This window comes from Polistes dominula, unplaced genomic scaffold (assembly GCF_049000335.1).
Source record: "Polistes dominula isolate Pdom_NZ unplaced genomic scaffold, Pdom_raw_medaka contig_22, whole genome shotgun sequence".
NCBI classification, from domain to species: Eukaryota; Metazoa; Arthropoda; class Insecta; order Hymenoptera; family Vespidae; genus Polistes; species Polistes dominula.
In genome coordinates this window covers 5,344,068-5,416,156 of record NW_028300966.1, presented here as the reverse complement: position 1 = coordinate 5,416,156, position 72,089 = coordinate 5,344,068, and the positions used below count along the sequence as shown (strand labels likewise).

The following is a 72,089-nucleotide window of genomic DNA, read 5'->3' as shown; positions in this document are numbered from 1 at the left end:
CAATAATAACAATAATAATAACAATAAAAATAACAACAATAATAACAATAATAACAATAATGATAACAATGATAACAATAATAATAACAATAATAACAATAATAACAATAATAATTACAATAATAATAATAATAATAATAATAATAATAATAATAATAATAATAATAATAATAATAATAATAATAATAATAATAATAATAATAATAATAAAACAACAATAATAACAATAATAACAATAATAATAACAATACTACCAACAATAATAACAATAATATTAACAATAATAATAACAATAATAATAACAATAATAACAACAATATTAACAATAATAATAACAATAATAATACCAGTAATAATAACAATAATAAAAATAATAATACCAATAATAACAATAATAATAACAATAATAATAACAATAATAACAATACCAATACCAATAATAACAATAACAATAATAACGATAACAATAGTAACAATAATAAAAATAACAATAACAATAATAACAATAATAACAATAACAATTATAACAATAATAACAATAACAATAACAAAACAATATTACCACTAACAATAATAACAATAACAATAATAACAATAATAACAATGATAATAACAATAATAATAACAACAATAATAACAATAATAACAATAATAACTATAATGATAACAATGATAACAATAATAATACCAATAATAACAATAATAATAATAATAATAATAATAATAATAATAATAATAATAATAATAATAATAATAATAATAATAATAATAATAATAATAATAATAATAATAATAATAATAATAATTATAATAATTATAATAATTATAATAATAATAATAATAATAATAATAATAATAATAATAATAATAATAATAATAATAATAATAATAATAATAATAATAATAATAATAATAATAAAAACAATTAAAAATTAGATTTATTTTAACAGATTTTTATTTTCAATGTGGTACATGGTCATAGTTTTACTCGAACTGAGATTTGTTTGCTTAAAATTTTTTAAATTTATGCGATTATACTTACGCGATGGTATAAGATATTTACGGTCTTGCGTAGTTCTTGTTGAACTTTTGCAGTATTTAAGAATACACTGTCGAACCATGATTATTCATGACAAACAATAAGTCTGTAAACAAACTATAGGTTATAGGTCTGGTTTGTACATTTATACTTGTAACTAATAAATGTGTAAATTAAACTTACACTTATAGAAAACTACTAAAAAAAACAAAATAATTAAACATAAATATCACAATAAAAACTATAAGTATTCCAAACTTAAACTAACCACAGCTGTTAATACATATGTGGAAGTAGATTGATGTTCCGCCCAAAGGCCGCGCAGCGTGGCTAGTTACTGACCACTGTGATTGACCAATCACCAACGCTGGACTAAGGCCAGTGGAAACTTCCTTTTTTTCACTAGTGATCCACACAGAGAACAGAAGTGACGAATAGAGAACGAACAAGCACACGAGAGAAAAAGACACAGAAAATTCAACGGTCAAAACTAGATATTTGAGATTCACGAGCGTGAAGAAATATCGACTGAACTGAATAATATACCGCACAAGAATGACCGAAATCGATCCAGCTTCCGCTGAATCCTAGATCATCGGGGCGCGGAGGACGACGCGCCGAGATCACGCCACGTTGGTCCGCCAATCAAAACCTCCGGTCGAAGTCACGCCACAAGCTTCGGCTAATCCGGCGCTGCCACCTTCTGGACCGGCTACGTAGCCGGACAGATTTTGTCACCACCGGAAGCGCGCATTTCCGACGGTTGCTAGTGACCTTCGAAGGTTGGTGCCGGTGTACAGGAAGGTGTCAGCACCGTCCTGGTGAGAAGCGCCGCAACTTGACGAGTCGACCGAGAGGTGTAAGCACCGAGGAGGTGCGGGACGCCACAGTCACTCCCCCTCTGGACCGGACGCCGGAGGCGAACGGAAGACTAGGTTCTCCGGAGGATGTTCGGTCGATGACGTTTCCGAAGTTGTCCGTTGCTGGATGTCGCCGGAGGTGACCAAGTGGCGGCGGTTGAAGATGCTGGTGGCGAGCCGATGACAGGTCTGGAGGTCGAAGGCGAGGTCTGCACCATAGGTGGAGGTCCGGGAGCAGCCGTAGGACGAGAAGACGACGACGAAGCAGGAGCCGATGTCTGCGCTGGCGCGTCGAAGGTGTCGAGGTACGCTGGTTTTAAAGCGTCCGTTGAGACAGTCCGTTCCGAGCCGTTGACCTCGATGACGTAGACCTTGTCATCTATGCGGCGAAGGACTCGATGAGGTTCGCATTAAGGCTGTTCCAGAGGTCTTCTGACGGTGTCCACTTGTAGAAAGACGTGCGTACATTTCCGCAAGTCTTTGAAGAAGAAGGGACGACGTCGAGAGTGGTCAGAAGCCGGCGTGGCACTCAGGGCTCCCATAAGGGACCGAAGACGGCCGATGAAGGAGGTGTGGTCGACAGGCGAGCTGCACGGCGCGAAGAAAGCGCCGGGGATCCTCAGCGGCGTGCCGAAAACCATCTCCGCTGGCGAAGCCTGAAGGTCCTTTTTGTAGGCGTTCCGGAGGCCGAGAAGCACGAGTGGAAGTGCGTCAGGCCAAGGAGCCGGGGCGCACATAAGCGCCGATTTGAGCGTGCGATGAAATCTCTCGATCATGCCGTTAGCTTGCGGGTGGTGAAGCGTCGTCCTGATCCTCGTGGTTCCCGAGGCTTGAACAAGCGCAGCAAAGAGAGAAGACTCGAACTGAGTGCCCTGGTCGGATGTGATCGTGAGCGGGCATCCCTTGTCCGCGATCCATGCCGACGTGAAAGCCTTGGCGACGGTCTCTGCCCGTATGTCCTCTAGCGGAACAGCTGCTGGCCATCTGGTAAAACGGTCGATCATCGTTAAGCAGTAGCGGTAATTTTTTACCTGAGGCAGCGTGATGATGTTGACGTGAACATCCTCGAAGCGGCTCTCCGTAGCTTGGAAGCGGGAGAGCGCAGCACGATTGTGCCTGGAAACTTTCGAGCGCTGGCACGGAAGACAGGCGCGTGGACGGTGACGTCCTTACGAAGACCGGGCCAGACGAACTGTTGCGAGATGTCACGTACCGTGGCACGGACACCGGGGTGGGCGAGACCGTGTAAAGCCTCAAAGGCGGTTTGCCGAAGAGTCCGAGGCAGGTAAGGCCGAACTCGACCGCCGTGTGAATCGCAGGCCACCTTGATTCCCCCGAGGATAAGGCTTTGAATGTTGAGGGAGGTGCGTGCTGCGAGCGATGGGAGCTCGTCGTCGCGAGCTTGTGCATCCGCGATGGCCTCAAGCCTGAGCGCTGAAGGCAGGCTGACTGTGGCGCATACAGGAGCCGCCGCTGGAGGCGACGAGTTGTCCGAAGGCCGATCCGGGACGGGAGCGTCCTCCAAAGTCCGGGAGAGGGCGTCGGCAACGACGTTGTCTGGGCCGCTGATGTGCTCGAATTTGACGTCGAACTGGAGCAGGAAGTCGAGCTGCCGTTGTTGACGAGGAGAGGCCTTATCCGAGGGCTGGCGGGCTTCGTAGATGAGCGGCCGATGATCCGTCACCACTGTGAACGGACGACCCTCCAGGATTCGCCTGAAATGATGCACAGAGAGGAAGACGGCCAGGAGCTCCCGATCGTAAGTACTGTAGCGAGCCTGAGTCGAGGACAGCGTCTGGGAGAAGAAGCCGATTGGCCGCCAAACTTCGTCGACAAGCTGCAGCAACGCAGCGCCGACGGCCGAGTTGGAGGCGTCGGTGGCGAGACGAAGCGGGGCGGACGGCGAGAGGAAGGCTGTCTCCGTAGCTGTCGCGAGGCTGCGACGGGCGTCTTCGAAGGCACGGTCAGCTGCATCGTTCCAGATGAGCGGTCGACGACTGCCGATTGGAAGACCCCGGAGGAGCTTGTTGAACGGAGCCTGGGTGTGTGCGGCGTGTGGCAGACTCCGCCTGAAGAAGTTAAGCATCCCAAAAAAACGCCGCTAGCTCCTTGGCGTTGCGGGTTTTTGAAAGTTCCGTATCGCAAGGACCTTGCGCTCCGGAGGACGAATGCCACTCGAAGAGATCCGATACCCCAGAAAGACGACACTCGGAAGTCCGAGCTGCAGCTTTTCGACCTTGAAGCAAAGTCCGGCCTCCCGCAAACGAGAGAAGAGGACCCGTAGATGGTGAAGGTGCTCTTCGTGCGAGGAGGACCGGACGCAAAGGTCGTCGATATAGCAGCGGATGAAGGGGAGATCTCGAAACAGCGAGTCCATAAACCGCTGGAAAGTTTGGGAGGAGTTGCGAAGGCCGAGCGGCATTCGGAGGAACTCGAACAAGCCAAAAGGCGTAGTTACGGCCGTTTTCTCTATGACTGACTCCGCCATAGGAACTTGGAAGTAGGCCTCCCGAAGGTCGATGACCGAGAAGACCGAGCTACCGAAACTATCCTCGAGCAAGTCTTCAATGACGGGGAGAGGATAGCGGTCAGGCAGCGTGATGGCGTTCAGACGACGGTAGTCGCCTGTCGCACGGAAGCCGCCAGTGGCTTTTGCTACGAGGTGGTGGGGGCTTGCCCACGGGCTGGAAGACGGCCGAATAACTCCTTGAAGGAGCAGGCGGTCGAAGGTGGACTTAGCCTCGGACAAGCGATCGCCGGCAAGGCGACGCGGACGTTCAAAAACGGGCGGTCCAGCCATAACAATGCGGTGCACCACACTGCAGCCCTGGAGCAGCGCCCCAGATTTCGACGGCTGAGTGAGGTCGACGAACTCGGCGAGTAGCGAGTCGTAGGCGGCTCGATGGCGTAAGTCAGACGAAGCTGCGACAGAAGCAACCCCGTGGAGGGCGACCTTTCGAAGATGCAAGGCCGATTCTTTGGCCGATGAAGGGTCAACGAGGCGTTGGCGCCGAATGTTGACCAAAAGGCCGGAGTGGTTCAGAAAGTCGGCCCCGAGGATGGGCTTAGGAACGTCGGCCACCACGAACAACCACTGAAACTCTCGCGAAAGACCAAGCAAAAGCGTCAGCAGGTGGCGACCGAAGGTGCGAATCGGGGTGCCGTTGGCAGCAACAAGACGAAGTTCGTCGCAGGAGAGCGATTTCGAGACGAGGCGGCAGGGTAGGAGAGAAACTACCGAGCCGCAGTCGACCAACATGGGTAGCCGTAACGAGCTCTCGAAGATGTGAAGGCGGTAATACGAAGAATTGGATAACTGGCCACCGATTACCGCCGAGTTGTGCGGTGGCGCAATTAGTTTTTTCTATACGTGTCTTCTCGAAAACTGCATTGTGGCTTGCAGTTCGCCGCCCGTTCCCTGTATTGTTTATGATAGTGGCACCAACGGTGCGACGGAGGGAGAGCCCTTAATGTCAGAGGCGGTCTCGACGATTGTACTGGTCTGAGTGTCGACGACGACGAAAATGCCGATCCCGCCGAAGGTGGAGGAGGCGCGATCGACAGTCGTCGCGAAGGCGATGACGAGCAGGAGATCGCTACTCGGCTAAAAGCAGCCAGAATCTCCTGTTGTTGGTCAATTGACCGATTGATCGCCGTGGTTAAACCCGATAATTTTGCACACACGGCATCCAACTTTTGCTCCGCCGTGCCCGGCCGAGCACAAGAATCTCGCGAGGCAGTAGGTTTTGTGTCAGGGTTGCGTCAGGGTTGCGTCAGGGTTGCGTCAGTGTTGCATTCAAGCAGGAAATCGCGCAACTAACAGAGAAGATAGAAAAATTGATACGCGGTAGAAGAATACATCGAAGTTTTCGCGGAAGATCCCGAAGTCGACGCCGATCGTCAAGCACTCACCGAACAATGACGGCCTATATTACTACCACTGGAAATTCGCGGAACGATCGTGGAAGTACAGATCCCCGTGCAAGTGGACAGGCCCGGACAAAAGAAAGCCTTTGGAAAACTAGTGCAAGCGTCTCAAATGGAGGCATTTGACGACGCGACGAAAAACCTGCGCCTCATGGTAAATGATAGGAAAACAGGAGCATGTTTTCTAATAGACACTGGTGCAGACGTCTCGGTTATTCCACGTGCTTCGTTAAATGAAACCAAAGACAATACGTGTAAGTTATATGCGCCAAATGGTGCAGAAATAGAAACATTAGGTAAAAAAACTTTTAAACTTAGATCTTGGACTTCGTAGAGATTTTTCATGGAGATTCATTATAGCGAATGTTTCTAAGGCAATAATAGGCGCCGATTTCTTACATTTTTATAATTTACTACCAGATTTAAGAAACAAAAAATTGTTGGACGGCAATACATTGCTTTCTAGGAAAGCAGAATTAGTAAATATTGACGTTCCAACCATTTTGACCATTAATAGTAATAGTCCGTATTCAGAACTTTTTAGGGAGTACGCAGATTTAATGAAACCAACTGCAAGGAAACCCATCAGCTACACGGTGAATCATTATATAATCACAAAAGGTCCTTCGATAGGAGACAGAGCAAGAAGACTAAATCCGGAAAAACTGCGAATCGCACAAGCCGAATTTCAGCAACTAGTCAATAAAGGAATCTGTCGCCCATCCAAGAGTCAGTGGGCGAGCCCTCTGCATATGGTACCAAAGAAAAATGGCGAATGGAGGCCATGTGTAGATTATAGACGATTAAATAGCGTTACGGTACCAGACAGGTACCCCATTCCACATGTACGCGACGTCACGCAACAATTTCGTTACTGTAATATATTTTCTACAACAGATTTGTCAAGAGCATATCACCAAATTCCGTTGGTTGAGGAGGATATAGAAAAAACAGCGGTAATTACACCTTTTGGTTTATTCGAGTACACAGTGATGCCTTTCGGCTTATGTAACGCAGCGCAATCATTCCAAAGGTTTATGAATATAGTGTTAAGCAAATTAGATTTTTGAGCCTGTTATATAGATGATATAATTGTAGCGTCTAAAAGTAAGGAATCTCATGAAAAACATCTGCGTGCATTATTTGATAGACTTAGGCAATATGGACTAACAATAAATATTTCTAAGTGCAATTTCTTTCAAAATAGTGTAAACTACTTAGGTTATAAGATAGATAATAAGGGTATAGCGCCGTTGGATGAGCGAGTCCACGCTATACAAAACTATACCAAACCAAAGACTGTTTCAGATATGCGACGTTTCCTTGGGGTAGTGAATTTTTATAGGAGGTTCTTACCAAAGGCTGCAGAATGGTTCGACCCACTTAACAAATATATGATAGGTGCCAAGAAGCACGACAAAAGACTGATAGAATGGAATCAAGCATCGGAAGAAGCCTTCAAGAAAGCCAAAGAATCAATTGCCACAGTTGTGCAACGTTGTTGGCATATCCGAAAGAAAAAGCAGTATTAAAGTTAAAGACTGATGCTTCCGATAACGCAATTGGAGCAGTTTTAGAACAATTTTGCGACAAAAAATGGGAACCACTAGGATATTTCTCAAGGAAACTGGAAAAAGCGCAAATTAGATATAGTGTTTACGATAGGGAATTATTAGCTATTTATAAAAGTCTAAAGTTTTTCAGATATTTTGTCGAAGGAAGAGAATTAATAATAGAGACTGACCATAAACCATTGTTATACGCTTTTAATCAAAATACGGACAAAGCAAGCCCAAGACAAGCCAGACAATTGGATTACGTGGGACAGTTCACTTCCAAAATTGTTTACGTTGCTGGAAAAGACAATGTGGCAGCTGACGCTATGTCAAGACTGGAAACCATAGACATGCCAGTCCTAGTATCGACAGAAGAACTAATGGCAAAGCAGCAAGAGGATGACGAACTAAAGAATATTTTAGCAGAAGAAAAAATGGAACCTGCAAAAAATTTTCCTTGATAGCTCTGATAAATATATTTATGGCGACATAGTAGGAAAAAGCATAGGACCATACGTTCCGGTCTCTTTACGGAGGCAGATTTTTAAGAACGTACACAATTTTTCACATCCCAGCGGCAGAGTAACAAAACATCTAATAGGAAAAAGCTTCATGTGGCCAAAAATGAATAAAGATATTGCAGAATGGTCAAGTACATGTTTAGCATGCCAAAAGTGCAAGATAAGCCGTCATAACAAACAGGTACCTTCGAAAATAGAAGTACCACAAGGAACTTGTACGATATGTATCGAACATGTACATATAGATATAATAGGTCCATTACCAACGAATAAAAATATGAAATACTGCCTAACTATGATCGATAGGTTTACTCATTGGCCAGAAGCGATTCCAATGCCGGATACCTCAGCAGATACAGTAGCAACAACATTCTTTTCGCAGTTGATCTCAAGATTTGGTTCTCCTATTACAATTACAACTGATCAAGGAACGCAATTTGAAAGTCAACTATTTGAAGCATTAACCAAATTAGTCGGAGCGAAAAGAATTAGAACAACAGCATATCACCCTGCATCAAACAAAATGATAAAAGATGGGATAGATCACTTAAAGCAGCAATAATGTGCCATGAAGAAAAAGACTGGGTAGGAATACTACCAACAGTGCTACTTGGTCTAAGCACAAGCCTAAAGGAAGATATAAAAGCTTCAGCTGCGGAATTGGTATATGGTGAAAACATCCGACTACCAGGAGAATTTTTCCTCAGCGAAGAACTATTACAAGATCCACACATATTCTTAGAAAAACTAAGAAACATATAAGGCAAATGAGACCGATACCCACAGCGCACCATATCAAAAAGAAACATTTTATTCAGGATAGGTTGTATACATGTACGCACATATTTTTAAGGGTCGACGCTGTAAAAAAACCATTAGAAGCGCCTTACGAAGGTCCATACGAAATTTTACAAAGAATTACAGATAATATTTTTTAAATTAACTATAAAGGAAAACATGTAAATGTATCTATTGAAAGACTAAAACCAGCGTTCGTCGAAAAAGATGGCAATACCGATTCGTATGTACCAATTAATACTTATTAAGTTAGGATAGAGATAGTATAATATTTTTATATATTTTTATATATCTTTATATATTTTTATATATCTTTATATATTTTTATATTTTTATATACTTGTAAATATCTATAGTTTTAAGTTTCGCATTTTATGTAATAAGAAAAATGCTCCGAAGGGAGTAATGTAGCGGTACGACCGAAGGTCGCGCCCTCTAAGGTTACTAGAAGGCTAGGGAACCACGCTAACAAGAAGCAGTCACTAGTCTGTACGTAGCCGTTGATAGTGTACAATAAAGAAAAATTAGTCGCATCCTTTAAATAAAAGTAATTAAATTTAGTCTAATTTTACTTTTACTATAGAGTATTCTAGGGATCCTGTAGGAGGGATGCGCCATGTACATTTTTGGGGGACCGGAACTCGATTTTGCGCGCGAATCAAATACATAAAAAAATGAACTATATTTAATAATAATTAAAAATTTACATTAAAATAGAATAGGTTACACAAAAAAATTATTATAAATTCACTAAGAAAGACTTAATTAAGTTTGATTTGATAAAAGGCATTACAGTATTTTGAAATTTCAAAACAATTTGTAGGAATTTATACAATTTTGATAAATATAATTATTTACTATATATATTTTATTAATAATAATAATAATAAGACTAATATATAAAACAATTAAAAAATAGATTTATTTTAACATATTTTTATTTCTCAATGTGGTACATGGTCATAGTTTTACTCGAACTGAGATTTGTTTGCTTAAAATTTTGTAAATTTTTGCGATTATACCTACGCGATGCACTTCGCAATCTAAACAGAGAGTACCTATTAATGATCCTCTTTTTCAGATTGTGACATTTTGTAGTCGTAAAATCAAGTTTCTCGAATTCATTTATAAAGTATTTATGCACGCCTTCTTTTACATTATCACAGACATATTTGTGTTACATTCGAAAAATTCTTTCCAACTTAAAAAAAAGTTAAAACTTTTAATGTTAACAAAAAATATTCTATCTTTATCAGTTACGCGTTTCATTCTAGTAAATGTAGCATAGTAATACGTAGTCGGCTTACGCGAGCCTACACTATCATTTAATATTTATTGGTTTAGTTTAAAATCTGTTGGAATATTAGTTAAAAGATAAATTTATGCTTATTGTATCGGGTGTCTATTGCGTCTGTTGGTATTCCGGTGTGCCTTACTCGGGGGTACTGGGAATGCTGATGTAATAAGGATTACTAAGAATGATGATGGAAATGTGTCAGCGACTTTGTTGTAAGTATGAGATATATAGGCTGCAGGGTGTTGGCAGCAGTCAGTCGTCAGTCGTATGGTATAATGTAACAGAAGTAGATTGCTTGGAGTGTAACCGGCGCGAGATAAAGAATGTAACCGTAATTATGTATAACCATCATTAAATAATAAAACTCCTTTAAAACCATTTTTCCACCCTTTTTTATTAACAAAATCAATTAAAAATTAGTATAATCAGACAAAATCTTACATCACATAAAACTGAATATTTTTTTACATTTTTAGTTACAACATTACTATTTTGCAACCACAATTTTCGACGTTCTTCTTTTCTTGGAAAACGACAAAATTTACGGTCTTGCGTAGTTTTTGTTGAACTTTCGCAGTAATTAAGAATACACTGTCGAACCATGATTATTCATCACAAACAGTAAGTCTGTAAACAAACAATAAGTTATAGGTTAGATTCGTAATACATACTAAAGATAAACATGGCTGCTCGTTGGATCGGAAGCGGTCCCCCAAACTTTTCAGCCAATGGCACATGAGCTGAATACTGTTGGCGCATCCCTCCTACAGACCCCCTAGAGTATTCTATCTACTATCACCCACTGGTGGTCCCAGTGTTAACTAAGACAAACTTTTTGCACGAAAAATATACATCTGATATACTATATAATTCTATATTCTTTGACTAGAGTACATATCTGTTTACGATTTGTTGATCACGTAGAAATTTGACGGTAAATGCAATTCCTATCTTATCGATTGAGTTATAACACACAGTAATACATATTAGATTGGATAGAAAGTATCCGCGGAAATTTACTTTTATTTCAAATTTAATTTTACAAAGAATGAATAAACCGGTTTAGGTCAAATATGCGCCGTTTTGTTCGATAACTTGTTGACATTTTGAAGGTAATTTCATTATGCCTCTCTCATAGAAGTCCTCATCCCTATTGGCAAAAAAGTGAGACAACCAATTTTCACAAGCCTCTTTTGAGGGCAGCTTAGTACTGCCAAGAGCATTTTGCATGGACCGGAAAAGGTGGTAATCACTTGGTACCAGGTCCGGACTATATGGTGGGTGCGATATAACCTCGTATCCAAGCTCCCGGAGTCTCTGCCGGGTCGTCAAAGATGTGTGCGGTCTAGCGTTGTCCTGATGGAACACAACACCCTTTCTATTCACCAATTCTGGCTGTTTCTGGTCAAGCGTCTGCTTCAATCTGATCAGTTGTTGACAGTATATGTCCGAATTGAGTGTTTGGCCATAGGGCAGCAGCTCATAGTAAAAGATTCCCTTCTAATCCCACCAAACACACAGTAAAACCTTTTTGGCCGTCTATCCGGGCTTGGCCGATGTTTGGAATGATTTGCCGACCTTCGACCACGATCTTTTACGCTTTACATTGTCGTATGTGATCCACTTTTCATCAGCAATCACTATCCGTTTCAGAAATGGGTCGATTTTATTGCGATTCAGCAGTGTATCGCATGCATTGATTCGATCCAAAAGGTTTTTTTGCGTTAAGTCGTGTGGCACCCAAACATCCAGCTTTTTTTTGTATCCAGCCTTACTCAGATGGTTCAAAACAGTTTTATATAAAAAAAGAAAAAAAAATTTACCTCCCAAGATTCGAACCCTAAAAGACTCATCCACTATTGGAACGAATCGCCGAATCGTCGTCATTATACTAAACCTAGTAAATTTAAACACTAGATAACATCATAAGCATTTTTAATTGCAAATATCTCAAAAATTATTGAGTAGTAGCCCCTATAACCATATATATTCGTAAAAAGGGAAGCAAAATCTATCATCCTGCAAAATTTGAACAAAATCCGAGAGGGCAAGACCTTGCGCTGTCCTTGTCAGTGGTGAAACTTAATAAAAAATATCAGGTAAGAGAGTAATCATATTTTTTTAATATATCTCGAAAAGTAAGGGAGATAAATTATTTTAGTACTAGACCTTTTTTGTAGCAAATAAAATTGTCTACAAAACATAATAAAAAAAAAATCGCGTTATCTCGATTACTTTTTGAGATATTTTCAAAAATCTATCATGCTGTCACAGATGCGCGCGAGACTCTCGAGCTATAGAGAATATATAAGAAAAAGAGAATATATTTAAGAAAAAGTGTTTTATCGCGTTATACTGTTTTCATTGAGACGAATCCGACAATAGATTGTCTATCTCCCTTGCACGCATGTAAGCTAAGAGTTTGCGCATGCGTGCCATGGCGACCTATGTCACAATGAGTAAGAGCAAGATAGCTTCATCTTCTGTTTCTTTCTACAAAGGCGTAGGACTAAGGGACTAATTACCTGTCTTTAAATTGGGATATTTCCTACAGGTAAATATCTATAAATATAAATCCAACACCAAAATTTAAAAAATAAATTAAAAATTCATATGAAAAAGAAAAATTTTTTTAAATAACCCGTTTTAAGCGAAATATCGAGCAAAAACCGTTTTCACCCCTTGATTTTTATTAGAAGGGATGAAAAAAAAATAATTTTTTTTCCTATGATTGTTCTTTGTAGTTTTTTAAAGATAATTAAAATAAAAAATTTTAAAAGTCTAATTTTTATATTTTTTATTGAATTTTCATTTTTTTAGTACTTTGAACCGTCGTAGGGGTGAAAGGGTGCGTTTTAAGGGAAAAATGGTCTGAGAGAGATATGCCTAAAATTTTATGTTATACAACTTTTAATTAAAACTTTTTTTGATATTTTCAACATATAATCCAAAAATCGTATTTTGGGGTAGTTTTTAATTTTTTTCACCCCTTTTCCGGTGGTTGAGAACTTTTTTAAATGCCCACAGTTTTGTACGCATTTTTTTTATTATTTCTATATTTTTTCAGCCGTATAGGCCAAAAATCCGATTTTAGGGCTATTTTGACTGGACTATACCCAGTGAACACAATTACATCAAAATGACGTCAAAATGATTTTGAGCTATGTCAGGATTTACGTAAGATATAAGTCAGATATGAGTCACATGTGACTCATTATTTCACACTTATTGACGTAAGACTTTTACGTCATAAATATGACGTTAAGCTGACCTGACGAAACAAAAGAACAAAAAAGCAATAATGTCATACATATGTCTAGTTGTTGCCAAATATCTTACTAGTATATGACGTATAATTTATTTTCACCCCCGGGACTTGAACTCGGGAACATACGATTACTGGATGGACATTACTACTGGATGATGATTTGCCTCACTGAGCCATGCGAGCTTGTGCTAATTTCTATTATATTACTAATCCATATATAATTAACAATATTATTAATTATAATTAATAAATAGTATTAAATAATAAAATATAACATAAATTAATAATATAAATTATAATTAACACGTTCCGTGCCACGTGTACCACCAGTGGTACAATAACCATTAAACATAATTATTTAATGCACTGAAAATATATACTTATAAGGTGACTTACCGTCACCGTTTTTTTAAATATATATATATATTAGTGCGAGTTAAAAAAATCAATTATTTTTTTTTTTTACAAGTGCTACGGAAAAATGGGTTTGCTAGACACCTTAAAAAAATTCTCACAAAATATGAGCTCTTAATTTTAATAGGAAAATCCTCCACATCGCAGTTTTTTATTTTTTTCTCAGTACAATAGAATAAAACTCATACCTCATCATTAATTGATTGTACAGAAAAATGTTCTGAAAGAATTTTTTAGAAAATTTAATGCTCTACAAAAAAGATATCTTATATTTTTTCCGTAAACCTCACCATTTGAATGATATTGAAGATTTAAATTTGATGATTCTTAGACAAATTTCATTTTTTTTTTTATGAATTTTATAACTCGACAATAAATGACTATTATGAGAAGCGCAATACAAATTTTTGTAGGAAATTTACTGTTCTATAAAAATGGTTTCTTATGTTTTGGCGGTTAAATTAAGCGTTCAAAAGATATTCAGAGGCAAAAATCAGTACACATGAAAGTTTATGATATATATATATATATATATATATGGGGTATTCCACGTTAAATCGGTCACTTTTGACCCTGACCCCTTTCGATTTGGCTGAAAGTTTTTTATCCTGTGCTACCCTATGAAAATTAATTTTCAGAATTATTTCAAATTTTTTTACCAAACTCAAAAAAAATTTTTAATTTTTGAAAAAAATGGCTCTTTTCTTTGAAATGGCTATAACTTCTTTAAAATTCAACCTATTGTAACATTTTGTTTAAAATATTTGTCTTTAAATTTACTTTTCAGAAAAAAAATACAAAAAAATTTCAAAATTACAAAATCCATGAAATTTTCGTATTTTTTGAGAAAAACCGTTATTTTCTCGAAGTTCACCATTTTTCATTTTTTTTTATTTTCGAGAAAACAACTTTGTCTAAATCTGCGATTATCCCCGCCAGTCCCAGAGTAAGCTGAGTTAGTTTCCTATTTTTTTTATTTAATCGAAAAAAATTTTTAATTAATTTTTTTTTAAATTAAATTAATGCAATTAAACAATTTTACAATATTATATACTTAATTTATAGTCTCAAAATACGAAGTTTAAAAAAAAAAATTCAACCTTTCGTTTTTTGCTGTAAGAATATGATGAAATTATTACGTCATTTTTTTGTCAGAACATATGACTTAATATTGAGGTCATAAATAAAGTCACTTTTCACTTAAAAAATTTGAAGATGACTTTATGACATACGTATGACATCATTTTAAGGTCTTGGGTTCACTGGGTAGTATAACCCGATAAGAATCATACCAACCGAGATATCGACGCTAGCACTATCTATTGGCAAATTCCACTGATACTTTCTATCCAATCCAATGTATGTATTTAAAACTAAAGGGTTGTATGATCACAATAATTTCGTAAAATTTCTTTAACAACTTCTATCAAATACATAACAATCATGAAATCCTTAAACTAAATTTGCAAAAGAAGCAATAACGAATTTTTTAATAATTCGCTGTACAATTCCTTTGATCCGTGCGTATGAAGTAAGCTCTACTTATTTTGTTTCTGTCAAGAACTTGGTAAGCGTCCTTCATAATAGCTACAGATGGTGAGCGTTCTCGTGCCAAGATCCAAACAATTTTAGCACTGCAAAGGAACGAATTAAATTTGTTACCAATTTAACAAAAATTGATTTTCAAAAAGAACGCATTGTTTGCCGCAATATTTCTTTTTATTAAAAGAGTGCACAGAAGTAATGAAACTTACTTAAATATTCCATAATTTCTACAACTCCAAACGACAGCATAGTTTTTATAATCGGTTCCTAGAACCCAATAAGGAGCATCCCCCGCAAATGGTACAGATGGGAAAGTTACGATCAATTTTGATTCGTTCGGTAGTCCCTGAAATCTTGCGTATCCTTCGATCGACATAGCGACGCCGGTTCTAATAGGAAAATAAAAAATATTAGAACGTGTTTTATGTTCATGCGTACATTACTTGAATAATGTTACGTTCTGAAAATTGAGAACGACTTCGTACTCACATAGCAGAAATTTGTCGATTTATTACATTCACTGTGGTGTTATCTTTAGCCGTGTAATTAGCTTCCACGCACTTTCCACCAAGCTCGAACACCGTAAAATATTTTTCTATCTCGTACCACACTCCCATATACTGTTAAATCATTTTTTATAAGCATCACATAAAAAGATAGAAAATATTTGTACTATAAGAACAAAGTACAATTATCACGATTAACAACTATTTTTAATCGTCCTTAAGAGTAATAAGGAATGAAGAAAAAATATTAACTTTGATAAGAAATAATGAAACTAAGACAAATATTTATGGTTGGAATTACCGTCTAACGTGAACTCACCTTTCCTACATCAAAGTCGGTAAGAATTTGGACATCTGGACAACTGCCCAAAGCTGGTATTTGGGCCAACGCCATACCCACCAAAACAAGAATTATTGATAACGATAACATTACTGTAACGGGAAAAAAGAGAAAGAATTTCCAAATTAAATGAAATTATTGGGACGATGATCAAGTCAGCTAAAATACAAAAATTCTTTAAAAAACTTAAAACTTCTTTCCAAGTTTTCTTTTTCCTTTCAACTAAAATTTAGTTTTAGACATTTAAAAAATCTTAACTCTTTACATTGTCTGATTGAAAAAAAAAATAAGGCTCTACGATTCAATAGCATAAAAAGTCAACATTTTCTTACCGCCTAAATTGTAGCTTTGTAACAGTTGTAACGATCGGTAGAACCTTCGGTCTGTTCACGAACCAATTTGAACTGAAACTAACCATATGTTTAATAGTAACTCGCTTATTTATACGTCAGTATCATTAGCAAGAATAAGTGCGCATGATTGTATAATGATAAAAGGTGTAAAATTTTTCTATTTCGATATTGACATGTTGTTATAATAAATATCTCTGATAGAGCCTCACGTGTGAAAACTAGGCTTTGCTTCTGAATACGTTATCTATGAACTACAACGACGAAAATGATTAAAATTGATTAATCGCGAATGTCAACACATTAATAATGTATAAGTTTTGTCGTCGAAACAATAAGATAGATAGGTATATATCTACAGTCACAATCATTTGCAATATTCGAATGTAAACGAATAAATATCGAAAATTACATTCTATATTTATTTATTCGTACAAAATAACTTTAAATAATTAATGTCAAATTAACTTGAGAATAACGCATACGCGGAATTAACGATTAATTTAAATAATTCTTTATGATAAGTGTTTGTAAATATTGCTAGACCAAACGTCTGTTCGATGGAAACCTGATCCTTTTTAGATAGAATTTTTTATCCGACGAATACATATCTGTAATAATTAATAGCAATTATATCCAACCATTAAGTGAATTTATAAATGTATATTCTTCCTTGAATATTAATTATTATTGTAATACAAATTAATAGGATGTTTAGAAACGTTATTGATTATAACATAAAACGTTGAAAAGACAAGCAGTGTTATGTAAGTAAATAAATAAGTAAGTTTTCTTTACTTTCTCTACTCTATTATAATAAAAATAATAACGCGCGCGCGCGCGCGCGCGCGTGTGTGTGTGCGTGTGTGTGTGTGTGTGTGTGTGTGTGTGTGTGTGTGTGTGTGTGTGTGTGTGTGTGTGTGTGTGTGTGTGTGTGTGTGTGTGTGTGTGTGTGTGTGTGTGTGTGTGTGTGTGTGTGTGTGTGTGTGTGGACTTAAGGAAAGATAAATTGTCGCTAATCATATCATAATAATTTTATTTAAATGATGTTATAACAAAGTTAAATAATATAAAAGAAATAGTTAATTTTAAGGTATCGATGAATCTTATAGAAATGATGGAAAAAATGATTTTTCTTTTTGAAAGTGAATGGTCGTAAAATGAATTTGTGTCTAGGCAAAATGAAAAAAAAATTATAAGTGACATTCGATAAATCACTGAGAAGGCGAAAAATCGTAGCATAATTTTTCCTGAAAAGACAATTTCTTTATCATTTGTTTGTTCATTATCTTGTTCCATCAAATTACTTTTAATTAAATTTCTCTGTTCCAAAAAATCATGATTTATCAAGTACTGCAAAAAACGTTAATGATGGACAAGCAAACAATACTCGATGCAATTAATTCCATTAACAGATAATTACTATCTATGATCACGTAACAACATTGATAAACATTGTCGAGGTTATAATAACAAATCTTGCAAGAAAACCAAATAAAAAAGAATTTCATCAGCTCTGTAGGTATAAATAATAAATACATATTATGTATAAATATCTAATAAAATAAGCTATTAAACAGCACATTTGTACTAATACTCGAACATAGTGTTAAAAAAATATTATAACAACGTTGACTTTTATAAGAACAAATATGTATGCTAATTTTTCAATAATATATACATATGTTATCTTTTTAATGTCAGCTCAATACTATTCCACTCGACCAGTTGTTTAAGTAGGTATAATAATTGTTTGAAGATTGAAAAAGAAACAAGTACACGCCCGTGTACACAGTGTAAAAAAAACATGTTACTCATAGTTAAAACGTTATTTACATAATTACGTTATATCTTAAACGAAAACATCAGGCTATGAAAAGTAAAAATAAACAAAATTTGATTATTTTCTTACTATCGAAACAGATGTACAAAAATTATATTTGGTATACTATAAGTGAAAAGTGTTTCATAAGAATAACACATGTGCCAGAGAAAGACGAACAAACTCACCTAGTAACCTTGACTTTAAGAGGTATTCAAATAGAGAAAGAGACATATAGAGAGAAAGAGAGAGAGAGAGAAAGAGAGAGAGGGAGAGAAAAAGAAAGAAACAGTATAGTGGAAGGAAATAAAAGACACCGATCGAATGACAATAAGATAAGAAACGTCGTTGACCCAGGCAGGAGAATATTTCGTCGTAGGGCACAAGAATATGATACTTCCGATGCGACGAAGAGTTCCACAATAACTGGTCTTTCTACTCTTCCTCGTCGCATGACACAGCGGATGAGTTCGAAAGAGTTCTATCAGTTAGTGGGTCAATAACGGTATACATATATGTACGTCATTCCAAGTTTCAAGACCAGTATCCAAACAAATATCTCTGATTATTTACAATTAGCTTATAGAAAGAAATAGATGAAAGAAAAAGAGAAATAAGCATAAAGATTGATAACTTTTTATTGAGCCGTTGACCGAGTAATAATCTTCTCTGCTTACGCACTCTGTTTCATAATATGTTTACCTTTTTAATTTTACCTTAGATTATATTTACTTCAATGTATTTTATAATCTTTAGAAAAATGTTCCATTGCTACATAAGGTAAGAAATATTTTTCTATAATTGTTTTTATTCTAACTACCATACAAGAATTTTAAAATCAAGGTTTTCTTTTTTTCTATTCTTTAACGATAGATAATAAGAGTTATGAAGAGATAAAATGCATTACGTTGTATAATAAAATAATTCAAAAAGTGTTTCATGTTTTTTAATAGTCACCTCTTATATATATTGGATTAGCAACTAAGTAATTGTCGATTTCAGTTATAGATGTCTCTCACTCTCATTTTTATGATATCCGTAAATGTTATGATCTTCTTCTTCTTATATATGTTAGCTGTCATCCTAACCTAGCTTTACAAGTTCATTGCGTAGATATTTTCTTAAGTTTTTTTTTTTACCTCAATATTAATATGGAGTGCAAAAACGGCATTGAAAAAATCGGCAATTACTTAGTTGCCAACCCAATATATATATATTACAATACATATTACAACATATATATTAAATATATATATATATGTATATATATATATATATATATATATATATATATATATATTATTAATATCTTTAGAGATTTTATTCTTACATTAAATAGTATCGATATTACGAAGCGTGCGCGTTCTTATACGAAATCCGTTTACTTAATAATAAAAATCTATAAGCATTTGATCTTATATTTGAGTAACCTTGTATAAGTGTCAAGTCTAATCAGGTTAGAAAAAATAAAATATTCGAATGAGAATTCTAGTGCGTATAATGTATTTTGAATATTCCATAAATCATTTAAGAAATCTCTAATTTCTATAGAGGATTAGAGAAAAAATATAAAACATTTCTACGGTGGATTTTGGAGAAAACATTTTTATATAACAATTTATTTGACTTGATTTTTATTTTTTTACTTTTCTTACATTTATAAGTGTTCCTTGAATTTAACTTACCTAACTTTCAACGCTCGATTACCTATATAATAAATAACGATATTGATTAACGAGACGAAACCGACGCCATTTTGTTTCAATGTTTACAAATCAATCCCGTATCGTAAAAAATAATTCTTAATTTTGTCGTCTCTGATCTTCTCGTAAACAAGATTAATAAGATCGATGAGACTATTTACAAGCTCGTCTTTTATGATTCCTTCGGGATTTTCAGAATTTCTTGTTTCTTTTTTAATTTGTCGTCGACTTTTTAAAAATTTTATTTCTTTTCCAAATCCTCCGAATTCTTCGTCGGCTTTTCGAATAGCTTTTCGTCTTTTTTTGCTAACTCCGCGATCTTGAGAATTTTCTGCGGTACGGTTTCTACTGTTTGCAGTATTTTCTCCTCAACGATCGATTCTTCTACGTGTTGGGCTGGTTTGGTAGAAGAGTCATCGGGTAAAAGAGGTACGTTTCGCGCGTGGTCCTCAGTTGTATCGGATTCTTCCTTTTCCGCATTGGCTGAAGTGCTATCTTCAAGGGTAACCGTACTCGGTGTTAGATAAACGCAATCATCTTGATTCGTCTTTACGAAAAATGCTTTGGAAATTTTGTATTTGTCCAAAACGCCATAAGCCTAAAATAATTATATTCATTTTCTTATTCTATGAATTTCTAAAACGATCTTCATATTTTGTATTCTGATCGAACCTAATGCACATCGTAGAATAATTTTTATTAGATTTTAATTCTTAGTTATTGCAGTAAAATATTAGTTTTTAAAAAAGGGAGGAGTACCTTTTGAAGTATCGATCCAGGTGCGTTTCTCTCTCTGGTCATTACCCAAGCATTTTGGGCATTTATCGGACCGATACCAGAACAGCTCCATAACACTGCATAATTATCATAATCAGTTTCTAACACTGAATAATGCGTCTCTGGAGTTAAAGGTAAGGCCGTATATTTCACATGCAATTTCCCTTCCTCTGCCTTTGATGCTGCTTGTTTGATTTCACCTTCCAATATTCTTTTGATTCCGGTACTATATATAAGTAAATAATAATTATATTTATTCAATCTCCGAAACTCTTTTAACAAATAATACTTACATCCTGCTTGTAACTTCGTTGCTTACACGAAGTTTTCCATCAGGACCTTTTGTGTAATTTGACATGACGCAACGTGAAACCACTTCAGCTAGTTGGAAATATCTTTCCGCTTCGTACCAAGTTCCCAAAAACTATAAAAATACGATATAATCGTTAAAATCAAACAAATGCAATTTCCAATTAGAGCGCAAAATAAAGATCGTTTAACTTACCCTGTTCATATCAAAGTTCGCCATTGGGACGTACTCAGGACACCAACCTAGAGTAGGTATCTGGGCACTGATCACAGCCAGAGTCGTTGTAAGAATCAAAAGCACCTTACCGTACATGTTGCTCTTGGTATTTGCCTTGAAATCCGTACGATGCTTCTTCTTTATATACATTAAGGAAGTAGAAGGTAGAATGCAAGAGCGTTGACCGAGCGTCCATATACCCCCTCCTCTTAACGCTTACCAACGTATTGACTTTAGTTCTTACGGTACTCTTTGCGAGAAACTCTGACCAGTCAACGATAGGAGAGAACCGAAGAGACGAACGTTGGTCAATGACGCCGATGCGGACCTCTTACCAATAAATATCAGCCAGGTACCACGATGCCTACACACTCCCAACGAAAAACCCAATCTCCATTATGTAATTTCTCCGGCAACGGTACTTTTTGGTATCATGCTCCTCACCACCTTAACTCGATTTCATAAATTTCTATTTTTCAATGATTACAAGCCAATGTCCGTTCGATGGAGAGTAGAATCTCTAAGTTGTTCCATAAGTAGACTGCCCAGGCCATTGGCCGGACTTATCGATCAACAACAAGACTGCTGGCTACCAAAGACGCGTCTGACATGTTTCAAAATTAAATTACTTTACCCGATGTAACCTATTCATGAACACTAGATTTACGGGCATTGCATGTATATCTTGTTTTACTGAAATCTGTCTTTTTGACGGGTATATTACTATGCAATATTTTTTTTATATTATAAATTATTTATCAAAAAGCTATAGATTTTCATTTACTGTTGTCTTCAATACATTTTTTACATGTAAATTCTATCTTCTAATCTTTCACTTTGATCTACTTGTTTTATAAAATAATAGGAGATGTTTCACCTTCAAAAATGAGAAGGTTTGATCTAACTATAGACAACAAGTCTAAACTTGTTTGTTCATGTATTTACTGGAAAATAGCCGTCATTTGTTCAGTGTTGTTTTTTCTTATTCATTGTTATTTCATTTTTATTATTTCCAGATGTTGTATATCTATATAACATAACCCATCTAATGGACGGAATTTCGTAAAAAGAGATATACCACATCTGGCAATAATAAAATAAAGGTGTTCCAGAAAAAATGACTAGAAATATATATTCACTGCATTATATAACTAAAAACCAATATGTAATATTTAAAAAATAATATTTGCATGTTAAGAATTTTTAAATATTAAATCTAAAACCCGTCAATTTGACGAGTTCCGTAAATCTAGTGTTAAAGAAAGTTATTTATTCTAATTCCATTCGGATTAGTTCGATCTATTAATTCCTTACTACCGTCACGGTAGTAAAAGAAAGAGTTAACTATAACAGAAATATGAGTTGATTGTTAAACAAAAACGTATCCAATGTAAGAATTAGCGATGTCAACAACAAAATTAATAAATCTTGGTACACCTGTTGTTAATCTTGTTACGATTTCTTTTATTGAAGTTCATTGTTAAAAAATGATTGATAATATTTAATAATTCATCGACCTAACACCCCCTCCCCACACTTTAGTTTGATTATTTTCTTTCGATAATAAAAAAATAAGATATGAAAACGGTTTGCTCGATGATTGAAAGCAATAACAGGTTTGCGTTGACGTTGCCAAGGGTCATTTAAAGAATCGTCGAAGAGAGAAAGCGTGCCCATCGAATCGAAATCGTTTAAAACATAAGCCCGAAGGTATGACTCGACACGCGATACAGAATGCAGAATTATAGCTCGAAGTGTGCGTTCAATAAGGCCTTATTCTTCCTGCAACCATTCACGAAGCCGGTTTCAGCAACCTCGACCTTACATGATCCATGGATATTTACGTTCACGAAGAAAACTGGTAGGTGGCAGGAGTCTAACTGATCTCGGGGGAGCCTACAAAACGAGAAAACCTGCATCTTATTTATCATCCCGTAATTATGCAATCGACACAGCCACCAATGGAATGCTTTTAAATTCCTCTACGTAGGTTAGACGACTGGAACGTAGCCCAATCAATAACGGGTTTCCTTTCTTTTATTTTTTTTTTCTTCTAAAGTCCAAGACTCTTTAAACCGTTAGTTTACCATCGTTGGCTCCTTGTCTTTCCTATACTTTACTTATCTTTCATTTCGTTTAGAATTCTTATTTGGCGACTAATGTCTTCTGTTTTTGAAAAAAAAAATGATTATAATATCAGAAATATCGAGTAAAAGGATTGTCAAGAAAGTAAAAGCCCAAGAGTCCAAGAAGAAAAAAAGAAATAATGAATTTTTTTGCTCGCTTCTGTTTTATCTTTTCATTTTTACATACTTTTTTCTTTTTTGAAATTAATTTATTTCATCGTAAGACTATGAACACTAAGAAAGCACGCAGAGGACGCTCACCGCTCGGAAAATACTTAATAACTATGAAACTTCGCTCAGATTACCCGTGAGAGACATTAAAAGTACTGATCTTTTTTTCTGTTTCTTTTAGGACGGATTCGACACTATATAACAACAATAATAAAATCACGATCGTCTACAACGATTTCTTCTTGAAATTCGCAGATACAAATCTCAAGAATATTAACTTCGAGCATTTTTAGTTGAACAAAAAAATTAAATGTAATATTATCGAAGGAAAGACGCTTTGAAAGTAAATATTTCTACGCATACGTATAATGACAATACATTGTTGGCTCTTAGGGAATATCTGAGCACCCAGCTTCGTGGGTATGTGTGTATAATATACACGCATACAAAATAAGCATAATTAATTAAACGTTAAAATAATGTTGATTACGTAACCCTAGTCCGTGTACTACTCGAAAATGATGGAAAAATTGAAGGATAATCAGGCAAGGTAGGTTCGTGGATCAGAGGGTGAGGAATCAAGGTGAGGGCGAGAAAGGTTAACTGCTTATACTATTCGAGGCGACTGTTTTACTCTCTCTTTCCCTATTATACATTTTGTTCATCTGAAATAAACGTGTCCCGAGCAGTCGCATGCTACAGAATAATTATATCTTTATTTTTATTATCATTTAGTATCACATTGCGTTAATTCGCGTTTTGTGTTGACCATTCGCGTACGCTTGATGATTCAATGAGAGTCCATGCACCACCCCCTCTAACCTCTCTCTAATATTTCGTTTCTCTCTCGTCCTGTTCCATTCCTCGTTACTTCTAAGAGTCTACAAACATCTCAATACGAATTACGAGAGAGCGGCAAAAAGAAAAGGAAAAAGGCTTCATTTTCTTTCATTTCTTTCATTTTCTTTCATTTCTTTCATTTTCTTTCATTTTCTTTCATTTTCTTTCATTTTCTTTCTATTTCACCTCGAGTAATCTCGGTTAACATAACAAAGAATAACTAGGATTACGGACTAGTGTGTTCCCTAACGTCTCCTTACTTTTCTTTCGTGTGTGTCTGCCCGTGTGTCTCTGCTGGGTCTTCGTTCATTCTACTCTATTCAACATTAACCAAGAATTTTGTTATAAAGGTTTTTATACAGTAATCTAAATCTTATTCCAATTCAATTCGTTTCTGGAGATCATTTTATTGATTATTACTATTATTATTTACGCGTATATCTTTATGTTTTTGTCTTTTTTTTTATTTTTTTTTATTAGAAATTTATCAATTTTAACTTTGTTCCGTATCGTCGTTTTCGTCGTAGATATTGAAATAATTTCTTATATGATTTACAATCCTATCTTTGGCGTTGATATGTATACAAGATTATTAAAATTTTGTCTTTTCGGCGACAAAGACGATCGAGGAATTTGTTTCTACGCAGAAAAACTGATGTTATCCTTATCATTTATTTAAAAAAAGAAATTCACAGAATCTCTTTTTATAAAAATCCTTTGTTAACTCTTCGTCAGACGAGAAAGAGGAAAAGAAAGAGCAAGTAGGTACATAATTCCTTGCACAATTACCGATGATCACCGAGGTGCTTGTCGGGAAAAGCCGAAGAGAGGTCGGAGGCCTTTTCTTCAAGGCACCTTAGGTCACAGAAATAGATCTACACCAGAGGGAAAAGAAAGAATATTTTATGACGTCCTGCGCCAATGAAGAATAAAAACAAAGAAGAAGAAGAAAAACAAAAATAAAAGTGAAAGAAATCTAATAAAGATAATAAAATAAAATAAGCTATTATTTACAACGACAAAAACTATAGACATAATAACGAAAAAGTTATTGAATTAATCCGAGTGATGATTAGAATCTTCTCTACGGTTAATTAAGAATCACCATAATCATTATTATCATTATGATTATCATGATCGTAATCATAATTATTATCATTCATCGCTATTTAAAATCGTTTTCTTTGTAATATTTCATTATTTTATAAGCGAGCTCTCGTGTAATCGTCTTGATTGAATTTTAAACGCGTAACTTGTCTTAAGCCTATGAACACATGAAATCACTGCCCGATCGACCGATTTGGACCCATTTGATGCAAGGCACTCCAGGTCACTGAGATATAACGACGATCGTTACTTGAGATGACAGAGGGAAAGGGATTGGTATTTATTAGTAGGAAGAAGAGCAAGAGAAGGGTTAAAAAATATATTATAGAATAAAGCAATAAAGAAGGAAAAAAGGGAATGAAAATTGAAATAGTAGAAGAGATAACTAGAGCATATTATTTTGACTGGTAGTTTTCGTTATCCAATATATCTATTATATAACATCTATTATATGTTACGCATCCTCATTAAACGATCGTCGAAAATCTCAATATGTGACGCTCAAACGTATACCGGTTCGGTTTTCCTACGAGCTAGTTTGTTCTGAGACGATTGCCGGACAGGATATACCTAATATCTACCTAAGACAGAAATCGGTGGAAAATCGGTTGGTCCCTTTACAAAATGTAAAATAAATAATGATAGTCTGCGCTAACTTACGGCCTTTTTCCCTATTTAACATTATGTACAAAAAAAGAAAAAAAACACATGAGGGGAGATATTTTTGCGATTGTTTCGAGCGCTAAGGTAGACAAGAAATGTCTTGTCTCTCGCATTGACTGTCGCACGCTTAAACGATTTATTTATACATTATTCATTATTATTATTATTTTATTATTATTATTAACATTATTTATCCTTTTTTCTACCTTTCTTTCTTTCTTTCTTTCTTCATTTATTTATTTATTTCCTTCCTAATTAAAAATCGAAACGTAGCCTTCTCCGATTCTTTCTTCTTCTTTTCCATATTGTTTTCTTTTTTTCCCCCTCGATATTATTATACTATTCGACAACTCGAGCTTATATCAAAGCTCGATATATCTCGAAAAACAACTTGCCAATTAATCTTTATTTGTAATACGCAGTTTTTACGATTATCACTTCTTCGTTCTTGAACATTCTAAAAACGAAGAAAAAATATTCGAAAAATGAGGACCCTGTTTTCTGAATATTTTTTATTTTTATCGGAAAGGCTCTTCTATGCTTCATGCCGCGTCTTCGCGAAAATTGGCTTATAAAAGTGTCAAAAAAATATTTCATTTATTATTGCAAAGGAACGTTTAGCTCGCGAAAAGACGGCACTTGCAGACAATTGTCCGCGTTTATCAAACTTGCAGCTTGGTAGCAGAGATCACAGCTAGGTATGCTGAGAGATTGAGATTTGTAATACCGCGTTAATCGAAGATTTCAGATCACAAAAATCTCTTTCTCTAGATATCAAATAAGAACAATGGAATCGTTTAGTAAAAGATCTAATTATATATAACTTTGATATCCACGATGGTGATAAATCAAAGATGTATCCGGAGATATTTGAGAAATATCTGATCTGGACATTGAAAATGATATATCCGACTTTAAATGTAAGAAAATAGAAATGACCAAAAAAGGTCAAAGAAAGAGAGACTTAGTCCGACGAATAAATATATTCAAGAACGTTCGCAATCGTGTAGGTTTTTACTTAATAATAAATTATTATGCGGCCCTGATAGATGCCTTATGAGCTCTTGTAAATTTTCAAAGTGAAGCGAACAGAAGCAACACGTAAAGGTATTGTCTGGTGCAGCTATTACACTTCTGTGAACGGAACAGAGATGTTTAAGCAGATGAGCTTTCTGCTTGAACATGGCGACGCAGAGTCGACAAGCAAATGGTTTTTCGCCTGTATGTACTCGAAGATGAGTCTTCAAGTTCCAGGACATGCCGAACTGTTTACCGCAATAGGTACATCGATATTCTCTAACAGGGGCCGACTTTGGTGGATCCTCCGTAGCAGGTGGAGGGGGTGCTCGAGCTGGAGGTAGAGTCCAAGCAGCCCAAGGTGTTTCTACTCCAGCTGCCGAGGCTGGATCGGCACTTGGTGGCCTTTGCGATGCCCCTGGTGGCGTTATCGATCTGTCCTGCTACAAATCACCATTTTAAAATAACACTTTGTCCGTATTGCTTATGACTAAAAAATTATGATTTACTAAAGAAAAATAATATTTACCAGATACGGTGGCGCTGATAGACTCAAAGAATGCGGGGCTTGTAACCTCCTTGGTGTCTCGAAACTGGGATTAAAAGGTACGAAGGCTGGATTCTGCGCTGGCGCGTTGTGAAAGCCTGGCCTACGTTTTCGATGAGGCGTCACTACATACGCCTCAGCCGGTGTGATCGGTAATTCTTCTGGTTTTCGTTTGCCAGGATCCAAACCTAATGCCAATCTGGCCGCCATTTGCCTTGACCTTTCTTCGACTTCGTCCAAAGACTCTCGCCTTTCGAGTAATTGTTTTTCTGGTCTAAACAAAACGTAAAAAAAGTTTCCTTAATCTTCCATATAATTTAAAGTCTTAGTTAATGTAGCTCTTATAAAGAGATAAAAATATTTACCTATGTACTATGTCGTGAGAACTCTCGCTCATCGTCGACGCTCCGGAATTTAAACTGAGGTTTACGGGATCCGAACTATCCCTCCTTCTAGGTGGTTCTATGCTACCTTCTCTTGTTTCCATTAGTAAGCCCTCACCTTCGACACCTTCCACGTCTACTTCAGGTTCCTCTTCGCAGTCCTCGGTTTTAATCAGTACCGAACAACAATCAGCAGGATTACTAGTTTGTCTGAAATGTAGAAACGTTTTGATAACGTTCCGAAACAAGGACGTTCTATCACAATGATCGTCTATCTGCATCGACAAATTTAACTTGCCTACTGTCGTATTTCGATTCGTAACTAGAACTTTCTTGATCCTCAGAGGGTTGAGGGGTAGGTATCATTTCAGGATCGGAATTGCTAGAGGTCTGAGATTGGTTCGGCCCGAAGAGCTCCGACTTGATTTGAAGTAGTTCGAAGAGTTCTCTCAATGGCGTAAGCTCTGTCGACTGAAACAGGTTACGTCAATGGATTAATCAAAACTCATTTTTTCAGATATTCACATTTATTAAAGATATTGCAAGAAAATTCGGAATTTAAAAGATTTTAGGAGATTTTATTTTAACGGCTAAGTTTCGAAATTGTCAGTATTTATAAATGTTGGTATTTAGTCTATTGTTAAGGTCTATAGAAAATATATAAAGGTTATATTGTGGTACTGTGTCAGAGGGATTATAAAGGAATACTTATATTATCTTACTTTATGCAATACATAAAATTGTATATATATATTACATATATAATATTAAAATATTATTATTATATTACAATATCAGTATTATTATTAATTATCCTTACGGGTATAAGAGCCTCTCCGTTATAAAGAAATTCGACAAGATGGTTCAGCTGAGTCTTCTTGACTCCAGCAAGATGGACCACGTGGTCCAGGGCGGGATTACGTAACAGACTAGCCAAAAGCGGACTGGCTGCTGCCAAGACGACACGATGGGCCCTGACGACGGAACCATCATCGCAAGCCAGTGTCACGTCTACATGACGGTCTCCGCTGTACCAAGCCGCGACCTCTGCGGCCAAGGTTGCTGGATGCTTCCCATAATGCAGTGTTAAAAGACCATCCGTATTCATCGCCTGGAAAAAAAAGAAATCATGTCTTATATTATCGTGTCATCGCCGATTAATCGTGAATGCAAATTACCTGACAGTTTTTATTATTTGTACGATATACTGGCTCAACATTTGTTAGAGATTATGAGAAACATTACTATTAGATGAATGCTTGTTCATAGATAGATGCTCATAAAAAATATGTCTGGTATACGTGATAGCGAAATTAGCACGACACAAACGAGCCAAATGATTAATGAACTACGTGTCACGTATCGTTAGAAATCTCTCTTTCTCTCTCTCTTTCTCTCTCTCTCTTTCGTTAAATTTTCTCTTTACATCGAAATGTCTAGTGCGCTAAGTTATCGCTTCTACAATCGGTTTCTATCGGTCTAAGATAAATGCTAATTGCACGTAATTAACTATCTCTTTCAATTCCAAGCGCGTTTGATAATCGACCTGATCTTACGTATAAATACTCTACTTAAAAATCCAATCAAGGAAAGAAAGAAAAGAGATGAAAATCCTACTTGTCATTGGGATCATGTTTTGCAAAGAAAATATTAGCAATTCTGATGGATTCTGCTTGGATTCTCAAAAAAATCGAGCGTCATCCTTACGAAGAAAATTGATTTACACACAAACCATAATCTCTCTCTCTCTCTCTCTCTCTCTCTCTCTCTCTCATTGCCTTTCTTCTGGCAAATCCAAAACGGTAGATGTCTCCCGTTCAAGGATATTCGTTGCAGCAGTCTAGTCTACAATGATTCAAGATGATTAACATGAGAGGGGAAAAAAAAGAAAGAAAGGGAAAAGAAGGATAAGAGAATCGGAGATAAGAAAGAGACGGTACGACACGGTGACATTGCATAGCCATTCGCATACGTAATGTCTCGACAAGCAGTTACTAAGAAAATCGCTGAATAAGGAAATGATTGGTCGGTCGGCGCTGCTGTTTGACTCGTTGCCTGTTTGCTAGCGATGTAGGCTAGTACAGCTCGAAGTTCAGGGTCAATCGCTGCCCGACTGGCTGTATTACGAACGCTCGCACGAACGTGCGCACGCGCGTGCATTCAAAACCGTTTGCGTTCTTCTCTCTTCTTCTATTTGGGCCTTGAAGACTTACCGGGCGGGGTCTCGTGCCCGTATTGCTACTTAGTGGGGTTAGTAGCTCACCACTTTTACCGGCTTAAGGTGTTTATTTCCCTGCCGGTGCTGCTCCCAAGCGGTAGTTCGATATCGTTCGATCGATACGAGTCTTTCCTTCTATCTCGCTCCCACTTGTCCACTATATCGCGTTTTCGTGCCACATATTCTACCACTGCGTCGGTAACGATCGATTAAGTATGACTTTTACCGTCCTGGAGTCTCTACCTTGACGATCAATGGCAAATGCTTTTCTTGGTATGGTACGAAAGAAAAAGTTTTTCTAATTTTTTTTATACTTATGTAATCTCTCTCTCTTTCTCTCTCTCTCTCTCTCTCTCTCTCTCTCTCTCTCGCTCTTTCTTTCTTTTTATGTTGCTCGTGTAAATTTCTATTATCATATGTTGATTTCTTCCGACGAAAACGAAGACTTACTTTTCACATATCTAAAGATTGCAATTTATTTATTTTCTTTTAATTTAAACGATGGGAACAAATTATTTAAAAAGTTAATAAAATTTGGCAAGCATTGGCGTTGCAATAAGAAACCGAAGACTGGTTCGAAAAATAACGAAAGCGAAAACGTATGACAATGAAGAAATTCGTGAAGTCAGAAGAAAAAAATAAACAGAGAAGAGAAAGTAGTCGGTGCAAATTTGTAAATTTTCTCGTCTTCGAATTCTCTTCTTAACTACGGCTTTGAAAGTTTATCACATTCTCCTTATAAAATCGTTTAAGTTTATTTTTTTCCTTTTATTGGCATCTTAATGGCGTAATTTCATCAATGGAATTGAGAAAACAATTAACATCTTTTTTTTTGTAATTTAAGCAGTATTTTTAATTACGTTTGTGGCTTAAAAATAATTGAAATCTAAAAAGAATTAACAACCATAAAATAAAGCAACAAACAGAAAAATCTGATCACATAAGAAATAATAAAAACTACTAAATCGTCCAAAAATGTATATAATGTAAACATTACAAAATCTAATCAAATGATTGATTAGAGTCCATTATGTTGATTCTTAAAAGAGAGAAAGAGAGAGAGAGAAAAAAAGAAGAATGTACAATGTCATATGTACATTGACACGTCCGCGCACACGCATGCATGCACACAAACTTACGTGAGCAATTTTATGAGTACCGTGTATAAGCGAACATTATAATCTCCTATTCGAATGGCGGACGTTACGATCTTCCATTCAATCGAACAATAGCGAAACTGGGTTACGCAAATGTCGAGGCTAAAAATTAAAGTGCGAGGCATGCAAGGGCGGAAGGGTTGTCGAGGGAAGGAAGAGCATCCGGAGATGCACATACCACGCGTTATTATAAAATATAAAAAGAACATTTCTAAGTACTGATGTATCCTCGCTGAAAATGTAATTGTCCCCATCAATTTCTCCCCTATTTTCTCTTTCACCTTCTCTCGACGATTTCATTGAAACGTGAAAACTCATTCGATCAGCAACATTATATAATCACATTTCATTCTTAATCGCAAATCTATATATTTGAATTAATTTTCTTCAACGACAATACGATTTTAATTCATGACGGGTATGCTTCTAGCTATATTATTTCTTTTTTGATTTTTTTAAATCGTTCGCACAAATATTTGACGAATGGAGAGCTAAAGGATAGTAGATATCTTTAAACAATACATATGTAAAGATATGTATGAGATATGCAGAGATACATATGCAAAGATGTACATATAATAAATTAATTTCTCTAATTGAAAGATAAAAAGTATCAATGAAACGATCGTACAGTGAAATATTTATTACAGAGAAAAAGTAGCTTCGAAAGAAGAGATCTTCAAAAATATATTATGTCTCGATCGAATTGATTCGAACGACGAAGATTTAGTTTTGACAATGATACAAATTTTTGTTTACGATCGAGGAAAAAGACAGGAGTAGGTTGAGCGCGTTCGTCATGAAAAAGAACACAAATCGTGGCGATGCTGATAAAGGTGAGGCGATTCGAGTGCTCGCACGAGCGCGAACCAATACCACCACGGATTGAGCAACCACAGAGAGGCTGAAAGAAAGAGAGAGGTCCAGAAAAACCTAGAGAGAGAAAAAAGAGTGAGAACTCGTTACCGGGGTTGGTAATGGGGCCCGGCCATTTCCGCTCCATTTTTTGTGGGCCCAATTACGTTTCCCCAGTCCGAATAGGCGCGCGTTTCGCGGTCTCTCTTCGTCGAATGAGATCGCTCCTACTTCCTTCTCCTCTCTTCCATCGCAATCCGCTCTCTATATCTTCCACCTTCTCTTTCATCACAAAAAATGCGTCGTACGAATACGTTTCGTGATTCGATCTGTGCTTTACCGCAAGTAAAAGGGCTTCTCTGCCCCAAAAACAAAAAATGAGATGGATCCTTCGACCGCGAAAGGAAAAAAATCGGTTCGCTTCATCGACGATGAAAGCTTATCACGGCTATATTGTTTCCTAGCAATGGGATTAATTTTTGTTAAATTTCGAACGAACATAAGCGAAGGAGGTTTTTGCTCACTTTCGAGTTTCTTTTGCGGAAACGAAAAAGCAGCATACTGCTTAACCAAAGGGGCACACAGGATTGTGACACCGAGCGAAATCAGTGACTCACACCTTTCCTTGATTTCGAATCACCATTTTCCACCTGGTCTCTCACGCTCTCCCTTTCGCGACCGCTCCGTCGACTGTGACGTATGCTATCTCTCTCTCTTCTCTCTCTTTTCTCTGCCTTCTTTCTCCTACACTTTTTTTCCGTTTCAAAATTTCATTTCTCTTGTAATTCTCTTGGTAGTCGCCGAAATAAAATTAGATCCTATAGAAACAGACGGATAACAGCGAATCCGTCGAAACGAGTCTAATCGGTATAGTTATGAAAGAAATAATGCACGGTTACCGCCGTTCGTGCGCTCGCGCGCTCACGATTGTGCAAAGAGGAAGCGGAATCTATTTACGATCGGCCCACGATTTATCTTTCTTCGTTCTAGTGTCGCTTATATTTTCATGTAATCGAACTTATAATCGATATTACGTTGCTTGACTTACGTGCGAGAAACATCTCAACGCAAAGTCGACATTTCTTCTAAGAATTTCATTTACATACGTTTATTTATTTTCATTTAATTTCTTTTATTTATTTGTAACGACGATATATATATTTAACGCTTTTCGTACAAAAACTTCAGCAAATGTATACCACAGTATATTTTAATGAAGAGAATGTCAATGTTTAATGCACGATCAATACTAAATATAAGATATCGAGTGTAACAGGTGGTACTTTAAAGATAGAAGATAGACAAATTCTATGCTACTTCAAACCTTTCCATTGGTTTACGAAGAAACGAAATTTTTGGAGGAAAACGTCTTACGAGGTCATCCGAGATCATCGAACCGAGTGAAATAATTTTTTTCCGTCAATCAATTCTCAATGATTAGAGATAACACGTAAAAGGTAATGAGTTGACACATGCATTTCTCTCTCTTTCTCTTTTTCAAAATCCTGTCATTGGCGACTCTAACATTAAACCCGTGATTCAGATTAAAACCGCTCAAATAATAATATTTACCGACGCACAGAGAACTCGTTTGGACAAAACGCTAATTTACATAAGAGTGTAGTTAGATAGTGCCAAGTACATTGAAAAGATACGCGAGTTCTTTCATCGGATTGAGAATTGCTCTCTCTTCCTCTTTCTTTCTCCCTCTCTCTCTCTTTCTCTCTCTCTCTCTCTCTCTCTCTCTCTCTATGCGTATTGTATAGACAAATGTGCGTAGAGAGAGAGAGAGAGAGAGAGAGAGAGAGAGAGTAGAGAGAAAAAGAGAGATGTACATCGATAGAGACATACATGCACATTGAACGCAAACCGTATACCCATACCGTTGACGCCTTTTATCGACAGTTTTATGTAAGGCCTTCGAGAAATCGTAGCGTAAACCGGACACTTACTCCTCTCTCTCTTTCTCTGTGTGTGTGTGTGTGTGTGTGTGTGTGTGTATGTTTGTGTGCGCGCATTGTGCGCTACGAGAAACGCGACTGCTGATCCCAAGAAGAAAAAGAAAAGCAATCAAAAGAAAGGGGGAAAAAATATGGCGCAGAAGATACGTCACGACGACGACTAGAAGAGTATACGCATACACGTGTCGCGTGTATGCATACATATGTGTGTATAAACGCGTATTCTTGGTGAGCGATTAAATTCAACGACGACGTCGAGTCACCGGATACATTTCGTTCAAGGCCAAAAAGTAAAAAGCCTTTTCAGCCGTACTTACGTACACACCACCTCGAGCTAGTCTCTTTCATTCTCTTTTTCTCTCTAACTGGTACGTTAACGCACACATCCTCGCGACAGGTACGTTGGCGTAGAGTAGAAGCTCAGTTCGTGCGCGAACGAATCTACTCTTTTTCTCTCTTTCTCTCTCTCTCTCTCTTTCTCTTTCGCTCTCTCTCTCTCTCTTTCTCTTTCTCTCTCTCTCTCTCTTTCTCTCTTCAAAAAAAAATCCTCATCGTTCACTCCACAAAGCGAGTCTACGAAGCGACTAGTTACATGTGAACCATTCATTATATAAGATATAAGAACAATCGACTCTTCTAATAGACGTTCCTCTGTCATCGCGGATCCGAAGGGCATGTCGCGTATCGTGCATACGCTCTATACTCTCTCGTTTTTTTTTCAATTATTATCAAATCTCTAGCGCGCATGCGTAATCAAAAATTAACGTGCTTTCGTAGCGCGAGAGAGTGCCAATTTTGACAAGAACTTTAACATACATACTTCTTTTGAGTATTTTAAGAGAAAAAGAAATATGGGATTTTAACGAGGACAATTTTCGTCGTTGAAATTAAACGATTTGGCTATATCCGGTTTTTTCCTTCTCCTTCTCATCTTACGGACATAAACGTATATATATATATGTATAGGTATTAGCGTGCACGTTGCGTACAACGCAAATAACAATGTCACTCTCTTTCTCTCTTTCACATAGAAACAGACATTCGTTCTCTCTCTCTCTCTCTCTCTTCGTAATGGCCTTTATATGCAGGTACACGACGATTCTACTTACACTCTGTTACGCAACAAACGATCGTTTCTCTCACTCTGTCTTTCTTTTTCGAAGGAAGGATGAGACGTCTCCGCGTATTTCTTCCAAAGGGTATTCTTGTCCTCAAAAACGACGGTCTGTTGACATGATCGTTGTTAAGGCTTTTCAAGAAAGAGAAGAATCTAATCGAAACAACATAAGTATGCATTTACGTGTCTCGTTGTTACGTTCGTCGTTATTCTCTTCTTTGCTCGTTTGCCAATTAAACGATAATATTTTTTAGGAAATGAGAAAGAAAGAAAGAGAGAAACAGAAAGAGAGAGAGAGAGACTGCGTGGGTTATAATCATCGAGATACTAAAGATCCGATAGCTGCTAGGATTGTTAAAATGGATGACCTTTTACTACTTGAAGATCTACATACACTCGCGCTTTGTCCGCATGCTTACATTCTTCCAACTGCCTTCTTTCTCTATCCTTTTATCTTTCTTTTTTCTGTCATTTAGTCATCAGTTGCACTATGAGCGTTGACTTAAGTCATATACTTTCATTACATATTTTGTATCATCGACGGTACCGGTCGTATCGTATCCATCATTACTACATTCTTGGTTTTCTTTATATCAAGTTCCATTCCATATTTAATATTCATTTCCTTTTAATTTTCATTATTATTCACATATTTATTATAGATATGCGATTAACTGATGGTTATTGAAAGTAAATTAGCAATTTGTTGTAACTTCTATCATTAATTTAATAACTTTTATTTTTTTTTATTTTTCAATTTTTACTCTTGGAAAATATGTATATGACTTGTTGCAAACAATGTTTTTCCATACGGCAAAGAAAACCTATCACATGTGTTATCTGTTTAGGTGGATTCTTATGAAGCGTTAGGATAAGTTGACCTCTTTTTTTCATATTTTATGTTTATCTCTGTTGACGGCAACGATGACAGCGCGTTTTAATAAAGTCAAGACCACTACTTTTGGCTTGGCCTTGCACACGCATATAATATAAGTCAGGCGGAAACGAGGAACGTCGAGCGATGACCAACCGTTTAGCGAGAAACTTACTACCACTACTATATTCGTTTTATTATCCTTTTCTCTCTCTCCGTCCCTCTCTTTCTTTTCCTCTTTCTCTCTCTTTTTTTCGTTTCATCGTCACGCTACTCTCGCGATGAATCTTTCATCTCTCGTAATAAATTGAGTCAGAGGTGAAAACAATATTAAAGATGCGATTGATTATATACCAATCTCTTCATAAAAAAAAATCACACACATATACTGTTTTATTTTTTCCGTTTCTTTCTTTTTCTGTATTTCATGTTCGTCTCATTGAATTAATTACAAAAGTCATTATCGAGCGACTAAGACGCTACGAACGGACAACGTGGAAAGAGGATTCTAAAAATTATTATTACTGCGATAATAATTTTAGAAAGTTATAGCAAAAAAGAAGCTAATTTAAAAATAATCCAAAAAGAGAGGAATTATTGTTATAAAAATTTTAATACGTTAAAAGATACTACTACGTATACATATATATTACCTTTTTACTCCTTACTTTTGAATAAATGTGGAGCAATCAAGCAGCTACACAATAAATTCTTAGCATATTTCATATGACGTTCTAATTTCTTTATAAACGCGTTCTATAATATAAAGAATTCTTTTTGTTCGGTCTAGAAAAATGTATTCAATATGTTGAAAATATTGTGCATTTTTTTATGTTGCACATCAAAACTAGTCTCATTTCATATTTGAAATATCCTTATGAACCATCTTTGTAAAAGGATAGAGAAAAAGAAAGCAAAAGAGTTGAAGAAAAAGAAAAATAAAACTATTCTAATTATACCGTCGCATCAACGTCACCGTATCTATCGATGCCAAGCATCGATTAATTGTACAAGGCCATTATCGATTCTATTCATTCCGCACTCGTTTATCCAACTATGCTAGCTGTGCGCTAACGAGGCTATCATCAACAACATAGTGAAACAAACGATACAATTACTTGCCTCGACCTTGGATTATTCTCGCTTTCCTGTCTTAAACCTAAAACACCTGTACCATCATAGATTTTCATTTATTACGATTTATATAATCGTTAGTTATATTAGAATAGTTGTAATTGTCTACAAAAAATATTATACATTTCATGAAAATTGAACAAAGAATCTTAATATAAACCGATTGTCGTCAAACATTGAACGTAATGATCAAAAAAGGAAAAATCATAGTTCTGTCGTAAAATCTTCCTAATCGATTGAAACCGTATAAACCGATAAGTAATAAGAAGAAACGAGGATTTTTCTTATCGAGAATAAAAGAAGAATTGCTCGTTGACGACGTATGATAGGAGAAATCATCATTTCCGCGCTAATAATCGTCGTCTCGAGAGTTGGCGCACCTCTTCTCTGTTTCTCTGCACCTTCACCGTAACAGGATTCACAGGTAAGAACGGGAGAGGTAGGAAGGATCGAGTGGATTGTATAACATTTCAAAAAAACCGATGTAACTCGTCGGAAATCGTCGTTTAGCGATACAGTCGCGAGCAACCAAGCGCGAATAAACAACAGCCATATGCAATCCTTATAAAGAAAGAACGAATGATTCATAATCATCGCTATCAAAATAGAATATGTATTATATATATGTATATATGTGTTGTCTACATATTATTTAAATATGCATTTATGTTTTTTTATTAATTCCAAAACATGTTAATAAGAATCAAAAGATGCTATAATTTGGATGGCAATGTGTAAAAAAAAACTGTCAATTTCGTTCTAGATTTTGTTCCACCAACTCTATCGAATTGTTCTGTTTTATATGCCGACCATATTACGATTGCATCGTTACGTTCGTCCTCGGTCAGTGAGTTTCAAGTCGACAGTCATCGATATAATCGCCTTGGTGAAAATAATGCGAACGGTGTAAACTTCTTTTCTTCTTTTCTGCATTTAATAACGCTCAAGCGATTATCTTACGCGCCGACCTTACGTGCTAATCACCCTGTTCCACTCGTATTTTCTTCTTTTTTTGTTTTTGATAAAGAGACCAGATAAGAAAAATCAAAAGGGCCAAAAAATTTCTTTCTTTTTTTACTTATTTAAGTAACGTTTTGTATAAATTATCTTTCATAACTTGTTACGTTTAATTAGTTATATTTCATTTTCTCTCGACTCTTTATAATATGAAGAAAGAAAATATACATTAATAATGTATTTTTCCGAGTTTTGTCTGTAAATAAAAATAAAAATAAAATGATTTAGTAGTGTACGATTTAAAAGACATTTTTAAGATTTTGTCTGATTTTTTCTTTGGAAAAAGAAAAAATGATGTTCATTCTGTAAGATCCATCTTCTATTCTCCGTAAATAAAAGAATGAGACGTGAAACGAGCACCGAAGGCTCTAGTTTAGAGAGGGTGTGCACTGCTACACTGCTACATGATACTTTTATACACGTCCACAGCATGTTCTAGACACTTACGTAATCTTAATGATCTCACATTGTGGGTGTGGGTGGGGACCGGTTGTGGTGTCGTGCAAGTTCGTTCCCTTGTGCACGTAGCAAATTAGAGAAACGTGTATATGCACGTTGCACACCGATATTAATACATATTTTCGAAATTTTTCTTCGTTACCTATTTTAATTTGTCGTTTTTTATTACATAAAAAAGAAATCATATCTTTTATATGTTTCACGATTCTATCGTCATTTAAATAATCAAATGACATAAATACATATTACGCGTATAAAAACAAACGTATCTAACGCGATTCAATGTCGAGCTACCATAATCGGTGATATTATATCGATTAACGAACGACTGTACGTCGAGAAGTCGAGCGATAAATAAAAAAACTTTCTATAATCTATTTGATTAAAAATTTAAGATTTCATTGTAATTATAGACGAATAGAGAAAAGAAATAAAAATATGAATAACTCGGTAAGCCGATTGTAATCGATTGTATCTAACGATTCACATACTAAAAGTCGAAATGAAAAATTTTCGGCAAGAATAAGGAAGGAACAAATGATAGAAAAATGATTATTTAGGTCGTTCATTCCGCCACGCAACGTAACCGAGCGCCCGGGATGAATGATTAGCGTATGTCACAAGAGGGGAGAGAGGACGATTGCGAGAGATCGTTTGGAGTAACAATGCCGAAGGAGAAATTACGTCGTCGACGTCGATGTTGGTTGGTAAAGTACGCGCGCACGCACGTACGTATCTAAGTAACACAAGAAAGTCCCCAACTAACTCTTATTGCGTCTTCATGGATCTGTGTGCGTGCTTACATGCATGAGTGTGCATGTGTGTGCATGTGTGTGTGTGTGTGTTAGTGTGTGTGTGTGTGTGTGTGTGTGTGTGTGTGTGTGTGTGTGTGTGTGTGTGTGTGTGTGTGTGTGTGTGTGTGTGTGTGTGTGTTAAAACGACCGAGGTAAAAGAGTATCTAGGAGGTACGTGTACCAGAAGTACTCATTTTTCTTCAAGGAGAGAATTGAAATTAGAAATTGGATAATATTTTCAATATTTGAATAAGGACAACAATGATTTCCTTCCAAATTTATTCAAGAATTTCGAGGCAAACGTAAAAGTGGAACACTTTCACTATCAGGAAAGGGTCGAGATCCCTGGGACCCAGGGTCACTCGTAACTCTATAGAGATACAGTTCGCATTGTATTCTCAACCGTAACAAATCTAATTATTGTTCCCAAAATGCTCTCTTTTTCTATTCTATTCTGGATCACTTGTAAACGGGTGAATGACCTCGACAAAATATTTTCACTTCCTCTAAAATATCTTTCTGATTTACCAATAGAATTTAACTGTAAAAGACTATTCAAGGAAACATTTTTGATTTACGAACCCTTTGTAATGTTTGTATTCGTATTCGTTGTATATGTATTCGATTATATACACATGAATTGCTTTTATAAATTTTCATTTAGGCGGAACAATTAGTTTGTTTGATCAATTTGTAACATTAAGTTAGAAACATTAATTATATTACGTTCAATACAAACCGGAACGCATGACATTTTCTCGCTATTAACAAAGTACTCAAATATTCTCATACATGAAATAGTATAAAGGTGTAAGAGACGAGCGAACACACAGCTTGTGAAGGAAGAAACGAGGAACGGGCGAATTGTAGCCGTCGGATGGAGAGTTGTAAACGCGAGTCAGCGATAGATGAAAGTGAAAGGGAAGGTAGAAAGGGTTGCCGGAGGTAGAAGTATATACACCTTGTCGTTCTCTTACTCGGCTCTTACTCCGCTTCGTACATATATAAGTGTATATATACCCGACTTATAGCCAGCCCAGCATTCTCAGGATTTACAATTGCTACGCGAGCCAGAACGGGCCAGAAACGAAGGAAAATACCACCAGAGACCGTGTTTCTTTTCCTATTATGGCGACCGAAAAGAAACAGAGAAAGAGAAAGAGAAAGAGAGAGAGGGAGAGGGAGAGAGAGGGAGAGGATTAGGGGAGCTAGAGGAAGGGTAATGAGATGTTAAACGCAAACGAGCGATCTTCTTTCTTTTCGTGCTACGAATTACTAATCTTTTCGTCGATACTTTGATTACTTCGTCACTTTTTCCTTCATCTCTCGCCTTTAACTTACAGACCAAGATTACGTACTTTGGTATCGTATAAAAGACAGAGTGAGAGAAAATGTCAGGAGGCAGCAGAAGCTTCGCAATGCAGGAGAGGTTGGACGGCTCGATTTCGATCAAAGAACAACGGTAAACGTACTAGCGCGAGTTCTTCCCCACCAACCCTATTGATTGCGACGATATATATTTAATGATCGTACAAACAAAGATATACCTAAAATAATTAAGAGGCTATTTAGAACTATTTATTACAGCTTTATTTTGCATATTACCTTAAACGAAAAAGCGATTAGAGTCTATCTTTTATCTTTTGTCTTTCCAAGTTACGGAGTAAGAAACGTGTCCGTTCAATTGATACGAGAAAGAGAAAGAAAAAAAAGGTGGAAAAAGTGAGAGAGGGAGATAGAGATAGAGAGAGAGAGAGAGAGAGAGAGAGATGAGGGAGGAGAACCAACGTCGCATTTCATACAATCGTAAGAAATTTCATCGAGCTACGAAATCGATTCCAATTCGGTGAGCCTCTCTCTTTTTATTTATTTATCCATTTATCTATCTATTCATTCTTCTCTTTTTCTTTCTCTTTATCTTTCTCGAAGCCAAGTGAAAGTATATCTACCGTGAGTGGAACATTTTCGCCTATCCCATTAAATTCACTCGATCGATTCTTCGGTGACACAATAATTTACTGGCCGCGAACACGAGGAATACGTGGTTCGAGACGGTAGTGCCGTTTCTAAACCAGGAATAGAACGCCGACGCCTTTTAATAGCCTTACGGTGTTACACAATTCTTAACATTCTTCTTGTCTAGTGTGAAAAAAAAACACAACATATACTTTTATGTATATTTATATAAATATATAAAAATATATATATGAGTAAAATATTTTAATTTTTCATCTCTTGCGATTATTTTCTTAATATTACGTTGGACAAAAAAATAAATAATCCAAACATTCTTTGCAAATATAATCCGATCTCTATAGAATTATAATATACTCATTAAACGAAAAAAAATTAATGTATTTACAATAAAAATGAATGTATACGCGAATAGAAATAGATAAAAACGACTTATAAGTTATCGAATAAGCTTAAAGGTAGTTACAAATGTTGTGTCCTTGAATGCAATTAGAAAGTTGCGTTACCTACAAACAAACTAACATTATCGAAAAGAAATGAAGATAGGTAAAATAGAAACAGAAAGAGAGGGAGAGAGAGAAAAAGATAGAGAAACGCATTGAACGTTGTGTTCATCGAGAGATTCACAAAATAAAAAGAAACGTGCAAGAACAAGAATGGGAATAGAGAACTTCCTCTACGTGGAGCTCACGGTGTAAATTGCACGCGGAGATTCCCACGGTGGGAGATAAGACTGTAGGAGATAAAGAAAAGAAAGAAAGAGATAGATAAATAGATAAGAGAGAGAGAGAGAGAAAGAAAAAAAGAAAGAGTGGGTCCGAAGGGGAAACGCGGGGCAGGGAAAATGAGGAAAAAATAAAAAGGAAAAAATGAGAGAGAAGGGAGCCCGTGAGACGTACGGTGGGAGGAATGGAGGAACGATGTGGGAAAAGAGGAAGCTAATCAGAAGCGGAAGTACGCTTCGCCGCGAGCCGAGGCCTTGAGAAGTGTAGTCGCCGGCATAGCTTTTAGTTCTCTTTAATTGCAACTTCATTTAGCGAGTTTTACCCTCTCTTTTTCTCTCACCTCCCTCTTTTCTCTCTTTTATTTCTTACGTGTATATACGTATAATATATAAGTATATTTTTTTCGCGCACACGTCGCGTCGTGAAAGGGAGCACAATTTATTATGTATATATATATCCTCTATAGAATATAAGAAATCATTAAATTACATCAAATGAGATAATAAGACATAATAATAATAATAATAATAATAATAATAATAATAATAATAATAATAATAATAATAATAATAATAATAATAATAATAATAATAATAATAATAATAATAATAATAATAATAATAATAATAACAAAAAACAGGGAAAAAAACAAGGTAAGCGTTATTATAAAATAATAAAACCATTGCAACAAAACGATAAAAAAATGTGTCATATACAAACAAAACGGAATGCGGCGCAATGTAAAAGATATTTCCTATATTTAAATGAGCTAGATAAATTAGGATTATAATCGTAAGAAGATTAGATTAAAAGACTGCCTACATTAGTTAGAATTTATAATAAATAAAAATACGTACGTGAGAAACTGATAGAGTTCACGACAAGATTATTTCTGTTTAACAAGCAATACAAGAGATAGAAACAATATTTAGAAAAGAAAGTAACTATTCAAATTATTTCAATGTTTAGTGCAAATATTTTAGAAAAAAATTAAAATTTCCTATCGCATCCAAAATATTCCAAACAGGATGTGGTCATTAATTTTCCCAATTGGTAGAATAAACTGAAGTACAGAAAATTTGTGACTTCAAGAAAAAAGAACTCGATAATCGCGTTGTTAATTCAATTAATTATCCAAAATAAAAAATAAAAACAAGAAAAATAGTATGAAAAGCCCAGACCGTTATCAAAGATAATCTTTCGAGAAGAAAAAAAGAATAGAGAACAGCGAATTACGAATTTAAAATCATTCACGATATCGTCGATTTAAACAAGGCAGGCATCGGCTATTTTTATGGCTTCGGGAGCGTTCATTCATAAACTCGATATAGTTAGTACTTTGAGACTCGAATGGCACAAACACGAGAGAGTGATCAAGCAAAGCGATGAGCTCGCTTACGTATATATTTGTATACGCACATCGTACATGACACATATAAACAAACGCACACGTGTACTTTCGCATCTACGTATTATACTCATATGTAGTAATTCTGGATATACGTCACTTATCCGAGCACTCTGATTACGGTTATCTTGTAATACCTACGTTAATGGCATCGCAGCACGATAATCGACTACTATCATTAGCGAACGCATCAATTCTTATCTAAATTTATACAAGGCGAGAATTTAACGTTTTGTGTCCCTATGAAAAAAATCTTTAACGGAAATTTATCTATTGACAAACGTATTCACAATACGCGGTGGCAACAAGCTTATAACGTTACCGTAAAAAATGATCGCAAAAATTGAATTTAGTTAATACGCAAAGTTGTTATACTCGTGCTATGTTTATCGTAGTAGTGGTAGGGATGTAATCCCGGTTCTTAACCTCCGCTTTGGCTGTGACCCAAATAAAGAACGCAAGAGATCGTGACAACTCGTTTGAACGATTATCGCGTAACGCGTATAACGCGCGTAACTTGTACGCTCTGGGATCGAGCGTACGGAATGAAAGGTAACACGCAAGCAAGCCAACTTCCAGGAAGGAACTTTTTTCTAACTAGCTTTTCCCTTCCGATCATTTCTTCTTCGTCGTTTCAATCGTTAATCTCTCAGCGACGATCAAGGGAGACGCGAGACGCGCTCGAAACTTTTCTTTTGACGATCTGCTTCGACCGATCAGGATATCCTTTCAAGCCAAAGCAGAATATTATTCGAAGAAACGGCGCGAGTTAGATAGCAAGAAGTGCCATTAAATTGGACTTACGTAAAGGGTACGCTCAATTGGACATGATTCAAGATCGATTTCCACGCTTCTAGTTCCAAGACGATACACTCGATGATGCTTTCCTCGGCTTTAACGAATTACGATTTAGCTTTTCCATGACGTCCTATTCTTCAAGATCATTCTTAAAAGACGAACAATTTTCTCTTTCATTAGCTTCCAAATCTTATAACTACATTATTCATATTCGATTATACGAAGCAAAATTTGGCAAACGGCGCGAATCGTTCATTAATCAAAACCAATATTGATTATTCGAAAGTAAGCAAGACGTTTAACTTTGTCATATCAATGTATATACAAATTAACGACTCAATTTGTTAAAATATTTCACGAGTTAATCAAAATTTGTTATCGCTCAGATAAATATATTCATAGTAATGAAATATCTTTTATACCTTTTCTCATTTTCTCGTTACCGTTCCTCGTCGATCGAGTAAAATATTATTCTATCTCAGCGTTTGATTCGTTCTTATTAAATATAATAAAAACGACAATGAGAAATGAAAAAAACAGATAAACCTACAGATAGAGGGCGTAAATACTGAATTTTTTTTTCTTACACATATAAAATAACTATTATTATATTTTATACATTTGTATTGCCAAACGTATATCATATAGGAAGTGTGTTATATAATCAAATATTAAGGTTGTACGTTAGCGATTGGAACTATTAGGTAAATAAGAAAACTCGAAAATAAAAAATCGTTCGTGCGAAGACGAGAAGTTTTTATTTACGACGGATCCTTTTTATTATCCTCATCGATAATTACTCCATCCAAGTCGATATCTCGTTCAAACGATTCTTTCAAAACTTCTTTTAATATTTTTTCTTATTTTTCTTTCTAATAAAAATTCAAAAGTCATCTACGCGATGAGTAGTCATCGTTGTCGTCGTTCGTTCATGACTTTTTATTCGTTCGCGGCCTTTGAAGATGATTACGAAATCACGTGGCATTTCACGTTCCAACTGCATAACTTTCTATCCATCTAACCGAATCGAAGGTAGACGGCCAAATTTATACTCTTTTTCTCACGGGACTCGTTTCTTCTTTCTTTGGTATCTCTCACTATTATATAGGTAATGTCTTATAAATATTATGTCGACTATCTTATATATATATACATATACAAAAACGTTTGAAGAAAATCTGTGTTGTAATAAAATAGGAAATTAATTAACATTCACGCGAGGACAAATTGATTCTTTGACAAAAAAAATATGAAAGATAAAGATGTAAAAAAGAAAAGATATCTTGAAAGAGTTCACATTGGACGAATTCCCTTTTCTGAGTTACCATAGTCAAGACAATATATTTGGAAGAAGAAGACAGAGTCGAATGAATACAAGAGAAAAGAATATATATAGGTAGAAACACAAAAAGAAACATAGAAAAAAGAAATAGAAAAAAAGTTAACGTTAACCCGGAATTTCGACCGGTTCACCTTTTCAAATCCAATCGCGATTTTCATTTGTAACCGATGACGACGAAGAGAACGACGAAGAAGAAGATGACGAGAGCGTGGATGCAATTCTCTGGATGCATTGGTGAGGGTGAGAGATAATGCCTAGGTGAATACGAAATGGCGAAAGCAAAGACGGTTTTTCGAAGACGTGCGCGCGAGAGAGCTCGACCTTGACTGGAGATCGCTTTTTCTCTCTGATAGTTGCGAGAGAGCTGTCGACGATGATGAGGACGACCACGCCGTTCCGTTCCATTCCTCCTTGTATTTTTTTTAACCCTCTTTTATATTCTCTCCTTTTTTTCTTTTTTCTTTTTTTCTCACCGCCTTCCATTTTATCCTTCTCTTTCTTAACTAATGGCAAGATAAAAAGGAATGTTGCGTAACCGTATACGTATATAAATTTAACGTAAAGAGAGAGGGAGAAAGAAATGGAGAAAGAGATGGAGAAAGAAATGGAGAAAAAGAGGGAGAAAGAGAGGGAGAAAGAGAGAATATATATATATATATATATGTATGTATATTATACTTACGCTGCAACACAAACAAAATAAAAAGTAATACATAAAAAACACGTGAAATGATATGCATACAAATCTTATGTGAATAGGCTAAAGTAACAAAAAGATTGATGAGTATTAAAAGTAAACAAAAATTGAAAATTGATGAAATATAATTCGGCACAGGGAAAATAAAAATGAAATAAAAAAGAGAGAGAGATGAGGAGGACTACTGGGGGGGGGAGTGAGAAGAAAGATGTATGCATACGGACGACGACAGGAGACGACCGTGGGGCACGGTTGAACTTGAATAAATACCCAAGAAGAAGTCTCGTGGTTTCGTTGCTCGCTCGTAGATTAAAATTTCACTTCGACCTACGATATTAGAGACGTTTCCTTTTCTCGTTATCCGGTTTATTTCATCACACGTTCCTGTCCCGTTGGCATAGAAACGTGCGTAACGTGAACACAAATGACTACTAGGAAACAAATTTCTTACGAGATCTATGGGTAAAAATCCATGAGATACAAAATGAATGATTAGAAATTCATTAGATGCAAAAATACTCTTGCGTTTATATAATAAGATTTGTAAGACTTAGGAATAACTCAGCAAGTAGTATCGGTCGACGTCGATGCTCTTTCGAAAGCTCGATTTATTGCGAAATTCTGACGCAGAGGGAACATGGTCCTTTACTTTTACACCACATCGATTGGTTCTATATATAGAACCTATCCTACCTTCTATATATATTATATTCTAGTTAATTCTTTTACAAAAGGATTTTTCCATTCGCCTCTGTTTGTTATAAATTTATAAAGAACCGTTAATACGAGGATAATTGTAAGGGAGTAATTTTATCGTACAGTCACGGACTCGTTGCCTCTTTTATGCATTAAGATTATCTTTCTTATCTTCTATATTTATTCCATTATATTTTGTATGGAATTTACAGGGAAGCGGAAGATTTTCTCCAAGAAAATTTACTCGTATTCCCATCGAAATGTATAATATAATGAATATCATAGCAAATGTAAGAAAAGAAAAGAAAAAGAAAGCTAAGCCTCCTTACAAAATACCAAGCTCATTTCCGAGGCTTAATTATCGACGAGTTTCATTTTAAAGATTATTTCAACAAGTATCGATCATTGTAAAATAAAAATATTCTATCTAGTATTCTACTTCGAATATGATTATTTTCGTTGTAATTATTTTAATTTTCTCATTGTTTGTGCGATCGGTAGGAAGCATCGAGATAAGTTATCGAGACGGCATTTTCGTTTCAACTCCCAATTACGTCGGATCTCTTTCATTTACACGGAGTCTAAAACCCAAGAGAGACAAAATCGGAATGTCGGTGAGCCAGCTTTGCGAATCGCCTTATTATTGTCCGCAATGGCTTGACGACGATTTGTCGTTTCGTTGACGCTATCCATGGTAGTATTATCCAACTACGGTAAAATCGATCGAGGAAATGGCGAGTGAGTTTTTCGATCTACCTTCGAAAGAATTTTTTAACGGCTCGTAACGAAAAATCTAACGTATCGATCGTCCAGTATTAATTGGCAACGTGATTCGTATAACGGGTCATAAAACGTAAGATTAACGTGCGTGACTTAATAGTCATGCGAAGAAAATCGTAAATTAAAAGGTCGAATCGATTGGCGTGAAAAAAATTGAAAAAAAAAAAATAAACAGAGAGAGAAAAAAATAGAAAAAAATAGAAAAAAAAGAGAAAAATGGAAGAGAGGAAAAAATAATGGGTATAGATCCTTCGACGAAGAGATCGATCACCGTATTTGGCGCGAATGACGTTGCGAAACAAGTTAAAACTAGGATGACCAGATTTGAAAATTTAGTCACGAGTATATACGCGTGTTTCTAAAGAAAAAGTCCTGCAAGCGTATACATATTTATATTAATCTTTTACGTATCTTATTTTTCTACTACATTTAACCAAGTCAATATATCGAGTGTCATTAGAATCTTTAACGGACGTCGTTGCCATCAAATAAGAATCATTTCCGTTCTACTAGATAAGAATAATTTAACGCGCGAACTATTGTGTCTAAGAAAACGAAGTAGATCAGGTATGTCAAATTTATTTTGGCTCTTGTAACGAAGTCTCTGTATTCTAAATTGATGACCGCACGCGTGTTGCCAGAAATTCAACAACATTTATTAAGAATTTAGGATAGATATCGTTCGATACGATTTTCGAGGATTTTTTCTTTCGATAGATAATATCATTGTCTTTAATAAGGATACAACTTAAAAAATAAAAGTATAAACAATTGATATAATCTCACCTCACAATGTAAGTCCTCCATTTTGTCAACGTTGCTAAATTATCCGAATTAAGGTCGGCTAAATCGAAAATTCACGTCCCTTAGGATTCTCTCGAAGAATCTCGAGGCATCCTCCAAGCTTCGTAATAACGACGGCGACGACGACAACGATGACGGCGATCTCGCTGGCACGTGATATGAAACATTGAAACACACCGTTGTATACTGATGGGCTCACAGATACCACTCGAATAATAACTCAGTTTACATGGAATCGTACTGGCACCCGCGTCGTCACTTGAACACACTCGATAAAAATCGGACGTTTATCTATGAACACTTGTATCCTATGGTTCCTTGGTTTGTACGAAGATGGAATGGGAGGAAATTGGCATCAGAATCGGTAAGGATAGAAGAAGACGAAGACTAAAACGAAGAAACGAGGAGAAACGAGGAAGGAGGTCGTTATCTTCGGTCAGCTGTTATTCTCGGTCCTCGGCTCTTCATGGTCGCGAGCACGTGCTTGGAAGTTCGTAGCATAGTAGCGCGTGGGCTCTTCCGGGTGTTCTCGAGAGGATCGATTCTAGGAGGCCACGTTTGAGGAAACGTCGACGAAAATGTCTTCGTCGAGAAGAAGAGAAGCTTTTTCCTTTTATTTTCTTTTTTTTTCCTTGTTTCTTTTTTCTTGTTTGTTTCAACGGGGGCTAGCACGGCGCGGACTCGAGCGTCCAGGGTCAACCGGCTGCCGCTCCGGTGCTACGCTGCTGCCGGCACTTTTACCCGTTGTGTACTCTCAAGGACTCGGAGGTGACTCCTATTCCTTTCTCTTATCCTTTCGCGCGCGCGCCTTTTTTATCCCGCTAACCTTTTTAAGTGCACTTTTAATTCCGCGTCGCGGCCGCGTGTCTCCGTTCGCGCGCGCTGAACGATTGAACGAACGAACGAACCAACCAATCAACAAACTAACTAACCAACCAACGGCCTCTTATTGTCAAGTTATCACAGTCACGTATATGCGCGGACGCGCTCCGTCCTATTTGTCTTTCTCTCTCTTTCTTTTTCTGTGTGTTTATCTATTCGTGTTTATCTATTTGTCTTTCTCTCTTTCTTTCGATTATTTTGTCTTTGCCCGGGACTGTCGTCGTCTCTTCCGGAGAACTTGATTCTCCGGATATGCCGAGAGGTCTCTTCTACACTGACTTTCTTTTTTCTCTCTTGTTCTCTCTCTCTCTCTCTCTCTTTCTCTCTCTCTCTCTCTCTCCACTTCTCCTTTCTCTTCTGGTTTTGTAATCCCTTTTACGAAACGCTTCTGCAGGCCGACTACTCGTGCGCCGCCCGTACACGAGACGGCGAGTAAAAGCAATGCCTGAGCACTGTTTGTAGGAGGTGGAGGAAAAGGAGGAGAAAGACGAGCACCAGAAGAACTCTTCACCGGGGGACCTTATTCTCCCCCGACTAAGACGAAGATGACAACGATGACGAGAAGGAGAGGGTTACCGAAGAAATATCGTTGACCTTGAACGTTCACATTTCGAAAGGCTCGCGGCATCGAGTCGGTGAAGCGGTCCTAGCATTTCCATTGCTTTTCCTTTCCTTCTTCGTCCTCTCTTTCTCTCTCCCTGTCTTTCTTTCCTTCTCTTTCTCTCTTTCTCTTTCTCCTTCTCTTTTTCTTTCTCTTTCTCTCTCGATCTCGTCGTTCCGTTTCGCGAGCGAACTCGCAACGTCGTTAATAACCGGATCGCCAGCCGCGTTTCACGACTCAACGAGCCAGAAGCATCGTTACGCAACGCTACCAAAGAGAACGACAACGACGACAACGACTACGTCCACTACACGATGACAATAATATGACGAACAGAACGTTGATGATGGTGACAATCTTCCTTTTCTATTCTTTCTCTTCTATTTGTATTTCTTTTTTTTTCAAACAGCTTCCTTGATATCTATAAACAGGTCTCCTCAACAGACAAGACGGAAGATCTCCAGAGGTAAGGAGCGCTCCCACGCCTACCCTCTACCTTTCCGAAAATCCAAATAAAAAAGGAAGAAGAAGAAAGAGAGCGAGGATGTTTTTGATGATGAAATAATACGTTTAGCGGGGTGGTGGGGTCAAGGGTAGGGGTGAGAGAGTGTGTGTGTGAGAGAGAGAGATATCCACGAGATCGGATTTTAGCGCTCGACGGTGCGCTCCGCACGCGCGCCAGCCGAACTCGGCGGTTTCAACTTTTACTTTCAGCTCTTACACAACGTAGCCTGCTCGTTGCGCTCTACGTAAGCGGCAGCCGAGCGTGCACTGAACGACCGTGTTCTCTCGATTCTCGAACTTTGACGGAGCTCTTCTTTCTTCCACTTTTTGATTCTTACTAAACTATATATATATATATATTATATATCCTTGTTTAATTCCTTTCTGTCTTATTTTATTTATTCAACTTTCTCTTTTTCTTTTGTTTTCTACCCTTCGTCGTTGTTTATACACTATTCCTTTATTCGTTCTGTTTATTTTTCACTCTTTCTTTCTTTCTCTTTTGTCTTCCTTTTACGCAACCTTTTTCTAAGAATCTTCTTCTAATTCTTCGAAAATGTAATACTACTTCCAGATTTTTGTTTTCCCTTCTAATCTGAATAATGATATTTCTTTTAGAAAAATTCCCTTTCTCTTTCTCGTGATCCTATTCAAAAGAAAACCCCTTCTTAATCTTGTCCTTTGTCAATTGATCTTGAATGACCTTTATGCGATTCCCTTTTTGTTCCCTCCTCTTTTTCGTCCTTGTTACCCTAATAACTTTGTTTCCTATACCTTGAAGATCCTTTTACTCTTTTATTCGTGTCAATTGCTTTCATTGCTTACTCGATCGATCTTCTTCTATGTAATCCTTGAATTTTATTCTTCTTATTTTCTTTTCGTTTCATGGATTTTTGTTGTTGTCACTTATTGCTCTAGATTTATTTTCTCTTTTAGATTTCTTTTGTGTAAATATAACAAACGGACGAACGGACGGACGAATATATTACGAAATACTCAAAAAGAAAATGGAATTTCTCGAAATGTACTAGTAAAGTTGTGTATATGTTTAAAAGATTTGTTTGACACGTGGTATACGTCCACCACGCGCGCCCATCCAACTACGAAACGAGTTTCGCGCGCTCTCATCAGTAGAGATCCCTGGACGATAGACGACGCAAGATCTTTTCGCGGTCGGTTTACAAATCCACGTGCTCTTGGTGCCGAAGATTACCTCAATGGTGAAGAACTAACTAACTGATGACAACGATTAAAACGAACAGAAATAAATATTCCTTTTGTCGAGGGAGCAAACGCTCCCCGTTTCAACAAACAAGAAAAATAAAAATAAAAAAAACAGAAAGATAAAAAGAACAGGAATAGTAAACAAGCAGCACACAGTTAACGCGAATAGACGACGTCACACACTTTTCTCTACGGATACAACACTATCTCGGAGTCACCTGTCGCGAATTAAGACGGGAGGAAGAGAATGGCACATGCACGCGCGAAAATATAATCATAGGACGCTCGTATGGACAACGACGACGACGACACGACGAAGACAAAGTTTTCACGCGCGTGATCTCTCTCCCTCTTTCTCTCACACTTTTTCCTTTCATATGACACACGCACTAACAAACTTACTTCACTCTTTCTTTTTCTTTAGGAGGACTTGTTTAGGGAGAGAGGATCTCTTCCGGTCTCCGCGGTGTGTCTCACTGCTACTCACTCGGTCGTAACTTTTGCGCAAAGCCGAGACCCTCTCTCGTGCTCTCTACATCTCTCTCTCCAACTCTCTCTCTCTTTCTCTTTCTCTCTCCCTCTACCAACAGAGTACGACTCCTCTCTCTTTTCCGCTCTCCCTCCCTCTTTCTCTATCCGCTCGGCTCCTAGGTAAGCGTTGAGAAAGAGAGAGAAAGAGAGAGAGAGAGAGGTAGAAAGAGAGAGGGAGAGAGGGAAAGAGAGAAAGAGAGAGCGTGTAGAGCACTCGACAGGAGGTGGTGCTTGCTCTGCCACTGCTTCTAGCACTGTTCTTGCTGGTGGTGGTAGCCGTGGTGGTGGTAGTGCAGTGGTAGTGGAGGTGCTGCTGCTGCTGCTATCGGCATGTTGATGCTTGTGTGGTGGTGTGGTGGTGGTAGCGGCACACGACGCGACGCGCTTATCCGACAAGAATGAACTATCCACGTGTGTGTATATATTGAGTCCTACGTTTACTATGTATCCTCTTATATGTATAATAAGTGCTTCTAATGTTTGCATCCGCGACCGCAAACGTACGCGTATGCGCTATATTTGTTGGTATAAGTCTCCGATGTTACGCCTATCGGTGAGAAACGGTGGTGAAAGAGAAGAGAGGCCAGGTGGGCCCCGCTCAAGATCGAACCCAGAAAGGGTTGAGGGTCCTGAATGTACGTCTCCCTCTCCTTCTCTCTTTCTTCCTCTTTCTTTACAGACGGAATGAATACTCGACGGGCTAGAGAGGTCTCCTCCTTGGTTGGTTCGTAAAGGGAACCGTAATATTCCGAGTAGAATGCGAGTGAGTCCCATCTCTCTCTTTCTCGCGAGCGCGAACTTTCTCTCTCTCCCTCCCTCTCTCTCCCTCCCTCTCTCTCCCTCCCTCTCTCTCTCTCTCTGTACTCCTCTCTTTTTTTAACACTCCCACCATCCTAGTCAACCCACTCTCCCTTTCCCCAGCGTGTGGTGATCTCCCTATTACATTACAAATAGCTAGCTCTTCTCTTGCCTAGGTTCGCCGCGCGCTTTTCTCCTCCATCGTACATACATACATACGCGAAACAAATGTAAAACTGTGTTCGCATTAACACCATACCCGCGTTTTTCGTGCACATGCATTCGACTTAATAACGAACCGCGTGTATTTTCCGAGAAGACGCACCGAAAATCCTGATTTTACGTTCTCTTTTTCCTTGAAAGGCTCGAATAGAGGCTTTCTTTGTCTCTTGGTAATAACGTAATACGCTCGACTTATGTTATGCGGTCATCTCTTAAGGAGACGTAAGAAGACATTAGAAGAATCTATTCGGGAATACTTTTTAGATGTTCTCGCTTTCCCATCTCAATCTCAAAACTGGATCTTGATGTTTCATATTAAATATAAACATAAATAAATACTTACATATAAATATATATACGACAATTCCTCTTAGAAAGGTTAGAAGAAACTACATAGTATTCTGGCAGCCAAAATTTATTTTTCTATCTTTCTTTCTTCCTCTTTCTCCTTCCACTTCCTCTTCCGCTTCCCGCCAATCCTTTTTCTTCTATTCCCTCTTCTCATCTATAGTCTCTTTCGGACCTCCTCTAAACACCTCAATTCAAAAATTTAGACCTTTCTTTTTGTTATGTCTTCTCTTTATTTTTATTTATTTACACTTCCGTCCCCCTTTTTTCTTTCATCTCTTTATCGTTTTTTTTTCTTCTTTTTTACCAATTTTACTTTTGAGCTAATCTAGATTTTGAAAATATAATAAATTCTCATTTTTCTCCCTTCCCCGCCCCTTCTCCCACCTTTTTATCTCTCTATCTTTCTTTCTCCATCTTGATTTCTTTTTCCATGATCATCCCCGATTCCTTTCATCTTTTTTTTTCTTTTGTCCACCATTCCTCTACGCTTCTTCTCTTCTGCCTTCCCTTACTTTCCTCGCGTTCTCTGTTCCTCTTGACGACTCTTTTCCTTTCTTCTCGTTTTCCGTCTGTTAGAACTCCCGTAGCTGATCCCCCATCCTCGTCTTTTTCCCGCGCACGCTATATCGCGAGGTTCTTCGTTCGCTCGCAAACCGCAAATCGAAATGTTTCATTCCTTCCTTTTTTCCTATTTCCTCTCTCTCTCTCTTCTTTTTCTTTTGCTACTCTCGACTATAAGTTACACCCTTCGTTCTCACATCCTTTTCTCATTCTCCTCCTCAGAAGGAGGAGCGCACGCTCTCTTTCTCTATTGCGCATGCTTTCTTTTAAAAACATGAGATCGCAACGCGGTGTAACTCGATCGCGTTTAATATTATGTATGAATATGCGCAGAAACGAGTCAAAAGAGATCATTTTCATTAAAGTGAACAAAATTCTCCGTAAACGTTTATTTACCCGTTATTTATTATTTTTTTTTTTATTTAATAAATTCGAATGAATAGCTAATGACAACGCATTATCGATAATAAAAGTTATCTAATAGTATACAATGATAATAAGTATTTAATGATTTTGATTAAAATTTTTGGCACAATTTCTATGAATGTTAAATTCGGATCATTTTTTACAGATAATAGCTTCTATACAATTATAATTTTTTAAACGCATTGTTTAACGACTTACGCAGTGCAAATAGACGTACAAAAAAAAATAAATTAATGAGCTCGTAAATAATGAGATTTTTTTTTTTATTTCTCAAATCGTCCGTTCCAATTTTTCTTCTACCCCCGCTCGAACGAACGAACGAACGAATGATCAATGACGATCGAGAAGGACGAAGAGGATCAATGGCCCTGTTTGATGATCATCGACTATGTGTTCGATTCCGTTCACCACGGTTCCGAGTCTCGGCTATTCGCATATATCTGTGAATTATGCCAACGGCGTGGCAGAGTATCTATACTTAGGAACGGTAGACGAATTTCATTCGCGAAAAGCAGCCAGTCGAAAGGAGGTCGGGGAGAACCGCTGATAGGATAATTTTCAATGTTCCTAACTACGTTAACTAAACTAACTGTCACACGGGAGAATAATTCGATGTGAAATTGATTATAAAAATGAAACAATCTAAACAAAAAAAAAACTAGAAATAATCTTTTATTTTTTTATTAAATTGTTATGAGTATTCCTGTTAATTTGTTAAGAGAATCGAATTGACCGATTTAATATATTTCTCATGAATAACGGATTTGTTAGTTGCATATCTGAATGTTCAAAGAATAACGCAGAGATAAATTTCTAGAAGCATTATTGATTAATCGTTTGGATGAAATCATGATTTTTTTTTATACGCTAGATCAATCAATTATCTTTTTTCAAATCGATAGTTTTGTTCGACGAATGATTGAAGGAAGGAATGCCATAAAAAATGTCTATTTTTCTATACTAATAACTTAATCGTCGATCAATGAGAAATCGGTGACCTTTAACGAAGGAAGAACCTACCCAACTAGGGAGAAACGAATATCGTTCGTCTTACACTCCGTTCAAAAGAGCGTTCCGTGAGGTTCATTGATTGTGCGAAAAATTTCGATTTTCGAATTTAACAAACGGAAAAAAGAAATTAACCCTCATTGAAGATATACGTATGTATGTCTATGCATGTATAATATTATAATAAAAGATCTTGTGCGTAGTTTCCCAGAAAATCGAAGACGCTTTCATATGAATAAAACGAACGGTACGTAATTATCGGTTCGATTTTCTTGATTTATGTTAGCATAACTAAAGAGAAATATATATATATTAACGAATATGTAATAACGTAATACAAAGTGATAAGTAATGTAACAAAATAATATACAAAAAGACTTACATATAATTACATGTACGATCTACACTTGTACATACATATGTAGATATTTCTATATTTACGTACACGTGATGAGAAACAAAAAGTCTAGTATATTGACAAGAAATTCAACGTTATGACTAATATGAAGTGCACGAGTTAAACTACAAATAAAGAAAACAAAACGAAAAAGAAGGAAGGAAAATATTGAGCTATCTATCGCGTTCGCGATACTGTTTATTTATTTATGGTGCGGTCTAAATTAGAAGCGCGTCGAGAAGGCCAAGCGACTTGCGTAATCGCTGCAGGGAGCAACATGCTGCTGTTTATCATTACTCGCGAAAGAGTTGAAAGAAGATATATAGATAGATAGATAGATAAATAGAAAGAGAGAGAGAGAGACACACACAGAGGGAGGGGAGAGGACCATCGCAAGGTCCTCTTCCGTTGCCTCGAGTCGTAACACTGTACGTGCAATTAAAGTGTATTGTATTTTTATTTTTACATTCGTCACACGAGCGGCCTCCTCTCTCGTCTATTGCATTATTCTTTGGTATTTTTTTTTTCACTCATCACGAGACAGCTAAATATTCAATATCGAATATAAACTCAAAACAGGTAAATTACAATATACGCATAGAATTTTAGACACATCCGTTATAGAAATGTAATAATATCTAAGGAATGATAAATGTTCAATATTTCGCTAAATATCGTCTTATCTTTCTCATTAGAGAGAATGTATTTATAATTTAAAACTATAAGTACAGTCAACCCTCCTATAACGCGGTACTCTCAGCACGCGGTTTCCATATAACGCGGAGCTGAAAATGCGACAGCCCTCTTATGTATATTATATATATATATATATAAGATTATATATATAGATATATATATTATATTACAATACTGTAAGTAATATTCTTCATTTGTTCTAATATAATAATAATAAAGTAATTATTAACCCTAGATTTGCATCATGTCAAACACGAAAGAAACAAGGAAAGGGTTAAAAAGAAAGTTTATATCTCTTGAAGATAAAATCGAAATTCTAAATCGGTTAAAATTCTGTTTTAATTCTAACAGTTTTTTAGTTTAGTTTTGGTATCATTTCTTTATATAAACTCTTCAATTCAATAAAAATAATTTATAATTTATCTTGTCCTTATTGGTCTCCATATAACGCGGTACGAATGATGTGATTTGTACTAATTCTGCGTTTCTTATAGCGCGGTTTCCATACAACGCGGTAGACGGTTTCCATAGAACGCGCTACGAATTAGCCTGGTTTGTACGGTTAAATCCGAGTTTCTTATAGAACGGTTTCCATATAACGCGGTACGCACTCACCGCGTTATAGGAGGGTTGACTGTATTTGTAAATTGTAGTATATTAAATACTTTATATATAATATTTTTACCCATTACTCGTATAATATAATTTATTTACTCATTGAAAATTTTTACCTTATCTTATACTTACATGCGTTGAGTTCGAAAATAGAAAGAAAAAGAAAAAAAAGAAAAAAAAGGAACAAGAGAAAGAAAGGGGATTTTGTTGTTCTCCGGAATCATGGAACCACCTTTGCATTTTTTTTTCTCCACCTTTCCCTCTTTTCTTCTCCCTTTCTCTCTTCTCTTCTCCCTTTCCCTTCTATTCTTTCTCCAGCAAATGTTCAATGTCTCTTAGCGTCGTTGTCTTCGTCGTAGCTCTCGTCGTTGTCGTCGTCATCGTCGTCCCACGAGAACGTGAGAGTGAATGAGGGAGAGAGAGAAAGAGAGAAAGAGCGTAAGAGAGAAAGAGAGAAGAAAAGAAAAAGAAGCGTTCGTCGATGATCGTACTTGCACCTTTCTCACAAGGCAACGCGAGTAGCCTAGCTATCTCTTCCTTCCACCGAGAATCCCTTTCACTCGAATTTCTTGGAGGGCAGGAGAACGAAGCAAGAGAGATAAGGAGAGAGAAAGAAAGAGAGAGAGAAAGAGAGATAGAGAGAAAGAGAGAGAGAGAAAGACACCGAGATCCAGTTTGACCGTATAGGTTAGATCCTCGGACTCTTCGCGTATATTTCGAGGTGGTTCGTTTTATTGCGAATCCGGTTTGCTCCCTGTGACGAGAGTGGAGAAAGAGCTGGTGTATAACGAGAGAAACGAGCAGAAAGAAAGAAAGAAGGGAAGACGGATACGGTGACGGAGAGGGAAAAGGGAGTGGGAAGGGATGTGAGGGAGAGGGAAAGAAAGAAAGAAAGAAAGAGATAAAAAGGGAAGAGGGAAGGAAAGACGTATTGAAAGAAAGGGCTAAGAGTGCGAGTGAGAGTTGTTAATGTGGGATTGGTTAAACGGAGAAAAAGAGACAGACATAGAGACGGGAAGTCGTGGAAGGTGGAGGAGGAGGAGGAGGAGGAGGAGGAGGAGGAATCTTTCTTCCGTCGTTTCGCCAACAACAAATACTTGTTCCCTCTTTTCCTTTCTCTCGATGGGCTCGTTGCCATTGCCGTTGCCATTGCCGTTGCTCCTTTTTGCCGAGGCAGTTGCAATTGCATTAGCTGTTACTACTTCCGAGGATAGAAATTGCCTTGGCTGTTGAAACTTTTTAACGAAAGTTACAACGTTGGAAGGTGGTGGCCACTTTCAAGGTTGCAAGCTTCTACTTCCATCCTCTAGTTCAACGCAATTAGCGTTCTTTCTAGTCATGGTCTTTTTATTCGTTCAACGTCTAGAGTATTATTTCACATTTCATCCTCCTTCCATTTTGTCGATCTAACGTAAGAAATTGCGCTTACTCGTTTGCGTTCTGCAAGAGAACGCGGAGAAAAATAATAACCTCTGTGAGAGAACTATCGTTTCGAGACATGACGTTTCCTTTTACCAATCGGTTTTTACGTAATTACACTGCTTTTGTCTTCCCATGTGACGACTGAGACTTCTTTGCGTTTATAATAGCGCTTATTAATGCATTGCGAATGCTACGCGTAGTACGTGTAAGTTACTTTTAATTATCCATTCGTTCGATAACATAATAAGAGAAAGAGAAAGAGGGAAAGAAAACAGAGCCATCCTGTATAAAGGAAATAAGTATTTATCTTATGAATTAACCGATTAATATTACCATTATTTATAATACTCCCAGCCGTTACGTTATGAACGTATACAAATACAATACATATATTTGACATAGTCATGCATATAATATTCTTACACTTGCGTTTTGTGAACAGTAAAGATAAATAATGAGATACATATATTAAAGTTTCGTAAATCACAATTTGTCGTTAAAACACAAAGAAAAGAAATATTTAATTATCGATTTGAAACAGAGATAGAAACGTATTACTACTTTTCTGAACGAATTCTTTCTCAACGCAATACAACGAAAATCTTTCCTTCTCTTATTTGCATTGGCTCATCTATTTATGCACTTATTTGCGTTCCTAGTAAAATGTCAGCATGCCAGGCTCGTTAACGAGCTCGCAAAGATGAGCTTCGGTTGCTTCAGCTTCGGCTAACAACGCAAAGCTTCTTCGTAAGAAAGTTTCCTAGACAATAATAGTAACAATTTTTGCGATTGATCTCATAAGTGTTACTACATTCATCTATACCCCATCTCTATCTACATATGTACGTATATATTTTATAAATCCTTTCCCCCCCTTTTTTTCTTCTCCCGACAAGTTACAAATTATTTTCGAACGCTTTAGATCGCTGAGAAAATCGTTAAAACGATAGCGTTATTAGTTATTATCCTGTACGACGTTTATATCAATGATTCTACCGAGAATCGTAGGAGTCTGTTCGAACGTACTCTCGTTAATGGAAGAAAATGCGATTGCAGCTATCATCGCGCAAGAGAACGAAGTAATAGCTCACGGGCTGATGTCATTCGGTAACCTTCTACTTTGCACGTACGATGTGCCACGAAGAAACGTACGAGCCCGATACTCAAGAAAAAAGAAAGAAAATTCAAGTAAAAGATATAAAATCGTTCTCTCTCTCTCCCTCTCTCTCTCTCTCTTTCTTTTCCTTTATTTTATTATAACAAACTATAGATTAATTCGATAAATTACAAATATAAATATGTGTTTAATATATTTGTTTGATACCAAATATTAAATTGTTCGTTTTTATATTTATTAGTTATTTGTTTTTATATTTGCTAGAAAAATATATGAAAGAACTCTCTCGATTAACATATTATCCTCGTCATTGTCGTCGTCGATGTCGTTGCAATCGTTCGCCTCGACCCAAACTTAAGAAGACCGATCATTAAGGAATCCGATTAAACTTGTTAACTAAGAATGACCAATTAACTCTTCGTGATATTTTAATTGGACTTATACAGAAAGAGCAAAGGTACATACATATATGAGGAGATAGGGGGACCAATAGTTAGTGCAGAATACAGATATTCCTTCCAATTGTAGAAATTTCCCTTTATTAATATCTCTCAACTTTATAAAAGTATTCTTTACCAATAGTAAAAATAAATAATACTAGCAAACGCGTACATACGGAGAGAGCACGATGAATCTTCAAAATGCATCATCCATCGTCTTTCCTTCGGCTGTTATAATGTCCTCATATAAACATCGCGAATTCGTAATAGAATCTTATAGAAAGAGAAACCAGGTAAACTAAATATGGTATTTCTCCTATTCTCTAATTTAAAACATCTTATTGTACATGCGTTCATTAAAAATATATATATCCATGCTTTTTTATTTTAAATTATAGTTTTTTGCTCTTCATTTTATTGAATTAGTTTGAACATACAAATTTGCAACGAACAATTTTTTTTTAATAACTCGTGATTTAATTTTTTTTTTAAACTTACGTAGATACACACACACATTGAGTTAAATTTATCTTTCGACCATAAATTATTGTTTGATACTTAACCCTTTCGCTACTACGAGCGACTATAGTCGCTTTCCATGTGATGCCGCTCAGGTACTACGGGTGACTATAGTCGCTCCCGCTAAAGATGTCGCGTAATTGTATATATGATAAGCGCCTGCAGTTGCTATGCACAGAGTATCTCACTCTAAACATGCCGCATGAGTCTTTCGTTTTGCATCATTTGTTTTTTACGGGCTTCAATAATAAACCAAATGCCTCGATCATAAGTCTTACGACACCGGCTCAAACGTTGCGTGCACCGTGCACTGTTTCGGTGTAGCGCGCCGTACTGCGGGAGTACCTCGGCGGAGATCCGTCCCGTAGCGAAAGGGTTAATCTTGTATCATAAAACGCATGCATTACATTGGATTTTCTTTTTCGGTCAAGAAATGATCAAAATACGTAGCTTTTAGCTTGGTAGAAGCTCGAAAATTGAAAGATAAAATGATCGGATTTGCGGAGTAACTCGTTTTATCTTAACAAGAGATTCTTTCGACCGAGGAACCCGTACGTACATAAACACATAGATATGCGTCGAGCTAGCTATTTCTCTTCATCTCTCTTTCTCTCTCTCTCTCTCTCTCTCTCTCTTTCTCTTTTGCCTCACGCTTTCACAGAATTATATAATCATTAATTTCAAATCCTTCCTCCAGAAACGCGACATATTCTGAAAAGCGTTGGGTTGCTCGAGAAAGATTGTACAACTCTGACACGCGTTTTTGGAAACCTTGGTATATCTGATATCTATTTTTAACTACGCATTTATAAAATTCTAATGGAAAGTGATAAGGTAGTATATTATTTTTTTTCTATTCTTTTTTTTTTCTTTTCCTAACTCTAACACAGAGAGAAAGAACGTTGAAAGATAAAATATAGTATGTAATACACAATCGGGGACCTCGACTTTCCAAGAATGAAAGGCGCACGTGCGTTTCTCTTCGAAATGGTGCTGGTGTTGGTGTTGGTGCTTGCGATGGTGGTAGCAGGGACCAGAGCCGTGGAAGAGGGAAGGAAAAAAGGAAGGCGATTGTACGTGGCGCTCGTAGCAAATGGAACGTCTTTCGGTACGAGACAATAGGGAGCCAACATGGCCGGTGGGAAATGCGAGAATGAAAACTACAAGGAAAATCTCTGACGAATAATCTTGTGAGCGCGAATGCACTTACACGCTCGCTTACGTAATTTATCATTGATAGATGACGTTCTCGAGGTATGAGAGACGCGAAGAGAGAGACGCGAAGAGAGAGACGAGAGAGAGAAAGAAGAGAGAAATGACTAAAAGGATGTAAGCCATAAATGGAATTAATTCTAAATAGAGAGAAATAGGCACACGATTCTTATTTAATCGGAAAGGAAATAAAAAAAGCAAAGAAGGACTTAGATCGGTGGAGTTTTGTTTTTTGTTAAATCTATTAGGGTAAGATTCGACTATCCGAAAGTAGGTCAAATTAGTTTCACTCGTTTCGTAATAAAAATATATGTTGGATCTAATAAAAATTGATAATTTTTATCACGAAAACGTATGATATTGGAATAAGTAAGGCCTTAGAAGATCTTTGAAGATTTTCGTAAGATTTATTTTTCAATAGAGCAGTATTTTCGATGAAAAAGACTTTTGGAAAAATATTAAAATAAAATATTAAAATAAGACTCGTATTAAAAAACGAGTGTCGGTTAATCGATTATATTGGTTAAGCATTTAATTCGATACGACAGTCTTTATGGCTTTTAATTTCTGTTTTCCTAGAAAAACCTTCTAAATGGCGCCAGGGCGATCGTACGTCAGATAATCCACGACGCGATCCACGTGTACTCCCGATCGAAAACCTCGATCACGAACAGATAAAACTAGTGTTTGCTCGTCAACTCAAAATATCATTCGGTTTTTCGTGCACGTGGAGAAACATTCCATCGGATGAATTTTTACGATATCAATCGTTTGATATTACTGAATATATCTATCTAGTTACGCACATACGCATGTACGTAAATATCATAGGTACATACAAAACAATCAATGGTTTCTTCTTTATTCAAACGACAATTTAATTTGGTAACTCGTGGAGTACCATCTCTCATTCGAATTTTATTTAAACGCAATCTTTTACTGTTGTTCATTCGAAAAATGATTTATCGGATAATCGATATTGACAAAAAACTAACACATATCACATATATCAAGAGACGAGTTACGAAAATACTTTTACATTTATATACATACGTTTTTATACACGTTCTACTGATGTTTTAAAAATCACCTTGACTGCCTATCATCATCGCGAAACGCATCTTATTGCCGACTAACCCAGCATCATAGCTCGTTTACACATTGTTTATCTTCTCTTTTTTACATCCTAATCATCCAAATCTTTCAAAAGATGTTCGATGATCACGTACGGACAAGGCGACATTGCAGTAGCATTATTACTCTACCGATCATTATGTAAGGTTATAACATTATGTGAACGTTTTACATTCGATGCCTTGCACGATCGCGGTGCTCTCTCAAGGCCTCCACATTGTTATTTGTACGTCGCGTTAACGCGTCGACGCTCCTTGACTTCTCCAGGGACGTAGTACAAGAAGTCTACGGAGAAACTCACATCAGTCGAGAACGTCTTTCTCTTTATCACTTAAGCAACGTAACTATCTATACCTTTTCTCTCTATCGACCTCTTTCTATCTACCTATTTTTCTGAAATATTTCAACGTCGTTGTATATCATGGAGTATCGAATATTAATACAATTTCTTTCGATCATTCAATGAAGTAAGCAGTCAACATCGTCCCGAATTACGTTTTGTCGAAAATTATTACATATTCTGAGAATTTATATGAAAGATTTAAAGATGTCGAATATTTGTATAAAATAATATATACTAACGTTCGAAGTAAAGAGCATAAGTACCTGATAACTTATAAATCTGAATGATACCTGTCACAGAGTGCCGTTAAAAAAAACAAGTTGTAAAAACAAACGATAAATAGTCTTTTCGTCCGCTAGCCAAACGTTTATCCGCGAACAGCTAGAAATTATGCGCGTTCTCGCTCGGACGTCCACGGAAATAGCTTTATGCGACGTTACAAACTCAAATGGATTAACCTTGGGAGAAAATCACGCGATCCAGCCGAGTCCTAAGCTCCTTCCTTCCTTCATCTCTTTCTTCTTATTCTTCTTCTTCTTTTTCTTCTTCTCTTGCCTCTTACCTATACTCCTACTCCTACTCCTCCGTCGTACATAAATATGTATTCATACCTAAAGGCTAAACTTTTCCAACGCACGTTTAAACTGCATCTCATTTCACGGAAGACAACAATTTTCACGTAGTCAAAATCTTACCTTCTGAGTTTACGCTTATCACCTAAAAACGTATTCATGGATTAATCTTTAAATTATAAATAACTTTTTTAAGATTTCCAAGATGTATCGGAAGCGAGGAAAGCAAAGATGCATTCTATTTCTTGTTCTTTTTTTGCAACACGTTCAACACGCCTATTTAGAAATTTTCTTTAGAAAATTTGTCATATAATTCATACAGAACAAAGAAATGTGTGTTGCATTTATTCACAAATAGTAATTATCATACTTTGTTCATTTAAAAACGACGTTATTTAAAAACCGTAGAGAATCGTTTTTTGTGTATCATTGTATACGCATGAAAAGAACTACTCGGTTCCAACTCGAAGTAGGAGGAATCGTACAAGCGTTAGCATGTAATTCTTTGTCGCTTATCTCGGCACGAGTTAGTCGACACATCGTGCATATGCTTTTATTCTAAAACGTCCCCGCGCTCTATCGTCTTGCATTTCTATATGAGGATATCTCTTTCTATCTACAATTCTTCTTGCATTTTTTCTTTCATATATAATGCTACGACGTTTTCACACTTTTGATTCGATAAACATACACGATGAGAATTAGACGTTGGCGTAGCGTCGAGGAGAAAGAGATGAATGGCTAATAAATGACAAAAGTGGAACAATAGAGGAAAGTACAACGCAATGATAAGCTAAAGAGGAAGAAAGAGAGAGAAAGTGCAATAAACAAAATATCTCGAATATCCATTGAACGATGTTGGGTAAAATGAAAGGAAAATTTAAAACAAATAATACCTACATACGTATATAATATGATCATAAGGATAATATAAATAAACCAAAAAGAGAGAGATTATTCTCTTGAGTCCAAACAATACGTAATTAAATTAACAATAGAAACAGGAAAAGAAGAAAAAGGAAGAGGAGAAGCGAGAGAGGAAGAGAGAGAGAGAGAGAAAGAGAAAGAGATAGCAAGAGAGAGAAAAATAGTGAGGGAGAAAGGAAAGGCTTCGCTTTTAAAATTCCTCTCATTCACGCTGTCGGAGCCTTTAGAAAGCCTCGCCCGTTGGGTACGCGAACGGGAAGAAGGGCTTTATCGTGCGGAGAACCGAGAAAGAAGAAGGTTTTACCGGCGCTTTGTCGACGAGAGCAATATGGGGAGAGAGAGAAAGAAATAAAGATATAGGTAGAAAATGAGAGAGAATACGAGAAAGGAAGTTATCGGGAGAGAGAGAGAGGAGGATGACGTACGCGCACGCTCTGATAAGACCTTATCGTGTGAAAGCACCGTGGCCTACTTACACACGCTCTACGCACTTATATGATTTTCTCTCTCTTTCTCTCTCCCTCTTTCTCTCTCTTTCTCTCTCTTTCTCTCTTTCTAACGCTTCAAACGAACGCACTTGGTCTCGCGCGTGCATGTCTACGAGAAGGTGCTCGTGTCCTCTTTGCGGAGACGACGAGTAGATATAACTCTTAGAAAAGTCTTGAGCAATAGATTTTATTTTTTTTTTACTAATTGTTTGTACCATCTTTCATATTTTTTCTTTCTTCCTTTTTTAAATTTTATTTTCGGCGAGATCATAACCTGTTCTCGTTTAATAATAGAAAATAATTGTAAAAAGACATATAATTCGGGGTAATAAGTAAAATTGGATTTATTATAACAATCGTAGACGAGTGTTGTAATACTCAAACGTTAGGAACAAATTTGTACATTTTAAGTTAGATTCAAAGAAAAATGTAAGAAGAGAAAAAGTTTTTAAGAGAGAGGGCTGAGAGAGTAGGTCGTAGAAGCGTTCGACGAATTATTACGAAATTGGGTCGGTCAGAAATCGAAACGACTATTTGTATTTCTTTTTGCAAACGAAAAGAAAATAATAGTTTCGAATTTTATCGAAAAGTTGAAGAGGTAATTGGAATGGGTGAGAGGCATGGTCCAAGGGTGGAAGCTTTCTCAACATTAATTTATTTTTTATATTTCTCTCGTGATTAGAGACATATTGTACAATTATCATATGCGGTTAGTATATATAAAGTATATAGTATATATGAAACATTTTACTGCGATTAAACTAAATTGCGTATTTTGTATTCTTATTTCGTTATGTTTACATTTCTAGAGATTGCTCTCTTTCTTTCTCTTCTTCTGTATTTCTTTTTCTATCTCTCGTAACTATTTATGATATAATACACATTTCGTCTTTTTTCTCTAGATCTACATTTCAAACTACTCTTTTAGGCACCATTGGATAATTTTTTTCCGAGCAATGAATAGAACGTCTTCGTTTTCTCGAACAAATTCGTGAATCGATACGACGACCACTTTTTAAATACGCTTTTATTTTCTCCTCGTTGATAATACGTCGATTCCTTTTTTTTTACGTTTTCGTCGATACTGCTCGTGAATCTTAACGAATGAAATTCTAATTTACGCGATTAAAAATTTATGCCAGAATCGAAGATCGTAACGCTGAGACTTACTTTTTTCTTATGTCATCGCCATGACCATTGAGTAACATCATATAAATCGCGATAAATACAAAAATTAATCAATTTCAAATCATATAATTGAAAAAGAATTTTTGATTATTTCATTACATTATACTATTTTTCTTCGTTGTTCGTATCTTAGTTTGAATCAGACAATAGTAAAAAGCAAACATATAATTCTAAGTTTACATAAGAAACTTAAGTTAAAGCAAGTTGACACATATTTTAATTGTTATTATTTTACAAAATATTTATATAATAAGTATTAATTTACAATTTATTCGTCAAATTTTTTAGTGTTAAAAATATGATAACTTACTTCTGAAGAAAATCAATAATATTTAACAGAAGAATGAAAAATAAATTCTTTCAGAAAGATTGTAGCAAGGGTGTTAAGAAGATTGTAAATAGTTTAGAAATCTGTCAAAATTTGGACGCCTACAAAAAACAACATTCAGATAAAATCGCGTTATTTTACGTGAAGTTCTCAAAAATCGTTTTATTTCTGTAAAATATACTCAAAATTTACAAATTTAGGAAACTTGATTCTGAGAAAACTGAAAAATATTGAGAAAACGACCATAAATAAGCAAAATCAATTCTGAAAAACATTTAGCATTCGTAAAACGTTTTTTGAAAGAATATTTTATTTAGCAACGAATCAAGATTTTAACTTCGTTTTTATAATAGAAGAAAATATGTATGGAGAAAACATAGAGAGTATTTTAAACCTACGACAAGAAAATTTACAGTTAAAACACGATATAGGCTCGCTGTGTATTTAGGGTTGTTTCTTTTCAACTAACGTTGACAATTTGCATTTTCTAGACAGGTTCTACAATAGAATAATAATCCCAAACACATGCGCAAAGTGACAACGTAATATTTCACAGAAAATATCATTCAATTATTACCCTCACGATTGTGACCCCTCATAAAACCCTAATTAAAACCCCATCGATTATTTATGTACTCATTTAGATAAAAATATGAATGTAAAACTCGTCTTTACAATATATTTTCCTAGATAAATAATAAAACACGGTATGTACTTTAGCATCAGTTTCCGTACTTGTGCTGATTGTGTCAGTTGTCCTTGCAAAACGACGACGATGCGTTCGGCTTATCACTTCCAGAGTAACGCGTTATCATAAATTTTTCTATTCTAACTTATGTATGTAGCAAGTACAATTCGACCTTGCTTCACTAGGACGATTAATCTTATTAAGACGACGAAAATTGTTTCAACTCTTTTATTTTCGATAATAAAAGATTTTTCTCGGTTACTCAGAATGGATGGAGAGAGTTGAACGGAGAGAATGAATAAAAATATCCGTAGCTTTCGGATTGAGTTCGAAAGGAGAAGTATTATAGAAGAATAAAAATAATAAGAAGAATAAGAAGAATAAAAATAAGAATAAGAATAAGAATAAGAATAAGAATAAGAATAAGAATAAAAATAAGAATAAGAATAAGAATAAGAATAAGAATAAGAATAAGAATGAGAATAAGAAGATGAAGAGAATGAAGATGAAGAAAAAGCCTTGAACGAACGAATAGAAAAGAAAAGAAATGTGAGATATGCGAAAGAGAGAGAGAGAGAGAATAAAATGTCCGAGACAGAAATGTAGCCGTAAAACGTAGCCTCGGCCAACTTAGTCGTGGCCATAAACGACGCATTCGTGGCAACCATCAGGATAAGAGGAGAGGGAAAAACAGAAGCACGAGAGGAATCGTTGAAGAAAACGAAAGAGAGAAAGACGAAGAGAAAAAGAAAGAAAAAGAGAGAGACTTGTCCGTCTTCGTAAGCGACTTACATAATCTTCTCAATAAACTTATGCTCGCAGAATTGCCATGTTGCATGTCTTTCTCTCTCTCTTCTTTGCTGTCATAAAAGAAAAAGAGTCTCCTTTACTTCCTCAACTCACGGAGACTTCTCTCTGTTTCTCGATGACCATTGTCTATCAATACTGATTATGAGAGAGAAACATTGATCGGATGTTGAATCACAGAGATCTACAATAATTGAACGTTATTATTATATTCGTTGTTGCCGTTAAGTATTGTTAATACAATAGGAATAGAATGCGAGTGCAATCAATTCCATTTAAGTTTTCTATTCTGGTTTACTTCAATGATTTGTTATATTAAAGTTTTATTCGATTGATTGTATTATTGTCGTAAATCGTGAAACGTTTCATACACTATTTTTGACTATTATAAATAACAGAGTACACATAATTTTGTTTTTATACGATAGATACGTTTTCCGGAAGAATACGTTTAAAAATATATATATATATATAGGTAAAGAAAAATTTGTTTCTTAAAATTTGGGTCGATCGTGTTAAATCAAAATCGTGTAAAAACAGAATAAGGTGTATTTTAATAAATACTAATTATACATACGGAAATGATAAAATATAGTATAAATGATGGAATATTGAATTGGGAACAATAACGAATAGCATAAAAATGCCGTGACCTTAAAGAATGATTTAAAATAGGCTAAATAAAAACTATATCCTCTTAATATTGAAAGCCATGTGAAAAAAATAAAAATTTAAAAAAAATAATAAAAATTATAAAATAGAGCAATTTTCGAGATGAAAATCGGAAAAGCAAGGATAGATATCGTTTTTCTTTTTTTCGTCAATAAACTTCGGGGACAAAACAAGCATTTAGAAGGGTTGAACAAGGATGGAAGAGGAAGAAGAAAAAGGTTCGACGGCCGTGGCATTACCAATCATTTACGAGGGCATTTACGAGCGTCCGCTTGGAAATTATTTCCCCTGTTGCTGTTCACAACAGCAGCTTAGATTATAAGACTTTTTTCATCCGTCCTACCTTTCTTTTATCGGTCCTTTCTTTAAAAAAAAAAAAAAAAAAAAAAAAAATGTCCTTTTCTCGCTCTCCTTTTACGTCACCATCAGAATCACCATTCCTATCCGACATGTAACATAAGTTGTTAAAAAGTTACGAGAAGTTAGAAATATTGAAATGGATCATCTGGAGAGGTTTTTGATTTTTTCCTTCTTTTTCTTCTTCTTCTTCTTCTTCCTTATATTTCTTTTTTCCTTTATAACTTTGCAAAGCGTTGAAAACCTGTGTGGCGACGAGTTATTCAAGTAGAACGTTTTCTGCTTCTCTTTTATTCGTTCGTCAATCCTTTCTCACGTCGATCTTATTGTTTTCTCTACGTTAATCTTTTTTCTAACAATTTCTTGCCCCATACAAGCAGCAATAGAATAGCTCTGACAAGGACCAAACGCGTTTCTCTTATCCTTGAACGAGAAACGATTAGAAATTGGCCTTCAGCACACTGTTATAAACTCAATAAGGATATTTAAAAAAGGGTGAAACGAATTTATTGAGCTAGTGATCTCGCCGACTCGTGATAAAGCCATTCGTCGTTCTTGTTACCTTCTGGGTGAAATCGGGTTATGCTTTTTAAGTTCGCTTCTGGCATTGTCATTGATGACTTACATAAGGCCCAAAATTCGGAGAAAAAAGTTCAAACCAATTGCATTTTGCTCTAGATTTCTATTCTTCTTTTTCTCTTTTCTTTTTTTTTCTTTCCTTTTCTTTTCTAAAAGGCCAACAAATAAAATGAAGGTAGAATTGTTTGAATTTTAATCTTTTCGTATTTTTTTCCTACGTTTCCCGTACCAATTTTCACTTTTACAACGGAAAGAATTTAAGAATCTAAATAAAATTTTCAACAATGGCAATAGAATAATTTTGTAGTGGAAGAACCTAATACCGGAGCAACTAATCAAACCCGACCAACGCATTCGTACACGGTTTTCTTTCTTGACTATCATAAAAGGTTCCTCTGTTTTTCTTACCTTCTTTTTTTATCTTTTTTCTTTCTCTCGACGGTCGAACGATTTCTCGAACGACCTCGCGGAAGACCTTTCACCGCTCCAAAGCACAAAACGCTTTTTAAGAATTGGTTCGCCATCATTTTCGCCACAATTCTCGATTTTCCTGTTTCCTTTTTTTTTTTTTCTTTTTTTATTTAGGATCTTGATCAAATATAATCAAGGATGGAAGAATTAGATCGATGTTTCTTCGATAACATTATAAAATTTCATTTCATGTGACAAACTAATTTACTATTCAAAACATATGGGAACAAAAAAATACTCGATCACGTGACCGATTAAAATTTTATTTTCCGTATATAATTTTAGCAAAAGAAAAAAACAAAGACTCAAAGATACGAAATATCCCCAAAATATATTATACGTATAAGAAGAAATTTATTTGAGGAAATACTTAATGTTAGAAATATAAACATTTAAACAGTTTAATATCAACACACGCATTATCGATAATACTTAGAATAGTTTTTTGAAAAAACACAAAAGTGAAAACAAGCGAACTACTTTAGCTGGTAAGCTTTTCAAACGTGGGCGTATGTGAGTATCTATTTGTGCGATCTCACCTCGTGTCAGAGAGAAAGGGAGAGAGGGAGGAAGAGAGAGAGAGAGAAAGAGAGAGAGAGAGAGATGGAGAGAAATTGAGAGCAAGGTTCGGGAAGTTAGGAAGATGCTGCTAAGGTGCAACGAATGGCACTTTGCCAAACGATTGGGCAAGTGACCGGACTCGTAGGAAAATAGATCGGCTTTCGACGAATTCGTCTGGGCCAAATCGATGTCTCGGCCCGTGGCCCTCTTTTGCTTACGATGAGAGACAGCTACGCGATCTTGAGAAAAATATTGACGAAAAAATTAATAAGAGGTCTATCGAAAAATTTAAGATAATGGCATTAATTATTATCAAATTTCAAATACCTATGCAATACGTTTTTATAACATTTAATAATATAAACAATTCGAAGTATCTGCATACGGCTTAAGTGAAATTTATTAAGTTTTTTTTTATCTTGGTAATTTTATTGAATTATTAGATTATTTATTTCTTTCTTTTTTGTTTTGTATATTTACACTCTGTACCCGAAATATTAAAATTATTAAAAGTATTTGTACACACGCATATATA

At 36.2% G+C, this 72,089-nt stretch overlaps 3 protein-coding genes and 1 long non-coding RNA gene across 5 annotated transcripts; all 4 read right to left on the bottom strand.

Moving 5' to 3' along the window:
• Window positions 1-15,022: 15,022 nt before the first annotated feature.
• Window positions 15,023-18,690, bottom strand: LOC107071706 (apolipoprotein D). The gene is made up of 6 exons (XM_089173147.1): window positions 18,432-18,690; window positions 16,404-16,481; window positions 16,051-16,163; window positions 15,715-15,845; window positions 15,435-15,614; window positions 15,023-15,314 (listed from the first exon to the last, which is right to left on the bottom strand). The coding sequence occupies exons 3-6, from the start codon at window positions 16,159-16,161 to the stop codon at window positions 15,170-15,172; spliced, it is 567 nt and encodes a 188-aa protein (XP_089029273.1). The 5' UTR covers window positions 16,162-16,163; window positions 16,404-16,481; window positions 18,432-18,690; the 3' UTR covers window positions 15,023-15,169.
• Window positions 18,691-19,546: 856 nt separating this feature from the next.
• LOC149032491 (apolipoprotein D-like) lies at window positions 19,547-23,376 on the bottom strand. Its single transcript, XM_089173146.1, has 4 exons — window positions 21,229-23,376; window positions 21,017-21,147; window positions 20,706-20,949; window positions 19,547-20,544 (listed from the first exon to the last, which is right to left on the bottom strand). Exons 1-4 carry the CDS (start codon window positions 21,397-21,399, stop codon window positions 20,188-20,190), a joined length of 903 nt encoding a protein of 300 aa, XP_089029272.1. The 5' UTR covers window positions 21,400-23,376; the 3' UTR covers window positions 19,547-20,187.
• Window positions 23,377-24,243: 867 nt separating this feature from the next.
• ken (zinc finger and BTB domain-containing ken and barbie protein) lies at window positions 24,244-52,880 on the bottom strand. 2 transcript variants are annotated; one of them, XM_015330937.2, is made up of 7 exons: window positions 52,279-52,880; window positions 48,896-52,136; window positions 28,924-29,214; window positions 28,402-28,574; window positions 28,086-28,313; window positions 27,703-27,994; window positions 24,244-27,616 (listed from the first exon to the last, which is right to left on the bottom strand). In XM_015330937.2, the coding sequence occupies exons 2-7, from the start codon at window positions 48,914-48,916 to the stop codon at window positions 27,143-27,145; spliced, it is 1,479 nt and encodes a 492-aa protein (XP_015186423.1). In that variant the 5' UTR covers window positions 48,917-52,136; window positions 52,279-52,880; the 3' UTR covers window positions 24,244-27,142. The 2 variants fall into 2 exon arrangements, with proteins under 2 accessions (XP_015186423.1, XP_089029271.1); XM_089173145.1 differs by having other exon boundaries at window positions 48,896-52,313; window positions 52,527-52,880.
• Window positions 52,881-59,494: 6,614 nt separating this feature from the next.
• On the bottom strand, window positions 59,495-64,594 carry LOC107071715 (uncharacterized). Its single transcript, XR_001476487.2, has 3 exons — window positions 64,180-64,594; window positions 63,928-64,093; window positions 59,495-63,858 (listed from the first exon to the last, which is right to left on the bottom strand). It is a non-coding gene; the product is annotated as an uncharacterized LOC107071715 (long non-coding RNA).
• Window positions 64,595-72,089: the final 7,495 nt, after the last annotated feature.

Excerpts from the sequence above, each read along its gene's own strand:
- LOC149032491 (XM_089173146.1), bottom strand. The coding sequence starts at position 21,399 with ATGTATATAAAGAAGAAGCATCGTACGGATTTCAAGGCAAATACCAAG. Across the intron at positions 20,950-21,016 it reads AACGAAGTTACAAGCAGGAT|TACCGGAATCAAAAGAATAT; the intron begins GTAAGTATTATT and ends ACTTATATATAG. Across the intron at positions 20,545-20,705 it reads CTGGATCGATACTTCAAAAG|GCTTATGGCGTTTTGGACAA; the intron begins GTACTCCTCCCT and ends TAATTATTTTAG.
- ken (XM_015330937.2), bottom strand. The coding sequence starts at position 48,916 with ATGGAGGACTTACATTGTGAG. Across the intron at positions 28,575-28,923 it reads ACGGAGAGGCTCTTATACCC|TCGACAGAGCTTACGCCATT; the intron begins GTAAGGATAATT and ends AACCTGTTTCAG. Across the intron at positions 27,617-27,702 it reads TATCAGCGCCACCGTATCTG|CAGGACAGATCGATAACGCC; the intron begins GTAAATATTATT and ends GGTGATTTGTAG.
- LOC107071706 (XM_089173147.1), bottom strand. The coding sequence starts at position 16,161 with ATGTTATCGTTATCAATAATTCTTGTTTTGGTGGGTATGGCGTTGGCC. Across the intron at positions 15,846-16,050 it reads CCGACTTTGATGTAGGAAAG|TATATGGGAGTGTGGTACGA; the intron begins GTGAGTTCACGT and ends ATGATTTAACAG. Across the intron at positions 15,615-15,714 it reads AATCGACAAATTTCTGCTAT|AACCGGCGTCGCTATGTCGA; the intron begins GTGAGTACGAAG and ends TTTTCCTATTAG.